Source organism: Scophthalmus maximus, chromosome 9 (assembly GCF_022379125.1).
Source record: "Scophthalmus maximus strain ysfricsl-2021 chromosome 9, ASM2237912v1, whole genome shotgun sequence".
Classification (NCBI taxonomy): domain Eukaryota; kingdom Metazoa; phylum Chordata; class Actinopteri; order Pleuronectiformes; family Scophthalmidae; genus Scophthalmus; species Scophthalmus maximus.
In genome coordinates, this window is record NC_061523.1 from 9,269,558 (window position 1) to 9,330,505 (window position 60,948).

General features: G+C 43.0%; 4 protein-coding genes across 9 annotated transcripts; all 4 read left to right on the forward strand.

The window, feature by feature from the left end:
- The first annotated feature begins 19,485 nt into the window (after window positions 1-19,485).
- Window positions 19,486-26,431, forward strand: stc2a (stanniocalcin 2a). The gene is made up of 4 exons (XM_035650657.2): window positions 19,486-20,217; window positions 22,144-22,286; window positions 22,915-23,126; window positions 23,369-26,431. The coding sequence occupies exons 1-4, from the start codon at window positions 20,079-20,081 to the stop codon at window positions 23,730-23,732; spliced, it is 858 nt and encodes a 285-aa protein (XP_035506550.1). The 5' UTR covers window positions 19,486-20,078; the 3' UTR covers window positions 23,733-26,431.
- Window positions 26,432-29,639: 3,208 nt separating this feature from the next.
- On the forward strand, window positions 29,640-40,852 carry LOC118319564 (cytoplasmic polyadenylation element-binding protein 4). Of its 5 annotated transcripts, none has more exons than XM_035650034.2 (12): window positions 29,640-29,795; window positions 30,780-31,897; window positions 32,017-32,115; window positions 32,895-32,988; window positions 34,809-34,859; window positions 35,535-35,558; window positions 35,955-36,131; window positions 36,386-36,475; window positions 36,592-36,710; window positions 37,335-37,449; window positions 37,540-37,721; window positions 37,891-40,852. In XM_035650034.2, exons 2-12 carry the CDS (start codon window positions 30,836-30,838, stop codon window positions 38,116-38,118), a joined length of 2,241 nt encoding a protein of 746 aa, XP_035505927.1. In that variant the 5' UTR covers window positions 29,640-29,795; window positions 30,780-30,835; the 3' UTR covers window positions 38,119-40,852. The 5 variants fall into 5 exon arrangements, with proteins under 5 accessions (XP_035505927.1, XP_035505930.1, XP_035505931.1 ...); XM_035650037.2 differs by having other exon boundaries at window positions 32,898-32,988; XM_035650035.2 differs by lacking the exon at window positions 29,640-29,795 and adding an exon at window positions 29,924-30,049.
- A 1,542-nt stretch (window positions 40,853-42,394) lies between these two features.
- LOC124850552 (GATA zinc finger domain-containing protein 7-like) lies at window positions 42,395-45,457 on the forward strand. Of its 2 annotated transcripts, XM_047334686.1 has the most exons (4): window positions 42,395-42,470; window positions 42,552-42,927; window positions 43,596-43,684; window positions 45,116-45,457. In XM_047334686.1, exons 2-4 carry the CDS (start codon window positions 42,561-42,563, stop codon window positions 45,206-45,208), a joined length of 549 nt encoding a protein of 182 aa, XP_047190642.1. In that variant the 5' UTR covers window positions 42,395-42,470; window positions 42,552-42,560; the 3' UTR covers window positions 45,209-45,457. The 2 variants fall into 2 exon arrangements, with proteins under 2 accessions (XP_047190642.1, XP_047190644.1); XM_047334688.1 differs by lacking the exon at window positions 45,116-45,457 and adding an exon at window positions 44,593-45,109 and having other exon boundaries at window positions 42,405-42,927.
- A 6,450-nt stretch (window positions 45,458-51,907) lies between these two features.
- On the forward strand, window positions 51,908-55,313 carry LOC118318964 (homeobox protein MSX-2-like). The gene is made up of 2 exons (XM_035648980.2): window positions 51,908-53,704; window positions 54,293-55,313. The coding sequence occupies exons 1-2, from the start codon at window positions 53,410-53,412 to the stop codon at window positions 54,739-54,741; spliced, it is 744 nt and encodes a 247-aa protein (XP_035504873.2). The 5' UTR covers window positions 51,908-53,409; the 3' UTR covers window positions 54,742-55,313.
- The last annotated feature ends 5,635 nt before the right edge of the window (window positions 55,314-60,948 follow it).

Here is a 60,948-nt window from a genome sequence, read left to right on the forward strand (position 1 = left end):
AAAATTAGGTTTTAATTTGGCTTCTGTCAGTTTTAGGTTGTTTAAGGATGATTTGCTGACTGATGTGATGGCCCAGGATCCAGGCTGGTACATAAATGCACACACTGCCATGCACACGCAAGCATGCACGCACGCACGCACGCACGCACGCACGCACACACACACACACACACACACACACAAAGCCTCCATGGTATCACTTTCTAATAAGGTGTACTTAATGAAGAATTGTTATATTGTCACAACATGGATTTATATAGATTAAAGGAATAGTATGATATTTTAGAAAGGTTATTCACTTTTTACTACATGAGAAGATTGATACAATCTGTGGAGCTGGAGCCAGGAGATTGTTAGCTTAGCTTAGCATAAAGACTGGAGGGAATGGGAAGCTAGCATGGCTCTGGCAAAAATTTAAACAATATGTCTACACACACCTTCAAAGCTCACGATTAATAGCATTTACGACTACAGAGATGAGTGCTCGTTATGTGGAAAAGTCATGAAACTTTATTAATGAATTATTCACTAAATGCTGCTGATGATAAGACCCAGCAGAATAAAATGATCGTCAGCAATGACTTCAGGAAATGTCTTTCAGCATGTCGCCCACACCAATGTTCCTCCGATATTTCTCTCCCAAGGAGCAATTAAGAGTAACTCTGATAATAAAATTGGCATCTTGGCAAATCCCCGAATAGCCGGTGGCATCTTATCTGCCACAACAGGAGCTACCTTAAGTAACCCTCTCTCAGCTTGTCTCTCGTACACGGGTACTTTCTCTACACTTGTATCGCTGCAGCTGCACAAACACATGCTCACCCACACAGGCATGCACACACATTATTCAGCTAATTTGAAGCCAATATCAAGCCTTTAAAGAGATCGCCCCCCCCGAAGCCGAGGACGAGGTTCATCCTGTGGAGATATTTTAATGAAGGAACACTGATCTACATAAGCCAGTAAGCAGGAGGGCATTAGACGTTACCTCAGTTCATCCCACACACTTTTTCAAAACAGTGTAACACTCTTCAATCTTAGTCAGAGCATAATTGGCTGCGTTATGAAACCTAGTCATTATTTGGGCTTTGCCTTGACATTTACTCCCCTTCCTTTTTCATGTCTTTCCTAAACCTGTATTCCACCTTTTATCTGTCAGAGCAGCATCAGTGACGAAGAAAGGCAAAATGAAGGATGAACGGCATCTTGGCTCTTCCAAGCAAGAGGCAGCTGGCTTAATACCCCCTGTGGGCACTTCGTCAGACCATATAAAACTAGCCTTATGACAGTTCTGGAGTCGGCTCAAGCATCAACATCGGTGTTACTGCTAATGGGTTGTGACTGGCCAGAGTGTCAGCTAATTTTCACCACCAACTATACTGCACCTTCAGACTCACCTTGTCTTTGAACTGATTCACTTCACTCCTCTGGTGCTAACATTTGTAGTGATTGTGATTGTGTGTGTGTGTGTGTGTGTGTGTGTGTGTGTGTGAGAATGTGATTGTGTGCGCGCGCACGCAGAAGTAGCCGGAGAGCCTGCGACATTAAGACTACTCTTGGCACCACATCCACATGTGCCATTCAAACAAAAGTGTTTTGACAGCAGACATGAAGATTCAGCGAGACTTTGGTTTCTCCAACTGTCTGTTGTCACTTGAGGTTTTTAAACACGGTTTCAGCTCCCAGTCTGGTCAGAATCCATTCCAAGCTTGAACACAGAAGGCTTTTGACTTACATTTTGTAGACTGCTCCTGTAATAGAGCCGTAAAATAGTTTGGAGTTAGATGAACTCAAGATGCAGACGAATACATAAGGGTCCAGGCTTTTCTTTTGAAATTCCAATCTAATCTCCGTATATCACCGGATAAAAGTGATGATGGGGCAATATTGCAAAAGACTAAAGTTGGAATTTTTTTGAACTGAAAACTGTTTACATAACATGGATAAATATTTCTTTGGCTGATATTTCAGTTAGACAACATCTTTTCATTATTACACTGCTCACTAAATTAAACACATTCATAATTACAGTGACTAATTCCACTAAACTTTTGGTGATCCCCATGTTTGCTCCCTTGCCATTGGACGAGGAGTTAGATGTGGGATGTCTTTAATTTTGAGTGATCCACTGCATGGTTTATCCAAAGTAGAATAAATGCTAACCTCAGTAGCTAATACACAAGTTACCATATTGTATGGCATAAATGTTTTTTGTTGTTGTTTGGGTTTTTTTGGAGGGGGGGTAGGGGTCATGACACCTCTTTCTTTATTTTTGGATGGTTTGACAATTTCAACCACCTTACTTTTGAGACATAATCATGTAGTGGTTTGATGATGTCCTGCGGTCACAAACGCACCGTCTTAGAGGTGCGCGCGCAGCAGTTGCTGTAACGATATAATGAGGCTCAGGTGTGGAAAAAGAAGAGCTGTGTGGATGTACGACGACGAGAAGAAAAGACTGGGTGCTGAGACTGGGGACGCCAGTTTATGTGTTAAGACACTTCAGCGGCTTCCCGACACCATTCGTTTTCCTGCCCATCAACTTGTGGAACAAGTTGGTTTGGTTCGAGGCTCCAACCAGCATCAACAAAACACCAAACCTTGGGGTGAAGGTGGGCACGTCGCTCTGTAGGAACCTGAACAGCTTCGAACATGCCAAAGGCCTCGCGGGTGAGCTAACCCCACTTGTTTCTCTGGACTTGAAAAAAAAAACAGTTCCATGTTTTCTGTGCCTTCCTTGGTTTTCCCCCTTTTCTACTCACCCTAGGTTAGGGTTAGAATAGTAGCTTATACAAACACTCACCCAGAGACATCCCTAGTCCTTAACAGTACGTGAACCCAGTGACTTGGGTGTGGCATGCAGTTACGAGGGCTAATAAACTAGCTGTCAAATCAATCAAGAATGACTTGCAGTCTAAAAGTTTTCGAAGAGGTGAACTATTTTGTTCATGAAGCAAAGTAGTTTTGACGTTTTTGAAATGTTGTAATCTTGGCTTGCTCCCATAGAGTTTAGTGAGAGGATTGATCCCACTATCAGCCAGCAGAAGTAAGCTTAGCATCGAGCATGGACGAGAAACAGGGGAAGCAGCTGGCCTGTCAGCCTATAGGTTCTGTGGGAATAACTAAATCCACTGACCAGCACCTCGAAAGTTCATTAATACATTATGTATTGTATGTTTGGTACAAAAATGCAAATTGCAGTTTCATGGGGGCTTATATGCAAGACTGCTAGAAAAGCTTAGCATTAATAACCATGTATTAAGATGGACGAAAATCTCAATCGCCCCCTGGTGGCTGGCTTTAGTATAGGCATACATCCCACCCACCTTGTGATTGGCTCAGAATAACAGCTGACTTGCTCATTGTGATCACTGGTGCACAGACTCTGGCCCCAAATGATGTCACCAGCACAAGATGGGAGCGCTTCATTATGTTTGGGATATTTTGGCTTCACTTTTGCTCAATGAGAGAAAGTGTAGACACGTCGTCCATCTATATATATATATACAGTCACTGCTAACTGCTGGTTGTGTTTAGCGTACAGACGTGAAGGAAGTATCAATCTCCTAAACAAATTTTCAACCCCAAAAATCAAATAAGTGTATTCGTCAACTATTTTTTCTAAAAAGATTTTAAAAGTTACGTCTACATTCATCTGTAGAACTGGAGCTAATGGTCCATCTGCTCTCTGTGTCCAGATTGAGCCCAGCTGATATACGAGAGCTAAACAAAGCAAAGGCAACAGAAAGAGACAAAGGGAGCTGTCACTACTATCAATGTGACCCGAGAGCTCCGATTCAGATATGAAGCAACGAATGGAGTGAGGTAATCTTGGACCTCATCGAGTAACACACAGAAAAGGAGCGAGTGCATTCTGTCCCCCAACTGAACTTTGGTTGATCAATTAACTCCATTATGTTAATCTGGGATGTACTCCATGTTCCCTGTGGCTCTCAGTCTACCCAGGAACTGGAAACCAAGACACAGAGGACGGGGAGACGAGCACATTTCCCGCCGAACAGCGAATGAGGTAATCACACGAGGACCCCGGGGGCCTTCCGTTCTCCAGTGAGCTCACCGTGTCTGCTGAAGTCTGGAAATGCAACACATGTCCTACGAGTGGCCACTTTGATGTCTTTAGAGAAGACACGCTTAGCTGAAGATTTATCAGACTGTCTGGTCTGTTTTTATTTGTGTTTAAATTTTCCACAGCTTTAATAGAGGACACATTATTTTGTACAAGATAACATTTAAACCCAATGCGGGGCAGAGTCAAACACGAACATACCCTTACGTGTAAACGTACACTGATAGTCACACTGACAGTCGCACTAAAGAGCAAAAAAAGAAAACACAGATGCATTTTTGGTTCCACCACATCCAGGTGACTGATACCATCTGCAGCTTTTAAGAGGAACAAAGCAACACAAAGTTGTTTTTGTGTTGATCAGGGAGGTCATGACTGCAGTAAAGCGTGCATCCCAGAGGTGATTCATGACAGCTTAGGACCCAGGCAGGGTCCTTTGCTTTGAGCTGACACGCCACATCAAAAGCACTTCAATGACCCCGACAAGCAGCCATGACTAAAAATAAAGAGGCAGAAAGGCCAAGAATAGCCTCAGTATGAGAGGAAGGAGTGAATTACTGCCGCGATAAGCCATGATTCCTACACATGCAGTTGGATCACGATCTGGCTGGGGGCACGCAAATTGGTACCAGCTGTGTGGCCTTGGAGTATGCCGCTGCGGACAGGAGACAGTATCCAACTATGCGGATTAATCATTTACTCATATAACACAGCCACGTCGGAAACCTCAGGCACTCACTGCATTTATCTCCATTCATATGTGGTGGCACTCATGCTTGGCTTCATATTGCAGTGTGTGTGTGTGTGTGTGTGTGTATATGTGTGTGCGTGTGCATGTTTGTGACTCAGAAAAGTATGCAGGCCTTAGTGCCCACCATCCATTAATGTTGCAGAGGAAGAATGCTCGCTCAGTGGATCAATAATTTTACGACTCCAAATCATGAGCAATGGAATCGTTATAAGATACCCCCCCCCCCTCCCCTTGTGCAACTCCATCCCATCTCCCACCATAATGCTGTCTATTGATAGTCCAAAAAAGTCATGGGGACTCTGTTTCCAAGTTTGCCTTTCGTAGAAACCATTTGGCCCACATGCTGGTTTCAGATGCATTCCTGAGATTTAGCACCCAGTTTTCTAGGAACAACATTTTCTGGGAAAACTCCACCATACAGTATTTCAGACAACTATATTTCACTTCATTTTTGATTTAGGAAAGTGTGATTTTGCAAGTCAAGCCAGTGGGAGATGCAGCCAACAAATAAAGTTTATTGCCATGAGAAACAGACCATCAGGGAGAAGCTGAGATGTCAGTAAAGTCATGGCTGACACAGTGCTAAGGAGACTGCAACCACACGGCACACTATGGATGAGCAAACACCTACTGCCAGGTCTTATAAACTGCTGGGTTCACATATACATAGAATCCCACACCTAACTTTACAGATGGGGATTAAACACTCAGCTTCATAACAGCTGTGCACACATGCACACTCATATACAAAAATCATTGCCTCATTGAGTTGTTGGTTTACAGGACAAGACCCCCACGTGTTACTCAGTGAAGCCTCTGTTTATGGTGCTGTTTTTACAGGTCTATAAAATATTAGTCTGAACCACTCGGCTTTTGTATGTGTTGCGAAGCCACATCTGAGGCCTGCTGGTTTGTCTTGAGTGGCTGTGGGGAATAAGAGCTGATGCCGTGGCTTGGGACCCTTCCTATAACAACACAGACTCTTATAGGGTCCCCTCATGACAGCCAAGACCACTTTTGGGCCCTGCCTGCTCTATATACGTCAAACATCAAACACGCTACAGGGGACCGTTGCCATGTTTACTGACCAACCTGTCTGGCCACTTGCCAAGAGCAGCTCTCAGGCTTAAGTCGCTCATCTGACATCACCACACGTCCTTGTCTGTCTGTCTGTGGGTAGACCTGTGTGGAGCTGTAAGAAACCCATAATCAGACCAGAGCAGCTGCACGTGCATGCATATCACAAGAGATGCAGAACATCCAAAAAGTTTGGTGAAATTTCTCTCATGTCTGCCTGTGATGCATGACCTTCAGCTCACGTCTGTCTTTCCTTCTGTGTCTGCATGAGTTTCTTTTTTGGTTGTAACAGTTTTACTGGCTTTCTTGGTAAAATAATATCTTTGTTAGCTGACTGGATTATATTAATCCCCAAATCAGCTCTGACTCCACAGGCAATGCCACAAAAGCTACTCCCTCCTGAGACCAGGGCCACTGTTTATTTATCAGACAGAGAGATGGAGTCAGAGAGTGACTGAGAGAAAGGCAAAGCACAAGTCTTCATTTATTTATATTCATTTATTCATCACTCCCTGCAGAGTTTACTTTTAATCGATTTCTGCCCGCTGTTGAGCACAAACAGAAATGTCCCTCTGCATAGAATTTCATGTGCAAAGCCAAGAGCTCTGGTCATGTGGTATATTTGGTGGAGAGGCCAGGTTATACCATTGTTGGTACACTTAAAACTAGCAGATTTCTTGCAGCCGTGTAACTATACAAACCATAAAGGATTTAGTTTTTCTAATGAAAAGCATTCACCCACAGACAAGCACAACTACTGCACCCATTGCTTTGCACAGCATTACAAGGAGAATGTTTGGAATCTAACATACACACAACACATAAACAGACTGAGTTATATTTGTATATTCAATGAATAACTGAGCCTCTGAAAAATGTAAATAACTCGGAATCTGTAGAGGGGATATAATCCATGATAAAATAAGAAAGCAAGAGAGAAAGAAAGGAGGAGCTATTATAATGGATGATGGTCCAGGGCATTGAATTTGGTGTACACGCCATACGCATCGCTTTGTGTATGCATGCATTTAACACTCTCACACACATACACACACACAGCACAAAGTGCATCCCATCCACTAACCAAGGAGGAATGCGGGTCCAGTAAATATGTAGAAGGGGAGAGTTGACAGATGGCAGTCCTGAACACAATAATTACTGCATACTTCCCACCACTGTGCATGTCTGTAACATCCTCAGCCTCTCAGGCCAACTCCCTCTTACCCAAACCAACGGCGCAACCAGCAAAGAACCCACACAGCTTAGGTCTCGCAAGTCTGGTTTTGGGTTAGCAGCTGAATCTGACCCCCACACAACACACATGCAGACAGGCTAGCTGTTAACCATAAGCATTAACCCACAGTCATATAGGTTTAAGCTAACTCAAATCATGTGACACCGCAGCCGGCATCAGCTCCTACCACAGAAGGCTGCAACCACAGAGGCACCGGAGGAGCCATTGTCTGCCTCTCTTACCAAACCTACCGTGACAGACTCCTCTAAGACCAAGGTTTAGACCCCAGGGCTGCTTCTCACACCATAAACACTCAACGTCAATTCACTGGCTGTCTGCAGCTCCCATCCAACCCACAGGTATGACTACGCATGCTGGAATGGCCAAGACAGCGTAATCATCAGATTGGGGGTTGGAATCTGCAACCATGAAGATGAGTGGCGCCCACCACTATGTCATGAAAACTTAGCTGCACCTCGCTGTGCTAAAGCTCCTTGGACCGTGAAAGTATCTCGCTCTGCCATACTCTGTCCCTTGATAGAGAGCTCAGGGCCAAAGAAATGGTTCGCACTGGAGGAAGACATCAACATTGCAACAAGTACTTACAGGTCCAGTTTATTTCAACTTGTTGCACAAGAGGAGCAGAGCTTCAATTGTTTACACCAGAGTTTTCAACTTTGGGGTCGAGATGCTATTTGTGGTTGCTTAATACAACCACAAACAAGGTCACAGGACATTTGTCAAACTGATACAAGAATGCCTGATATATTTAGATGAAAAATAAGGAGCTTTAAATCCTTCAAAATGTCTGTGTGATTTATTGGGAACTCTTGAAAACATACATAACAAACAAAACCTGAGGACCTCAAAACCAGGTCAGAGAGGTTGAGAAACCCTGGTTCAGACATAAGAAATAACTTGTCTTGAAATCCAACCAGCCGAACAAAGAACAGATTTATTAAAGTCAATAAAAGGTGCTCAGAGGCAATGGATAAGTAAGGGTTTAAGGGATAGATAAGGGATTGTGAGCTGGATAAAAGCATGTTATGTGTGTGCACAAAGGGCTGAAGGCAGTCTGCTCCCTCTTCCTTAGTGCAATCTTTCAGCACAAGGTAATGAAGGATGAATTGGCGTAGCAGGGTTCACTGAGTTGAACTACAGGCACTCCACTGACTCCCCTCTGTGCTCTCGGCTCTGATGCTTGGTCATGCAAGGAATGTTCACACATTGGGTTACAAACACAAACACAAACACTTGGGCATCGCCTGAAAACTGGTAGCAGGTTATCTAACATTCCTGACCTGGAAGACATCTGCTAAATTAGGAGACTGGTCCTTGCCAGAAAAATCTTAGCCTTGCTCCCCTCGTCCTTTTTTTTGTTCAAATCCCTTGAATGACCTATGTTTCATTTTCTGAGAGGGACCTTGTGTGGCTGTGCGAATTATAACTGTTGTCTGTCAGAAGCAGGTGAAAGCAGTGCGATGTTGTCAAAGTACCGTAAAACATCCTGGGGCATTGGTTTCAGTGGATGTTTGCGTAACATTGATACCAGCGAAAGCTGTTTGCATCCTGTTTACTACAAGCTGTAAACTTTTTTTGACTTAACCATCACCACAACCTTGCCCAAACATTTACTACACTGTGCCTTTTAACCCAATCCACCTTTTTTTGTCCAGCCTCACCCAACGCATCTTTGGCCATGTCACATTGCCTCTAGAGATGGCAATGTCAGCCCACTGGTCAGTCAAGTCCATTGTGATTTAATCCCCACAAATGCGGAGATACGAGGGATTGGAGCAAAAGTCGGTGCAGTCGTTCATGGTTCCAATAGGATGAATCCTAGTGACTTAAGTGATCTCCAGGCATTTTTGTTAATGCGTCGCATGAAATTTACAGCAGACATTCATGTCCACCTCGAGGTGGATTATAACAATGTTTACTATCCCCAGACGTTTCATTGTGAGCTTTCATCAGGTAACATTTTTTGATTTTTACATCAGTTTGTTTAGTGACCAAATACTTGCAAAATCATTGACATCAGCCGCAGGTTTACTTTGCATTTTGTGCTAATTAGCCAGCGTTTAGCATGCTAAAAGTTAAAACTATGGCAAACATGGTAAACATTAAACCTGCTAAACCAGAAGGGCATATGAACCATGTACATGATTTGAGAATTCCTCTATGTAACATGCAATGATGTCAGCCAACACCTCTGATACAGACTAATATAATAATGGCTAACAATAGCAGCTTCTTTTTGGCCAAGGCTCACTTTTATATCAATATTATAGTGTTTATGCAACTGCTGCTCTGTGTTTTTTGTCCAGCATCACAGGATTTTTGCCTTCCTCTTTCTCCATCTCCCTGGATCCATATTTATCCTGTCTGTTTCTTTCCCCCCTTTTTCTTTCTCTTGGTTCTGCAGTGGAGGGGAGAGAATGTGAGCTTTCCAACCCCATAAGACTAGTCTCCATCATCCACACAGCGTCAGCGATGCAACCACAAGCACTGGTACAGTAACCACACATGCTTATATCAGATGTTATAAAGTGCCCATGGGGGCCTTATGAAGGTCCCCTATGTGCCATCTCTAATAAAGCGCTCTTTTATTCCTGCGGTGACTCAGGGTGAGTCTGGCCAGAGGCTTGATCCTAAAAATAAAACTACATATGCATTTTAGGTATATTTATGTCTCAGACAATTCATGCTTTCTCACTGATGCTACGCCAAAGATTTATTTAGAAGATGGGCAAATGGGTTTTGATTCAAATGATTCATTACAGTTTTACAGCCTGGCAGCAGCACTAAAATAGTCCGTCTTTTGACCCCCTTTTTATTTTTTTCCGGACAGAATTGGGATGAGTTTGGGAACATGTTGGTCAGCGATGCTGTTTACAGAGCTGCTGAGCACATAAATTCATCTTCACTCCCTGTGAGTTGACATATTGTCAAAATGAGACCACTTAATCAGTGAAATTTCCCCAAGGAACAAAGAGCAAACAGAAACACTCACGCTCATTTCATACCTCCCACGACTAGCACCTCAGAAAAAAACATTCATTGCACATTAAATGAATAGGCCGTACATAACGCCAGGATGACAATACAATTAACCACCTTTCAACTGTTTGATGTGAATGAGAAATGTGGGGTCAAGTAGCTTGATAGTTGACAGTATGTTTTTTGTTGTTAAAAATTTATATTTTTCGCACTGGTCTCTGTCACCCCTCATTCAGTGCCAGTTTGTCTTTGTACCTTGTGTTTATTGTAATCCCAGCTAGTTTACCGGACCTCATATTTATCTTCTTCCTGTCAGATTTGTTTGTTTCTACCTCCTTCTGCTTACCTGTGTGCCTGATACCCATCCGGACATGACAGGCTAACACAAAAATGTGGAAAATGATTTCAAGGTTGTCACTCATCAGAGCTGCAAAATAGTCCAAATCCAACATTTAACTCAAATTCTGCTTCGGGCCCCATATGGGCTCGGGCCAGCTGTGCCGGCAACCGTGCACCGTTTGGACGGACCAGCTGTCAATCACGCTGTATCTGTGCTACGGTGCTTTTTCGTCTATTTTACTCTAAATGAGACCACAATTTCCAAAATCAACATCACGTTCTATTGAAGAAGACTTGAAACTAGCGATTGAAACCAACAACTCCTAAAGAAAATGTTTACCGTCGTCATAAATCAAGTGAGAAGTAGAGTGATTTTCTCATAGATGTCTATAGAAACTAACTTCTTTTTGCAACCAGGGAGTTGCTCTCTGCTGGTGATTCCAGACAACACAGTCTTTAGACACGTCCGTATTGGCTTCATTTTCTAGACCTGGTGACTGTGTCAATTTTTATTTACAGTCTATGGTTTAAACAATCTACCTATTGCCTAAAATTATACCTTTTCAAAGTCATTTACAAGGTGCCAACATGTGTTATCAGAGTAAACAGGAAAGCTGAGACCGTGGAAACAACAACTGTATGGCGGGGTAACACAAACTCATTGCTTCAGCTTACACTAAGTGTGTGGGGCTCGAAATAGTTTTTGGAAATGAAAAACCGAATGTCTGTAAGGGGGTAAGGCTCAGTTACTACTCTACGAAACTGGAGTCAGGTTCAGACAGAAATCCATACACGAGCTGCACTTTTGTCCCTAAACTGTATTTTGGCATCGTTTGTCTCAGAGTGGAGAATTTTATTTCTTTTTTCTGTCTTTCAGTTGTTACAACAGAGCCAGACATTTACTGCAAGAGTTGGTGGAGACCAAAAACAGAGCTAAAAAGAGAATGAATATGGGACATACTCATAAAGCCAACAAGAAAAACAACACGAATCGCTATTCGTTCGAAATGCCTTCAGACACAGAACTGTAACACCAACTTTAAGGAATTGTCTGGCATACAGACATTCTCCTCCTCCTCCTCCTCCTTCTTATCTTCCTCTCTCTGATCTGAGGCTCTCCATCCTCTCCCTCCATTTCTCCATCACTCTGGGTCTATCGTTTGGGATGATGGTAGTGGAGGGGTAATTGGAATGTGTACATGTGTTGTGCGCGCGCATGTGTTCACCCCAGTGTGTTTGTAATGGGTGTTACGGAGATGGAGGGGGGTTGTTGGGCCTCTGCTCCGCAGATGTTATAATTAGGAACTGGAATTCTGAGAATTCCTGGGAAGGTTGGACAGTCCTAGAGGGTTTTTAATCTGCTGCAGCGGCCCAGCCCCCCTCTCAGCCGCTGGCCTTACGGAAAAATACAACATGTTCCAACAAACACCATCACAGCAATCAATTACCGCTAACTGTAGAACACACATCGTTAACAATAAATATCCCAAAACATCCTACAATTGTAACCTCATTGCACTGAGGTCCACAAGCATCTGTGACATGTTGGTTTGATCTGGACCCAACCTCTAATTCATGAGCTAGCTAATTAACCTCAACTATTCTAAATATATCATGTGCTTTATTTATACCACAATCAGAAGATCATTCCTTCCTTGCCATTTTTTTCCAAACAGAAAAAATGCTAAATGCATATGGTACTCCTCAACAGTGCAATAAAATACTTTATTCTTTATATTGTCACCGTAACAGTCCAATGATGTTTTCTGTAAACACAGGCGCCAGTATAAAAAAACAATGCTCTCCGATCAAGACATGTCAAACAACACTTTTCTAATGAGCAACCTAAAAAGGTTATTATTCCTCACTGATGCAGAGTCCAAGATGTGTCCGAGGAGCCCTGGCTAAACACAGACACAAATTCAACTTGGGATTTTTCTCCTTCAGAATCTGGCTGTTTATATACCAATAACTCTTAACAACCACATGAAACCACGTTGACAAGTTGGTGAAATGAAAGTTAAATATTGTAACTTAAGGTTTTGGCACTAGACCCCAGCCATGAGTCAGCTTATTTAGCCATTTTTAGCATCTGGTGTACAATTTAAAGTGGGGCTTTGGTTAAAAGCCTGAAATTATATTTGTGGTTTACACACGTTTAACTCGATTTCTTCCTTCATTCTGAAGTGACATAGTCCATCAAACATTACTTTGGGAAATTTTGAGTTTTTTGCAACGGTCGGAAACTGAACGAAAAATGGGTTTGTTTCAGAATCATTATATTAACCTATGTATGTATGGTCCTCGATTCAGAATACAAATATTCCTTTAAAAGCGTTTTTCGAATTTAGAAAATCGGCAACTGTAATTTTGAAATTGTATGTCGGCTGCTATAGCATTATCCCGGAGTGAAAGAGCTTCTGTGCTCTGTAGTGTTTGCATGTCATGTGAGTGGTTGCATTTTAATTACATTCAGTCCTTTGGGCTTGATCGAGTTATTTACTTCTCAAGGCTTGCGTCTGTTCCTAACTCACGAGTTCTACCCTCCTTTGTGGACACCTTTTAAGACCCAGTAGCATGGACCTCACAGTGCCATGTGCGACAGACATTTCAGAGAACTGCCAAATTCAATTTTGTTTGCCAGCCTTAGTTATGCCGGAGGCATGCAACCCATTATTTTTTCACCGGGTGGCCTAACATTGACTTTTATTTGCTGCATTTAGGCCAGGGTTGCTTTGTGCAGGTAATCACACAATAAACACACCGATTGGCATCATCAGATGTTTAGCATTCATGCAAGACCATATTCATAAACTCATTGAGGTAATTTTATTTGTTTATTTTCCATACTACCAGCGAGTGAATAAAGGAAAGCAAAAAAAAAATGGATAGATGAGGCTTCCATATGGCCTCTCAAACAAATGTACACACCAGAGCCAACATTTTGGTCTGACAGGGGAACTAGTCTAACGAGGCAGGAACAAATGACTATCCACTCTTCACACACTTTCTCTACGTGCACTTCTCTGAATATTATCAATTATACCCTATGTCTTGGCTGATGACTCTGAATGTGGGTCACAGGCCACACAATCACCTGGTAATTACCAGAGAGTAAACAAGCCAAGCCAGGGGAGAAGTTTTAATGATTGTCAGGCTGCCACAAAGGACCCTTCATCTCTAATGAGGGGTAAGTGTGTCATATTATGTTGCACAAATGTTGGACCTGTCCATCATGACAAATATAGCATCCCTGGATCCAATATTATGGGATCGAGGCGAATTTGGGGAATCAGTGTGATCAAGTAGAAGTGTTACCCAGAAAGGCTCCCCTTGCCTCAATGATGTTGTAGAAACTGACCTTACATAATAAGCTCTTTGCCCAGTTCCTGAACTGGATGATTAATTGCTCACCGGTCTTTTCAGCAGCTATGACACCATGTGCCACCCACAGAGTCTGCTCTGGCCTCGTGTCTCACCCTCATTAAATAGGGCCTTTGTGCCCCAGCTGCTCTCTTTTGTCCAAGCATGCCCACCTATCAGAGGGGTCGACCCCTGTGTCTCTAACCATGATGACATCACCTCCGCCCTCATCCGGGCTGTGGTAGCCAAGGTGAGGGCTCTCATGGGCAGCTACGGCCCATCTCTTTCCCCTTATCACTCAATCACCCCTTTGTGCCTGCGAGGCCTGTGGGTTTATATGGACAGTAATGAGACGGAGTACTTTGTAATCTGCCAGCGCTGTAGAAATATAAACCATACAGAGCAAAAACTCTATAATAGCACATTGTTTGAGGGAAGTTAAGTGAGGGTCTGAGATGTGATGCTTTCACACTGGTTGAAGTCAGAGCCCAGAGCTGGCCTGCTGAGCTCGGCTAGTAAAACCTCTCTTTTCACGAGTCAGGTGAGTTAACTCACCAAAGACCGAATTAATGGGAAAGAGAGAGAGAGAGAAATGCTTTGGTCATGCACGCTCGCAGTGAAGCATACATCCTCCGTAATGACATGCAACCGTTTTTCAGCACCTAGATGCAAAAGAACTCTCTTGGATGAGGCCAAAAATGCACAGCCACCCTGCTACAACGATAATGTTTTCCTTAAATACAGCTCCGCAGGTCAACACTCTGGAGATACAAGGGACCTGACACCATCACACACACACCACACACACCAATGCACATACATAAATTGAGTCAAATTTAGAAACTAGGGTATCAACTTCAAGTTCCTCGAAGACTTTGGTAATTGATATTTTACTTCTTCTTACTGCTGCCTTTTCCTGCTCCCTCTCCTCGGAGGGCTAAGTTGTGTTCCCACGGTGAGACTCAATGCTTCGCTTTCATTTACTGATCTTTGTTTTCTTGAAGATGTTTCACATTGTATTTTTTGTCGCCATATACAAAACCAATCTGAAATCATCCTCTAATTTCAAATATAAACAATACTGTAAAGAATGAACTGGCGTTTATGTTTGATGTTTGAGTACAGGTAAAGAAAACCAAGTTGGGAGCATTGTCATCTCACAGCGTCAGTGGCTCATGACGAGGTTTACTGCATAAAACACAGTCTAGCTCAGGGTAAAATTTACACACGTTTATTTGTTTATGTTTTAGTTTTAAAGAAAATTTTGGACAGTTTTTGAAATGTGTTCATTCAATGCTTTCTGAGAGTTGAATTAGAACCTTGACATAAGTTAAATTTCTCGGCAATAGATTTGAATCTTAAGGAAGCAGTCTTAAATGTCAAACTATTCCCTTCAATGAAAGGTAAAGATTTCATCCATAGGGTGAAAGAACCGTCTTGGTTGAACCTCACAGTTTACACAAACCTTCGTCCCTGGAGAACAATACGAGGTTATCTTACTGCTTATCTCTTTCTATGCGCTTTCTGACAGGCACTGGGTAAATCACTAGTGTAAGGATCACAGGAATTCTCACATGACGGTTCAGACTCTGGTCACGTTTCCACATTTGAAATATGTATCGGATTACGAATTATAAAGTGTTGTGAAAATGTTGCGGGTCATTTTGTCTTCAGTCACATATAACAGAAAAATGATCAGACTGGGGCCACGTTCACCCCCGATATGAGCATCGCCATCATGTCTTTCATGTGACAATGAAAGAAGGAGATTGATTTTTAAAGTTTTGGACTTGGAATTATTATCCAGCAGCTTTCCACCAACACTTATACTTGAATTACACCCACGTGGTTCATGTAAAGTGCTATAAGAAGTTTGTTAAATGGTAACATTAATTGCTGTTGCAGAAGCTCCCTCCTAGTGAAGCAAACCCCCCACACACACATACACACACACACACACACACACACACACACACACACACACACACACACACACACACTCACTCACCCGGGCCTGGCCTCTCTGTTATGGTTTCATTGGTCGATCACTTGCCAGGGCCCCAGGGGTCCCAACTCAGAACACATGTCTGCTTTCTGTATGTTTATAGTACAAAAGTCAAAGTGAATGAATGTTACTGCTGTCAAGGCATACTTGTCTATTTCCTGGTCACCAAAAAGAGACAATGCTGCTACAAAACATAGACCTAGAAATAGATTCTTAATACTGTTGAAACAATAGAAATGTAATGTATAATCATGTATATAATCACGCAAAACAAACTGCAGCAGACTGACTCACCAACAATCCTCATACGTTAGATGTAACATGTTTGCAGCAAGTTGTGTGACAAGTGTGTGGAGGCAACATAACCATGGCATCCTTACAAAACATATAATTCAAACACAACTTGAACGCCAAACATGGATGAGAGGCTCTGACTGCATGACATCTGATCACACTCTTGCTGCTAATGACAGCCATGAGATATGATCAAAAGCTCTGGAATAGCCACTAAATGGACGCCAAGATTACATTTCTTTTAGTCAGATTCAAACATACTTAAAATATATGTATTTATAGATGCTGTACATCTCAAAATAAGCAGTAATAGGCCGTTGCCTGCTCCTTCATTACACGCTGCTCTGGAAAACGTAAATTAAAAGATTATTTCAAACCTCATGAATAAAGTTTTAAAATCGTGATTTTCATTCACTCGGGTCGGTCGAACCGCTGAATGTTCTTGTTGCTAGAGCCAATTCCTGGTGCTTTGTGTGGCGTTCAGGTGAAGTGGTTGATACTCACAGTGCTTTGGAGTACCGCTTTTCTTCACCTATCCGTTTCCTAATCAGGTTCCCTGGAAAGTGAGTTTAAAAGCACCAATCACCTGCTTGTAAAACCTAATAGGCAGTTTGGAGTTTGGAGTTGCACCCACATTTCCCGACCTCAACTGAATTTGAAATGTCGTAAACAGAGTGAAATACACACACAGTAACAAGCATGACTGTTCATTCTAGATCTTGGAAACAGTTGTTTGAGGAAAAAATAATAATAATACAAGAAGCTTACTCAAGGTCCAATTACTAACTTGGCCGTCCTTTGGTGGATGGAGATTGTTTCGTGGGAAGTTATCCTAAAATATGTCAATGATCTTTCTCTTGCAAGAATGAAAATTAAGCTAGTAAGTGTACCTTGATTGAACTTTATCGTCTAAATACTAAATTACTTAGTTGTTTATAGAGTATGGTATGGATTCATTTCTTAGTTTTGAATCACCTAAATCGGTGTACTGCATACTCATTGATATGTTCGGTGTGTTTGAACAATATTTGAATACTTCTGAGGCTGTTGATCTGGGTTTGAAGGCTCACCCTGCACTTTTTTCCCATATGACTTGAATGCAGCACCAGTAGGCAGCAGTGACACACATACTATTACGAGCCGTGGACCACTGCAGCGCACTGATTGGGCCAAATCGAGGGTGTGTTCACAGCGTGGGCAGTTTTTAACAGACCCGAATTGAGCAGGAGATTCCAGTTTGTGGTATAGGTACAACTGGAAACGCACTGAGCACAACTCCAGGGGCGTGCCACACTGTGCGACATACACCTTCCTGTGTGAGCCCTCTGGAAATCCAGTGGACTCTGAGAATTGCTGCATTGCAATTTCCGCTCTGTGCTCCTGCAGGCATGAGCCAATTTGTGGCACACAGACTGGAAGATTTTTCTTTTTTTTAAATTGAGGAGAACAAGGTCCGTAGTGATTGCATGTTAAATTTAGATTATAGCAGATGATTTTGACTCAAAACTTCGTATTAGGGTAGTAATAATATAGGCACAGGAGACAAATGTAGGACAAGATAATCATAATTTCATGGCAGAAAAAGTCTTTGCCCCTCCACCATGAGAATATAATGGGAATATTGAAATGTTGAGGTTTTCTATGCTGCACCATCTCCTGGCCAAAATACCTCCCATTTCTCAGCTGTGGTCACCTCTCCAAAATCCCATTTCACTGACTGAAAACCTCAATTAAAACGATAGATACGGCAGTTTCAAGATAATAATTATCTATATTTAGAGCTATAAATGATTGTCATTTTGGTTAGGTTAGAGTGGGAGCCCAATTCATGCTCTAGGCTAATTTCATTGATGGTCTAAATATAGCCTGGGTTTTAAAGTTTTTTTCCAGTGGACAGAGCCAGACCTTCCAATGAAAAGGGATTTTATGAAAATAAATGAAATGTTATGATAAACAGTTTTCAAAGTCACAGCTTTATGAAATTCGGTCGGCCGTAATCAGATGCCCGTTTGTCTGTCTCCCTCTGTCTGTGTTTCACACACACACACACACACACACACACACACAAACACACACACACACACACAACCACACACACACAACCACCAATCGTTTCCCCATGTTCATTTATGGGGCGCCTGAGCAGTGGCGTAATGCAGCTGTCTCAGGGTCTGGGTTTTAGCTGGGCGCTTACCCCTCACCCAATCACCCACAAACACCGTACCACCTCCTGCTCCTTGTTCCTCATTGTTCTGCCGCCCAACCTGAGAATTTAAAAACCACCAGTGATAAGAAAGCTGCTGGCTGTGGTTTGGGGTGTTTGCCTGTTCATCTCTATTCCGCCTTTGGTTTGCTCCAGGTGCTACCCCCAGTCCTCAGGCATGCAGGTTATAGGCGCAGAGGAAAATGAAAAATGCCAGTAAGCCATGAATGTGGTTTATTATTATTATAAGGCTGCTCTGGTTGTAATTAAGAAAAATGAAGAAACAATTAGTATCAGTGGGCCCCCTAGTGGTTTGGAAAACAAATGCCCACCCTGCACCTTGTTAATCACTTCCTGTCATCGATACCATCCCTGCGGTGTGATGACTGACTGACATTGCAATGTGCAATGTCAGTCACCACCGGCTCCTATAGCGGCCTTTTATCTGAATGCAGTAACACCATTAGGTCACTGGAAAATCTCTAAAGACAGAGACTTTAATGTTCCTCCTGCAAGCGCAGTCTGCTCGCAATCATTCCACATGGCATCTTCAAGTGTTGCTCTTGAAAATGATTCCTCCAACGTCTCCAACTGTGCGGCCCTGCCAACGTTGGCCCTCTATTCTTAGATCACTCCCTGTAGTAGTGGTTAGCAGACCTCATTGTCACAGACTGAACTGGGCATTGTGTAACCGACCTCTTCAGTCCCCATAAAAAAGGTTCAATTCATTCTGATTCTATTCATAGGACATTTCGAATGTAACACAGTTATTTGGGCATAACCTCAAAATCAATATAAAATCAATAGACGATTATACAAAGTTGCGTTATCCTGTATATTTTGTGTATCATTATTGTCAGAACACAAATGGTGCTGTCCATTTTCATCGACTGTTTTCTAGCTGTAACTTTTCACCCACTTTCTGTGAGAGGAACGACTGCAGACATCTTGGAAGCTGTAGTTAATTTAATTGCTACCTTGCATTAATGACTTAGTAGGTTGTAGACCCACAAGCTGAGCCTGCAGAGCACTTGGACATCATATGCCTCAATTTTCTCCAGTCTGTTGGCAGGCCTGGTCCTTTTCGTTCCTCCCACACGCTCTTATATATGTTTTCCTTGCAGCCTAAATAAGTTCTGCCGGTTTAGAGCAAAACAGACACTTTCTCTTGATCTGTCATCATTGCAAGTGCAGCAACAGGCAGGACTTGTGAGTTCCCCTTGCGACATATATGCACAGTTTAAAGATCATCACAACGCCTGTTTGGGTTATTGGATGTCATATATGATTGGATTTAGCAGATATGATTTGTGAAACACTGCTTGGTCCTCCGAGAGCTGTCACAGTCCACTCATCCGTGAGTATTGCTTTCTAGCGCCAGTTTTATGGCAAAAGGCTTTCGCAGGACACTCCCCCTAAAACCTTGGACGTGGATGTCTGCGTCTCTGATTGGTTGTGGAGCCCCGACCGACGACACCTGCTTAACTCCTTCATCCAAATTGACACCCGGGGCTCCGAGAAATATAGGCAGCATCCCTCCCAGCTCGCGCACTCAGTCCCACGGCTGCCCCATCACACACCAAGCCGCAGCTACTAGCGCTGAGCTCGGATCCAAGGTGAACCCTCTCTCTCTCTCTCTCTCTCTCTCTCTCTCTCACACACACACACACACACACACGCTGCCGGATCGCTGCTGGGACTCGAAGCGCACAGTCGGGAGACGAGATGTTGGTCAAAGTGGCCGTGGCTCTGCTGGTTTTGTCGGTGCTGGAGCAAGTAGTGGGGTCGGATAATTCTGATATTCACGACAGCCCCCCGGAGAAGCCTGCGAGCCAGAAAGGACGCCTCTCCCTGCAGAACACAGGTAAGACATGAGAATGTGGTGCTTGTTGGTTGGGCGCAACATGCTCGCTCGTCGACGTGAGGTTCGTCCGGACACGTGTTCCCGTGGCTGCGAATTGAACCAGGAGACACGTCCGGGTGAACAAGCCCCCGGGGTCTTAAGTCAAACCCCGGCGCTCGGCCGCACGATCGACCCTCTTCGATTCCCCCGGAAGGCGATATCCTGTAAATACTCTCAGGCGGAAATCCAATATGTTAGTAAAGTATTAATAGAACGGCACAAGGTAATAGGTAATGTATACGGCGGCGCATCTAGGTGTGCGTGCGCGCTGGCGAACGCGTGCGTGTGTGCGCTCGCGTTGTAGGTGACAGTTTCACTGGTTTTGTCTCGGGGGAATAACAAATCTGGCTTTTTTCCCCCTTCTTTTTGTGTGCATGAGTTGTGTTGTGTCGACTGTCTGTGCAAATGAATGCTGGGTGATGTGGCCAAGCAGGTTAGTGGAGCAGAGTGTGGTGGTTCTGTCCGCGCAGGAGGCACAAGGCTGGAGTTCGTTTATTGAACCAATTCAATGGGGACATCTTACTTTAGTGTCTTTTTTCCTTCTTTTTTTTAAAGATCAGATAAAAGCAAGTGTGGTTTTGAATGAGCATAAAGCTTTAACTCCACACTGGGCTGCAGCATTATCCCTGAAACCGTTTAACGTTATGTTTCTTCTTCCTCCCATATACCCAACACGACTTTGCGCGCCGTCAGGGGAACTTGTGTCAGAATATCGGACCATAACAATTGTTATCTTGCCTCCACAAAGAACCCCGCCGGGTTCCACAGCAGAGAGCCGGGTAACGCCACTGTGTAACTCAACGCACGCTGCGGCCGAGCTCGGACGATCCAAGCACATTCCCGTGATGCCAAAACAAGCACTGCTGACAGCGGCTCACTTTTCTTGCGCACTAAAGTTCAACTCAGTGCCTACAACCCCCCCCCACATAAAAACAAAAAACAGAGCCTCTTTTGTTGACAAGTGTGATTTCTAAGAAGTCCCATTTTATCCTTTACTCGCTGCGTCGCTTCTTTTACGCGACCGGTGCGCACGTTCTCACGACCATCACTTATCGGCTCAAGGATAAATCACGCGTGTAATTGCGTGTTGCCGAGGTCAACAGTCGGGTCGTTCACAGCCAACGTGAAACCGTAAAGCGCCTGTTAACCTGCGAGTTGTCATATTAACTGAGGACTAAAAGACACACGGCCACTTCACATGGAGTGTGAGTGGACGTTTATGTGACAGCTTTCCTGCCGGTGGTCAGATGTCGAATGTCATAACACGTGCTCTCTTAGTGGTTAAATGACCTTCATACACATTTTGATCGTTTCTTTCCTCAGTCAAATGTTTCTTATGAAGGAGAAAGGGCCACTGAGAGTGAGCCAACAGTGTGTAGGAGCCGATATTACATATATACCAAGTTTTATGCTTGCATTTCTGTTGTTGTACCCCCTCTTGTAGCTCATTGTGCACCCTCAATATTGTGATTTCAGCGTGCAACGCTGCATTTGTGTTTCCTCAGCAAGCAGTCAGGCCTGTATATCTGCAATGCACCACATCATCTCGGTGCTATAGGCAGCGCAGACGGATGGTGGTGCAGAGTGACACAGTAATATCTCTGTCACCAGGTGTTCCTCTGCAGGAGCCCCTCAGCTCGGGAAATTAGACTTCCTGCCTGCATCACTCACTTTTCTCTCTCTGAGGCAAATAGTATCTGAGACCGACCCAAGGGCGCGAACATGCGGACGGCCGCCTTGTGTCTGTGAAAGTAGTTACAACCCGCATCAGCTTTTGTGCCGAGTTGTGCCGTCACACCGCGTGGTCTCCCTCGCCAACTCTGCTGCGTCTGTGTCTGCTGTGAACGGATGATACGGTCCCTCCCCTAACCTGTTCTCTCTTTCCAGCTGAGATCCAGCACTGCCTGGTGAGTGCAGGGGATGTCGGCTGTGGTGTGTTTGAGTGCTTTGAGAATAACTCCTGCGAGATACGAGGGCTACAGGAAATCTGCATGACGTTCCTGCACAATGCTGGCAAATTTGACTCTCAGGTACTAAACTATTCTGTCTGTCTGTTTGCAAAAAACTGTATAACCGGAGGCAACATTCCTTTTCCTTTTCACTGATTCAATGCTCCACACTCATCACCCATGAACAGATTTGAACAGAGAAGCCCTTTTTTTCCTACACACCTGTACCTCAGAACATTTCAAGTTTTCTAGGAGTACAATCAAACGCAGTCTCATCTCCTAATCTGTTTCCCTCGCAAAGAAAGTTCACTTCCCTCTCAGTGGACTGATGCGTGTACAGTTAGGACCACTATGAGCCAGTTGGCTATAAGCCCAGTTAGCTCCCTTTTCATACATTGCGAAGGCTGAAGCCCTGCCAAGCTGACTGGGGTCTAAATGTGTCTATAGGGTCACTGGAGGATAGGAAATGAAATATTTTGGCAGATTTCAGCAGGGAAAGGTGATATTTATTTCATCTCTGCATTCAAAGTCTATTATATTGTTGCAGATTGAAAGTTCCCGCTAACATGGTCACACGTACACAGAAACACCTGATGTTATATGAGTATTCCAATCGTCCAATGTGTGAGACCTTGCGATTCAACAGCATAGACAGGGGTCTTTGTCTTGAGAGTTTAATCAACAGGTGTGTGTCTCTGTGTGTGCGTAGGGGAAGTCCTTCATCAAGGATGCGCTGAAATGTATGGCACACGGGCTGCGGCACAAGTTCAGCTGCATTAGCAGGAAGTGTGTGTCCATTAAGGAGATGGTGTTCCAGCTCCAGAGGGAGTGCTACATCAAGCACAACCTGTGCTCCGCTGCGAAGGAAAACGTGGCCGTCATGGTGGAGATGATCCATTTCCAAGATCTCTTCCCTAAAGGGTGAGTGGCTGGCTCAACTTTGGGCTACATGTTTGACCATATTTTCTCTAAAGCTCATCTGTTCTCTTTCATCTGATTGTTTACCTTTCTCCTGGACTCTTCTGCCAGTTTGTTTTTGTCCCTCCATGTATAGTAAAAGTACAACCCTATTTACTCCTTCCCCTTTGCCAGACCTTGAAGTTTTGTGCTTCCAAACACTAAATCACAGGATTCATGTGCGTAATCTGACTCTCTCTGCCCAGTCCATATGTGGAGCTGGTGAATATTCTCCTGAGCTGCGGGGAGGAGGTGAAAGAGGCACTGACACGGAGCGTCCGGCTACAGTGCGAGCAGAATTGGGGGGCCCTGTGCGATAGCCTGAGTCTCTGCTCCTCCCTAGCCCCATCTCCCGCTGGCTCCGCCGTTGAACAGCACCGTCGCCCGTTGCCCTCCCAACCTGAGCCGGAGCACCCTCGCCCCCCGCGGCAAGGCGACAAAGACAAAGCCGCTAAGGTGGGGTACAACGCCCACCCGCGCAACCGCAGTCAGGGACCACGGCGTCAGAGTCCAGAAGCCGGAGTGGTGGCTGACCAGGAAGACCCCGAGGCCACCGACATCCGGAGGTGAAAGTGCAGGGGACTGTCCTGACTTTGACCCCCCACTCCATTTAAAAAACACACTTGCAGACTTGTGCATACCCCTACTCTCACTCACTCTCTCTCTCTCTCTCTCACTCTCTCTCTCTCTCTCTCTCTCACTCTCTCTCTCTCTCTCTCTCTCTCTCTCGGTCTCTCTCTCTCTTTCGCTCTCTCACACACATACATACACACATGCACACACACAAATTCCCAGACAGACTGAGCAGAAGGAAACACGCCCCGATCTTTCCTGTCCTTATTCCACCCTCTCCAATCATTCCAGCAGTCCCACGTGTTAAACTTGCAGGGTAATTGTGGTGTAGCTTGTAATATTATGCCAGACTGTAGGCCACAATTTTTTTTTAAATTGAGTAATAATTGTTATCATCATGATTATTTCAGCTGTTAGGACTATTTGGGCTCTAATATAGCATTTCTTGAATCATACTTACGGTAAGATTTGATTATATTTGTATTATTTATTTTATTCTTTATGCAATGTTGGAATATCAAAATGTACATAGAAATATACATATCTATATTTATATAAACATGTATAAATATAGTTACAATATGCAATACTGATATACTATAGATGACATAGTATATGATGTGCTGTCTGTTGTTCTCTTCACAGTATTGCACCCATCACTCATTGGTCTGTAGATATGTAATATACACCATTTGTTGTTTCAAAGTGGGAATGTGTATTATAATTATAGATACTTGATGATTAAATACAAATTGTACAGGTTTCAAGTCCAGTTCTGGCACATATGAATTGTAGTGCATGATGGCCACCAAGCCAACACACTTGTGCATTCATAAAGTGAAAATCCACTCTAAAGAGGATGCAAATGTAATACTATGAATATGGACGGTGATTTCACCCTTTGTACGTATTGATCATGAAGCTAGAAACAATGAGAGCCAAGACGGATTTCTGTGAGGCTATCAAGCGCGGCTGTCTGGGCCACCAATGAATGGGAGAGTGACATAGCAGACACGGTTTCATTGACTCTTTCTGTTTCATATAGTGCTTCTCTGATATGTGTCTCATTTGGATGTGATAAGTGTCCCGGTCGTCGTTGATGGAGCCGTAGAATCGGTGTCTCCGTGACATTGCAGATCAATGGCGTGTTTAGCTTCAGGACGCGTTATTGCTCTTGGTCACAAATAATAACTGAAAAGTCAAACGTTACATATTCTCTCTGATTTTCTGTCGGTGAACTGCAGCAAAGAGAGGAGATATCCAATCACGTTTTGATGCTAAGCTCTTTTAAAATGTAAAGAAAATCACACACATCAAGGTGCCTAAACTTGTTATTGTCCACAGTGACCGCTTCTCTGTGATTTAAGCGAATGGGTGATACTATGTCGCGGGGAGATTCAATGTTGAGCTATTTTACAATTATGTTGAGCCACAAAAGTCTTAGCTATTGCACTTTGGATGATTGTAAGTTTGTGTTGGACTGCTGCGGGCTGAGAAATGAGACCAGGTTGACAGAGCAGTCACATTTGACGCAGCCTGTTTTTTTTCTTATCAACGACAGCACCAAGCCCCATATCCCCACATGCCCCTTAGGACCAGACTGAGCCCCTTCTTTAAAAGGGCCGTGCTACTTTGTCCCAGTGGCCAGGAAAAGAGGCTTGACAGAAATCCTCCAGATCTCTGGCCCCTCTAAATTAGCCCTTATTCCTCTCTGGTCCATTACCTAGGTCAGGAGAGACATGAAGGCCTGTTATTCTACCCGTTAGAGCCGCAGGCAACGCAGCGAGGACCCAGGAACTGGGTTAAGTCCACACGCGGAGGCTCTGGTGCTGTTATTCTAAATGTTATATTTACCGAGGCCACCAGAGAATTCCTCTGGGCTCCAGCCAAGAGCCAGCAACACAGCGAGGCAGAGGGGAGCGCAGCTAGAAGGACAGAGAAATACTCAACTTTTTTTTTATTTTTCGTAATGAGTGACACTGATACAGTGATACTTCTCTTAGAACTCTTCTTCTCTTCCTCCTTCAGCTCACAGACACAAGCCTTTTTGGCCATTTCAAGCCAGTGCCGTTCTTTAGCTGTGGAAGAGCTATTTGTGAGCACATCGCACCACACGCTGAGGAGCGCTTAGTGCAAGATGAAAGTAAAACATGCTCAGATTTTGTGGCTCAGTTTCTGGATTTTCCCTTAGGTTTTCCCTTATATACAGTAAGTTAATGTTTTTACTTCCAATCCTTTAGAGAACATAAGCTCCAAGGATTTGAATCATCAGTGAGACCTTCAGGCTTTTTTTTTTTTTTTTTCTGTTGTGGAAGTTGGGATTCCTGTGGCATCCCAGCACAAGACATAAGCTAATCCTATTAAGAATGTACTGTATGTGTGTAAAGTGACAATCTGTTCAGCTGTCTGTCATTATGTTCGACATGGCCTTTTGTAACAATGTAGTGGCTTGAATGGCTTTTCTTCGTGTGTTCAGAGGAAAATAAAACTAACCACGTTTCCTGTATTGCTAGTGCTTAATCGTCACGTTGCGTGTTTTCCTCTGTTGAGCACAAGGACTGCTTTCACTGTTGAAAATACAAAACATGGTCCAGACGTTTGTCACTCACCTGTAACACGTCGGGCATACGATCCTATTAATACCTTTGGACTCATGACATCAGCTGTATCTTGTTATTAAAATATTTTTGTCTGTATTTTGTACATCTCCTGTGTTTCAGTATAATTGTCATTTGTAGAGACGCTGTCTCAGGTATACACACAAGTTAAAAGACACCCCGTTCTAGTTTGACTTGCCGCCTCCTTTCTGACAGTGAAATACAGGCTTTGTTTAAAGTTTCAAGGACTGGAAATATCCTCCCCACTGAAAGGCCTAAACCTTTACGTCAGCGGCTCTGGATTGAAGGCCTTGAATGCTCGGGGTGAGTTCAGGTTGTCAGTCTTCATCAGGTGTCCAACAGTGTGCACCGCCTCACTAAACATTTAGACAGTGCTCTTCGAACTTTGGTGTTTTGAGTTGGAGTCAATATACTGAAGTGCATTTTTATTGGCTGCATACTGTCCTGGCTGCATCCTGTATTATTTTTAATATCAGCACATCTGCACTGTCTGCCATGGCTGTGTGCAAATCAGCCATGAGTGTGTAATGCTGCTAAACGACCACTGGGTGGTGACATCTCTCTTATTGATGTAAAAGCAGATGGTGAAAGCAGGTGCAAGTTTTTGGGGTGAATTCAGTTACTTAATTTAAGTTCCAGATTCTTTCAACGCTGGAATAAATGGTCAGGTTGAGCATCAGATGCCTCATATTGTCATTTGACATGTGAATTTCAAACTTCCGGTTCTGTGCCTCTCTTCTCTTGGATCACAGGAAGCACGCAAGAACTGTACATTTCCCAACAAGCTATTAAAGAAAAACAGATGGATTTCTTGTGGTCCATGGGCTATTAAATTCGCATGTGTTTGTGGGGGAGAACCCCCCCCCCCCCCCCCATGGTTTCATCAGGGTTATCTCAGTTTGGGGTTGAGACTTGAGCCTGTGCGACAAACTGGAGGTGTGGGGTGTCAGAGAGGTGGGTATAGAGGTGGGATACTTCTCCCCTCCTGCGTCTATCTCAATGATTGAAAAACATTTCTACAGACATTGTCACGCAAATTTAAATTTCTGCCTTTGCACATTGAGTAATAAAGTATTATGTGATGTTTAGTAAACGTTTTCCTCTACCAGCAGATGAAAGGGGTAGTCTGAGCTACATGCCAAAACTAAACAGCATGCTAGGACTGTGACCTGCACACTGTTGGTGTCATGCTACAGTCAGGGAGCCGATAAGGCCACCGAGCCTGAAGTGATACTTTCTCTGAGTTACTTATGCTTCATCACACTCATCCCGTTGTAACAGTACGACAGGTCAGAGGTGGATGACCTCCTGGCCAAACATTAGCGCTGCTGGCTGGACCAGAAATCTGCCAGCTTGCGTGGTTGGCATGGCAACGGGGCTCTATCAATACGAAGGCGGCACAGCTCACATCTGAGAGGAGACGGAGCAGCACACAGACGCTGTGAGCAGAGAAACCTGAGACCGTCAGCCCTGGGTGCCCCGAGCTCCAGTGTGAACTAATGAATTAATGACTGGGTGCCTTAGTTCCATGGATGAATCATTTAGGAACCGTCCAGAGGTTAACGGGTGCACCCCACTTCTGTCTCCTGTTGGTCTCAGAGCAATGGATGGCTTACATTTAGTTGGTACAGCAAAAATGTCAATTCACACTGTATTTAATAATATTGTCTAGATCTTCAAAACAACATAAAATGAGTTGAGCTTCTGCAGCTCAGTTTCACCGGGGAATACAGAGTGTGTTGCTCCTAGGGAAGAAAACGCTGACACAACTCACTGTGCTTGAGTTACTGCCAGCCTCAGATAGGCCTACAGTACAGACAGCAGCATACATGAGACAGTGGAACATTCAATCACACAGACAAACCCCATGCCGAGGTTTCCTCAATCGGTTGATGGATACTGACCTGAGAATATCAAACCAGTAACACCGGGACCAGCAGTTTGCTTTTTCTTTTTTTTCTTTCTTTAACAAGAAACCAGAAGCTCAAGCCAAACAGTGCTGTGTTGTTAAACCACCCAAACAGGCCCCGCAGCACATGGGAGTAGGGTGGGGTGATATGTTTGCAGCTACTACTTCAGGATACAAATAAAGGGTTGGGTCTGCTTTGGGGGTGTGGAACTGTGTTAACAAGACAAACTCAAAAAGCAGACAGTAAATTATACTTGACTCCTTTGAGTATGTTCTAAAAACCAGTGAATCCACTTTCATTTAAGTTAATTTTGATGATGGACTGTAATAATGTATCACATACATCCATTTTAGTTTCTGTAATGAGGCACACTTTGCAACAGTCACAAAAAGCATTACTTAAATGCACAGTTTTAATATGAATACAAGTTTTACCCAACGGATACCTAATTTTATAGTGCCCACAAGTTAGCCATGTTGTGTTCACTACAGCGGCTCATAAGAGTTACTCTTGCTTGAGTAGGTTTAACATAAGTAATTTTACTCCCTCTTGTGAAATGTATACTATGGGTCGAGCAGGAGTACTTCTTTTGAACAGGATACTCTTTCCCCTGCCGGTGAACGATCGTTGAGGTTTAATTGAGTCAGCTTCAGCGAAGAGAAATGTGAGGCTCTGGCCCACAACCATGACATCCGATGAGGGAGAATAATGCCATATCAATAATATTATCTGTATTTTAGTAAGTGAGATATGATGCTATGATTAGCACTATGATCTGACCAAAGGAAAACAGATCAAGCGCTCAAGGTCGATTGAGCGCTGAAAATAGAAGTGGCTTATTTTCGATGAGGTTAAATACTATTGCTGTTTATGAGATTGAATGAGATTAATGAGATTGCTATTCTATGCTATTGCTATTTCGGTGGGCTTAGGTTGCAGCAATTCAAACAGGCTGAGTTGAGGAGAAAAGACATTTGTTTAGCCAAATGAATTCATTTGCATTTGGAGGAAATGGCTGCTAATACAGAACCTTGTGATTTAAACCTTAGATTTCTGTTGGCGCACAGTATACAGCATGAAAATGTCTTATTTGCTCTTGGTGGAAGGGTTTTGATGGAAATTTCGGATATTTTTGATAGAAAATTGGATCATAAATGTATTTTTTCTTTTTTTCCCTGAAACGGCTCCTCCCATTGATTTGAAGGCGTCCTTATTAGGGAGGAGATCGTCGTGAGTGCATGTGCCGTTCATTGAGAGGGCGTTACGTGGGCGTGGACAAGCCGCAGTGCACCTATCAAGTGTTAGATTTCAGCCGCGGTGGGCGGGGGGTCCGAAGGAAATCCTGACGGCCAGTGGCTGCCGGCTGCCGGCGGGGCGGGGCGTGTAGACGGAAGTGTTTCCCGACTGGCCCAGCTGTCACCTAGAAGAGAGAGGAGACCATTTACACCGGCTGCCTAGGAACTGCTGAAAAAGAGGAGAAACGCCAAAATATGACAACATCAACACGATAAGGTCATGTCGCCGAACTGAAGGTAGCTATGCCCGACGTGTCACAAAAACACACACATGCGTGTCGATGCGCGCGGACGAGGTTGCGTCGCGTTGTAGAGAACGATGACAGGGGACCGTTGGTCCGTGTGACATTGAACACACAGGACACGAAACCGACGAGGTCGTTTAAAGAGCCACGCACCGTCCACAACTTGTCACGTCCTGGACGTTTTTCTTTCACCGTGCTGTCGCAGGCGCCGGTGCCGTGAGCGAAATAAAACAACGAAAATTCACGGTAAACGTTGTAGCCGTTAAAGTGCGTGTGTTTGTGTGTGTTGTCTCCCGGCTGGTTTGAGAAACAAAAAAAAAAAAACATGCTAAAGCGTCGCTGCGGTTCGTCAGCTAGTATCCTAGCCTAGCGGCTCGGCGCAGGGAACTAGCCCCTATTCGGAGCAGACGGGAGACGTCATCAACATTTCCCTGTGTTTATATGGTCGCCTCCGAGGAGGTCATTGCTGGGAGAGAGAGAGAGGGAGGGAGAGAGAGAGAGAGACAAACGACGATTCACTCGGTAGGTGTGTGCGTGGCGTTCACGGGTGCACCGTCGAAACGCACAAACGCACTTTAACAGCGGCTGCCGGGACGCTGCGTGATTAACAGGGCGCATGGGAGGTTCGCGGAGCAGCTGTTAGCTCGCCGCTAGCCGCGGAACGACCTTTGGAGACGTCCGCTCCGGCCTGCGCCGTGTCACAGGCCGGGTGTTGACCGTGGACGCCTGCCTGCTTTACCTTTATGTCAAATTTCCGTGCAGGCCTCCAACGGCCTGGCGAGTCAAGTGACTTGATGTCATTGGTTGCATCACAAGACCGGGCAGGGTGCAGCCCGGGCACGTCCACTGCGTATGGCGAGGCTTGTGTTTTATTTTTGAGAGGCCACATCAACTAAAGCTGTTAACAGTCTTAGTTTGTTGCCCCCCCCCCCCCCCCTTTTCTCTCTCTCTCCCCTTCCTCAACCTACATTTTTAGGATAAAGAAGACGGTGAACGCCAAACGTCGACTTGAAGATTCACTGGGTGTCCTAAATGGGGGACTACGGGTTTGGAGTTCTGGTGAAGAACAGCAGCAGTAACAAGTCTGCTTTCCCCGTGCGAATCCCTCCTCACCTCCAGCCCCAGCACCCTCACCACCCCTCCAATCCCCCCAGCCCCCCTTCCTTCGTCAACAACACCTGCTCCACCAATGGGGGCAGCGCTTGGCTGTTCTCCGCCGTAGCCCAACACGGTAACATGCAAGATGAGATTCTGGAGTCAGACAAGTCCAAGGCCTTGGACCTCCAGGACATGCAGGAGAAGTCTCAGGTCCAGACCCAGCCCCAGGCCCTGTCTCCGGGCCAGCAGGAAGCCGGAGGAGTCCTAGGAGAGCTGGAGGGAGCGCTTGAAGACGGTTCACTGGAGAAGGGCTCGTTGGAGAGCAGCAGTGGGAAGGAGAAACTGAGGATGGAGTCCCCAGTGCTAAGCGGGTTTGACTACCAAGACAGCCTGGGCATGGGTACGAGCATTGCACAGTCCAACTCCTCCTCATCTTCACTGACCAGCTTTAACAACTGGTCCCCTGCTGTCCCATCCACCCAGTCTCCAGTGGTCGGAGAAGATGTTGGAGGGTTCTTTGGCCTGGCCGGCTCCAATGGCAATGGACCTCCCCTGCTGTTCCAGAACTTCTCCCATCATGCTGGCCCTGGCTTTGGGGCGGGGGGTAGTTTCTCCCCGCAGATTGGTCCAGTCTCTCAGCACCACGCACCCACACCTCACCCCCAACACTACCATCCCCACGGTCAGGGGGTCCCACAGCAGCACCGGCGCTCCCCAGCTAGCCCTCATGCACCCCAGCCTTCCTTCCCTCCGCATCCCCATCGCACCGGACCGTTCACCCAGCTGCCCCACCTCACTCCTGCCCAGAACAAACCCCCTTCACCTTGGGGAAGCTACCAGAGTTCATCCACTCCCACATCCACCTCCTGGAGCCCTGGTGGGTATGGTGGCTGGGGAGGCACACAGGGGGTTCGAGAATACCGGCGGGGGGTAGGTGGAGGCATGACAGGCCTTAACTCCATCTCCCCACTGAAGAAGTCCTTCCCCAACAACCAGGTAGATGAAGTTGTCACAATCAATCTCCAACACTGATAAATCTTGATAGATGGTATCAGATTGCATGCTGTACATTTGGTCAGGAGACCTATAAGAAACACGTCTATCTGTCCACACAGGTTCCCTCGCAGAAGTTCCCCAGAAATAGCTCTGGCTTCAATCACAAGGGCTGGGTGGAGGACAGCATGAGCCGCGGTGACAGCATGTACCCTTTCCAGGTGAGCATATCACACCGGTAATACTCATGCTGATGTTTAGGGATTCACTGTGTGTTGTCTAAAATTTCACTTGAAAACAGCAATAGACTTGGTCTTATACGACTGCAAACTGTAAATATGTCCGTCTCCCCACCAGGGGTCATTGATATTAATCCTGTTAAACATGCTCATCTGTATCAAATCCAACAGATGAGCCATTGAGAAAAACAGGATACATGACAAATTAAGCAAACAAAACGAATGAACTGAAAATTATTGTGAGCGCTTGTGTATGAGGCCTTATCTGGGTCATATGGGTGAAGGAGAGCGCTCTTATCATTTGCCCTGATCACATGGCCTTCCTCTCGTCCTGGTTCGAGAAGTCTTGTGCTCTACTGCAGCTCTGCATGCTCTCAGCCCAGTTAGATACAAAGTGAAGCACCCGCTCATGAGTTATGAAGCACTCATCACAAATCACTTTTCAAATCCTAATTCATCTTCTCACTTTAGGCCTCATTCATCAGAATTTGTACTCATTTGAAATTGGCCAAATAGAAGGATGCATGTTTCTAGCTTCCTCAGTAGCACATCTTATATGATGTGATGTGATAGCGGAGATATGCAGGTGATGTTCTGTTTACAGTGCTTTTCCTCTGAAGATCTCTACGGGGATTTTCTCTGCCGTTTTTTTTATTGGCTATTAGCACTGTAGCAAACTATGTCAGGGCTTTCACGTCTTGTGCTGCTGTAGATGTGGTGGGGGAAGTGAGGTGGCTCATTGTTGTCTTCCTCTCTTTCAGCAGGAGAGAACACGGTCCTTTGATGGTTTTAGCATGCACTCTCTGGAGAACTCACTGATTGACATTATGAGGGCTGAGCAGGATTCCCTGAAAGGTTGGTTCCCACACTAACAATGATGAGGAAGGGGTAGTCTTCCTCACCGCTGGCTGGAGATTAATGCAGCCTTTTGTAGGTATTTTACATCGAGGAGAAGTTTGGTATCACTTCACAATGCTGGCAATCAGTTGTGGTGACAGCAGGTATTAAGTTTGAGCTAAGGCTACAACTTACGATTCTTTTCATAAATGATAAATCTGTTGATTATTTTCTCAATGAATCGATTAGTTTATGGTCCATAAAAAGTCATAAAATTGTGAAAATGTCGATCGGGTTTCCCAAAACCCCAACATGAACATATTCAGTTTACTGTCATAGAGGAGCAAAGAAACCAGAAAATATTCACATTTAAGAAGCTGAAATCAACTTCACCCTCCATTCTTAAAAACTACTTGAACCGATTAATCGATTATCAAAATAGTTGGCGATTAATTTAGTAATCAATTAATCGATTAACAGTTGCAGCTCTAGTTTGAACATGCATGTGCTGATTGGGTCCCAGATATTAGAAGCCTGTGTATCCACGGCAGGTGGACATAGTAATGAATGTAGCTAAATACCAGTTTGGTGACGTTCACTGTTGGTTTTCATCAAACTATTTAGGAAAATTTATCAGATGTTTAATATTAATGGCACTGACAAAAAACAAATATTAATGAGCTTTGCGTGCTTGAGTCTATGCTGGCCGTAAACTCGATCACATGGAGTCTTTGTTCTTTTTATTTGATCTAACCTCTTTAGGATACTCGAATCAAATGACCAGGGAATATCACCCAATTTTACATTAACATTTTAAATATTCAACTGTAGCTATGTATATGCATTTGTGTATATATATATATTTTGATATAAAATAGATTGCAATTAAAATGGTGTATAAAATGATTGCATTTCAAAATTAAATACTTATTTAGTAGCCAACCAAATGTGTCCATTGCAGTGACTATCACATATTTGGTATTTGTTTTGCATGTGTGGTAGATTCAAAGATACTTGACTAGATTCAGAGTCAAGTATCAAAAGCATTGTTTTAATAATCCATTTAATTTAGTTATTAGCGCCTTTCATGGCACTCAAGGTCACATTTCATCAGGTACAGTAATAAAATATACAATAAACAATGAAGCATTAATAAAACATCAGGACAGTCAACATCACAAGATGCAGTGGAAGCAGTTAAAGTGTGTAGTTTAATTTAAAAAGATGCATTTATGAGCAGACAGTTTAGAATTGTGTAATGGAGTACACACACGTTAAAATCATATCAGTATCAACTCTTCATGAATCTGATCCACTATGATTGGTTACAGGTCAGTCTCAAATAGATTTCTGTCTCATCTTCTGTAATTCATGAAAAGCATGACCTGCAGTATTTTTGCAGTGCAAACTCTTATGATCTTAGCTAATGCTCTCATGAATAAAATATTGCAGTTCAGTTTTGTTGCAGTCAAATGTAAAATGACCCCTTTTCCCATCAGAACTGGCTCTATTGATTCTAATTTTAGCCAGCTTTGTTTTATAAAGTTGTCTTCCTGCCTTTTGTCATGAGTGTTTTCCATCACTTAATTTACAAGTCAGCTTCCTCAATAATCTATTTATAGTTTACATAGTTTCCAAGCTAACACGCCCCCTTGGACTGTTAACAGTAATTACCTGAAATACATTTGCTGTTTTGTTTACAAAATAACTTGCTGAAATGTGTGTCACCATGATCCTCAGAGGGTAATTATATGTCAAAGAAAGTATTGTCTTCATTTTTCTGCCTGGAAATCATTTCATGACAGTGTTTTGAGGCCTCTTCTGTTTTTGTCTTGTAGGACGTTACAGCTTCTCTCACCAGGGCGGAGACGGGCCTCTACCTATGAATGGTATGTAAATTACATGTATACAAATATGCAGCGCTGCAGCAGAGGTCAGAGCTTGAAATTATGCGAACCTGATGTCAGTTAACTGCCACCTTTAAAAGTAGTTGACAGAAATTTTCTTTGGTCAGCTCTGTGAGAAATGAGAAAACAAAAGTGAAACCTTTGAATGGGTCGTATGTAAGTACTGCAAAAACATATAATGATTTACTTGTTTTATTACGTTCTAAACTGACTGTGATACGCATCCGAATTCGCTCATCAAATGGAGTTCACGTAAAAAAATTGTGTCAGGGATGTGCAGAGACGGTAAAGAACAAAAATATGACACCACAGATGTGCCGTAGAAGGCAAATGATGTTCCTTTTGTTAACCTATTTTAGTTTTGCTAATGATTGTGCTCTCTGTCTAGTGTATATTGAACAAATGTATACTATCTTGAAGGCTTAAGATGGATAAAGGTTTAAATTGATAACCGTAGATTTTGATGAATAGCATTTTGACCGGTGGAAATTCAGAATGGCTGTTATGGCAGCCATTTTGTCTGGTGATCAACAAATTCATTTTAAGGCCAATGTCTGTTTGTTTTCATTTTACAATTATTATTTTATACATCTTTTTTCTATGATGTCTTTTTTCAAAAAGCCATCTCAAAAGTGTTTTCTGTTGTTTCACATGCAGCGAGAAGTTATGGCAGAAGACGAGGTAACATTTGTGATTGTGTCTTAATTTGTTCGTTCTTTAGAATGCGGCAATGACCCCTGAAATGATGACTTTAGTTGTTGTGTTGCTTCTGTGTTTGTCTGCTCTATTTTGTTATCGTCACTGATTATTTGTGCCTTGATTGTTGTCGGGGTCTGAGCCCCTGTCTCTGTTGGGCCTGAACCTATCAAGGGCTGCCTTCCAAGACCTAGTAGTGATAGTACTCGTGCTTTTACTGTCATTAAAAATGGTAATCATGGCTGGTTTTGTACATTGTATTTTAATGATTTTTTTTTCGCAAATCAAATTCCCTGCTCCTTGTATTAATACATTTGAACTGTGGTTCATCCTCACCTGTGGTGAGCCCACATGTGTAATCCGGATCATTCTCTCCATTAGGTCATTCCTCTCTGTTCCCCATGGAGGATGAGCGCTCTTTTGGAGAGGACGAGTCCGGTGACCAGGGGCTTCCTGGCCTTGGTTCAGCCCACTGTTTCCCCCACCTCAATGGTGAACGTGTGGAACGATATTCTCGCAAAGTGTTTGTTGGAGGGCTGCCCCCAGACATAGACGAAGGTAAAGGCTTGTTATGGCCACGGTGGATTTTTCCTGTGCTTTCTCATATGCATTGTCGTAGATCCGGAGCTTTGAATAAATCAACAATATTCCTTTTATTTGGTGTCTGTAATTTTTGCATAGCAAAAAGTAATGTTTTATTCATTAGATTTGATTGCATGTGATTTAAGCGGAGTGCGTCTAGTGCCTTGGTTCAGCTATAATGTAACAAAACCTTTTCTGTTTCGGTAAACTTTTTTTTTTTTTTTTTCAAGATGAAATTACAGCCAGTTTCCGTCGGTTTGGTCATTTGTTTGTCGACTGGCCTCACAAGGCAGAGAGCAAGTCCTATTTTCCACCAAAAGGTGAGTAAAACCAGTTTAACAGTAAATTTGTGTCAGCGTGTTGATTTTACTGCATTGTGATGATGAATATTTATTCATTGTGTGTGTGTGCTCATTGTTGTGTCAAACCTTTTCAGGATACGCATTTTTGCTGTTCCAAGACGAGAGCTCCGTTCAGGCTCTGATTGATGCCTGCATTCAGGAGGATGGCAAACTTTACCTTTGTGTCTCCAGCCCCACCATCAAAGACAAGCCTGTGAGTGTGTTACACTCAGTTTTAGTACAAAACTAATGCAAATGTTCACTAGATGGACTCTATCAATTGGTCTTTGTTTTAGAGTTTGATCTATGCATTCCAACAAATTCCAGTAGAGCTGTCTTTTGTTTTGTTTGCGCAAAACAAGTGATGACCAAGCAAAAATAATTTTTCTGATGAACCCCGAATAACCATGGTTTATAATAAATGAGAGGGATCATTTTAGCGACCGACCGTGACGTCACCCGTTGGTCTGTGAACTGCTGTTTTGAATCCTAGAGTTTAGCATTTTGGTTTTTGAAACCAGTACTTGGAGGAGCAGGCAGTGGGCCTGACTGGGAGCTCAACTCCACCTGCGACCTGCATACACTGTCAATCACACAGTATCCATGTCCCAATGCATCCAGAGCTTAATCTTCCATTTTTCCCTCAATGGGACCATAACTTATTAAATGAACACCGTTTCATTGACTTTTATAGAAATAGTCTTCTTTTTGCAACGAGTGGAGTGGCCCTCTGCTGGTAATTCGAGAGAATACAGCTTTTAGACATTTCTGCATTGGGTTCACATTCTGGACCCAGTGACTATGTCGATTCATACTTTTTTCATCTTGGTTGTTGTAGGTCCAGATTCGACCCTGGAACCTAAATGACAGTGACTTTGTAATGGATGGCTCACAGCCATTGGACCCGAGGAAGACCATTTTTGTAGGAGGTGTCCCTCGTCCCCTACGTGCAGGTACGAGTCTGATGACCTGAAAGCATTGCAGTCCCACGACTGTTACTGTTTAGATTTTAAATTAACTTTCATTCTCTGCTGCTGTTCCAGTGGAGCTTGCCATGATTATGGACCGTCTGTATGGGGGAGTGTGTTACGCTGGGATCGACACAGACCCTGAACTCAAGTATCCAAAAGGGGCGGGGCGAGTGGCCTTCTCCAATCAGCAAAGCTACATTGCAGCCATTAGTGCCCGATTTGTTCAACTGCAGCATGGGGAGATTGATAAACGGGTGAGTCGTTCGGAGGTCAGCAGCTTCCTATTCAGGTCTAAATGAAGAGTGAATGTCCAGAAAATATTATTTTCCACCTATCTAACATGCTGCTGCTGTGCATGCATTCAGATTTTTCTCGACCTGCATTCTAACACACTTTTCCTGTCTTCCATCCTCTGCCTCTCAGGTGGAAGTGAAGCCATATGTCCTGGACGACCAGCTGTGTGATGAGTGTCAGGGCACCCGCTGCGGGGGGAAGTTTGCCCCTTTCTTCTGCGCCAATGTGACCTGTCTGCAGTACTACTGTGAGTACTGCTGGGCAGCCATCCACTCCCGGGCCGGCCGCGAGTTCCACAAGCCGCTGGTGAAGGAGGGAGGGGACCGGCCACGACACATCTCCTTCCGCTGGAACTGAGGCGAGAGGGACAGGGAGGGAGAAAACATAGGTTCAGGGGAGGGACTGAGAAATGGGTAGTTAGGTAAGGGGTACGGGCTGTGATATGAAAAATAAATGCACTTTTCTTTTAAGTTAAAAAAAAAAAATCATAATTTATTTTTTATTTTATTTTTTTTAATTGGGCCTTCTAACAGAAGTAAATGCTAAGAAGAGAGTGAAATCCCATTTATGTTTTGACTTTAAGTGTGCATGAGCATATGGATGCATTAGATTTGGATTTAGATGTTTTCAGACTTGACTGTACTTTCTTTTCGTGTTAGCTGGCAAAGCTGCTTACATTTGTTGTCAAGAGTAACATAAAATTTAAGTGAGGTTCATCATACCTAAATCAGTATACTAACTATGGAAGTTGAGTTTAAGAAGGGTGCATTTTCTTACTTTTTGCTTGCAGGATTAGAGAACAACTGTACCATTTACCAAAGGTTGTGTGCAAATAGTTGGGTTGAACAGAGAAATGACATCATTTCAAATGGTTGTACAACGGGGGTTTTCCAAGCAGCTCATCATATAGCATCTGGCCACATCGGAAAAAAAATCTCTTTAGATTGCTGGCATGAGTGTTTAGATCTTGGATTTAAAGGTTGACACTTTGTAAACAGAAAGGGCAAACCAAAGATTGGCCTAAAACACATCATCAAAAGCAGACGTTGATCTGAGGGTTTTTCAGGATAATGTAGTGTCCTCTTGTCACATGACGGAGGACACAGGCTGGAGTTGTCTGGAGTTTTGGTTTGTGGGTTTCAGCTAATCAAGACACAGCCCTCAGGGCTCAGGTATTGGCAGTAGTATTTGCTCACTTTATATTGTCAGGGATATTAGCACTGGAAGCTAACATGCTAATGTAGTACAAACTAATGGGAACGCACAGTCCAGTCTCCCTGAGCTGTCCTCATGGTGTACCACTGCACGCTCTACCACGACTGGAGCTTCTATCACATGTGTTGTGGATGGATATGGTAGTAGCTAGAATTTGCTGTCACAGAGATAAAGATATTATTTTATACATGGCCTGCTGATTTTTGTACAGTGTTTTATAGCTGATTATTTTGTCATGAACATATATACATTTATTATGCACTACTTTTCTAAATATTTTTTTCAATAGTCATTTTAGGCACATTTTTCACAGATGGGAGAACTCCTTTTGCAATACCTCATTTTTTTCACTTGGTGAAAAATAATTTTGTACCTTTGTTACTAAGAGATCTGCATTTATGGTAAACTTAATTTAAAAAAGAAAATGGATGATATTAATATAATTTTCAATTAGCTTTTATATATTTAAGTGCTGGTAAATCTGAAAATTGTCTGGTGCATCGGTGTGATTCTGTAGATAAAAAAAAGAAAAGAAAAAATAAGGCTATCACTAGCTCGTCATATATGGATTCTCCTCTGTCCTAATACACATAATAACAGGATCCTAAGGCATGACAAGACCTTTCTAAACTGATTTTGATAGTCTTGAAAATATATTCTGATATTTCGCTCCTAGGTGCACTCAGTAAGATTATCGTTAGGGTAAATGTGATATCAATGTGATATCTTCCCTTCTAACACCGGAGTGGATATCGGCTCTTTGAATATATAGATCCTCTTTCTGGAACTGCCTGTAAGTTCTACTTATTCTTGGCATGCATAATGTAATACAGAAATAAAAAGGCTAGTGTTAATGCAGGACCTGATGTAATGCACTAGATCTCCTTATGACTTTCTTTTCCTTATCTCTTTGAGATCACCTCTCTTGTAGCCTCTCTTTACATGATGGAGTCTGCCTTCCTTACACAGACATGATGTTTATGCAATCTACACAATGACAACACTTTGGATGCGTTTTGTAATGTAGAGGACACTCAGTAGGACATGGGTGACGAGAGTTGATCACTTGACCCCCTTTGTGATGTGGCATGCTTTGGGACATAACCTGAATGTGATTTAATGTTGCAAGTTAACTTTGAGCCATTATGTGCAATACTTATTCTTTCCAGAAACAAGTCTCTGCAGTGCAAGTCATTTAACCCATATAGACCATGCAGTCATTTACACATTATTTGTTCCCTATCGTTCATGCTGATGTCTGCAAGAAAAGAAAAAAAACTAATTTATACCTGAATTTATTTTTAAACATTAGTTTTGTGCTTATTTACTTATTTTGCTACAACCATGCTACTGTGATTGAAAACATTGTATATACTAGGGCGATAATGTATTTAGTATTTGCTATATTTTCAATTGAAATGTTTAACTATCATTTTGATCAGATTTTTTGTTATATTTTTGGGGTGATGTTAAAACTCGTTGTGTGTCTAGTTTTTCTAATTGCTGTATTGTGCTCCACATTTTCAAATGAAAAGAATATTATGTCTGTTAGTATTACTTGATTGCAAAACTGCAATAGTTTTTAATTGTATGCTGGGAAGGTTATATTTATTAACTTTTTTTTTTACCTGATATTTTGATTTTTATTCAGTCATTTGACATTTATACGTAAGTTCCAATTTTTATATTTTCTTCCTGATTAATTTACGCTACAATACAGACGTCAGTTTTTATAGTTGGTTTGTAGTATTGAAGTAAAACAAAGATCTAATGTCATATATTCATTTGCTGCCAACTGTTTGTAACTGTATGCATACATTTGAAGTATTTGTAATGTGAGATGTTGAATGAATAAAACAGCTGTGAGGAAGAGTTATTTGCCTAATGTTGTTTCACAACACCTGATGAGAGGCCTGTGTTGAATCCATGTGCCTCCCAAAGATGTTGTAGTAAACTAGAGCTTCATATGTGATGCCATTGTTGCGAGTGATCACTCCTAGGCACATCTGGTGAGTTGGGTTGAATCAGGTCAGATGTATTTATAGGGTGAGGCTTATTGCAGGCCTTAGTGGGTGCTACTTCGCTCACCTAAACCTCCTGTCTTTTTGTCTCAGCGAACCTTTTTCTGCTCTAATAAGAGCCTGTATTTTTGCCCAAGTGAAAAATAATATAGATCATATGCAACAAAATATCACAAATTAGGTCATAGTCAGAGCTTTTACTTCCCAGATGTAAAGAAACAATTCCTCTTAACATTGGCTGACATTTCCGAGAACTGAAATAATACCTGGTAGCTCATCCATTTTTCCAGTTGGCATGTTTAATTATATTTTAGCAGAAGTGGACTGTAACCGAGCACATCTATTCTAGAAGAACTTTACTCAAGTACATTTTTGGGGAAGTTGTATTTCCACCTACATTTTTCCTTTTTATTTTTACAATTATAGTAACTTATTATGCTTAATTATGATTTGACATACAAAACCTATAATGGGTCAATGACATGCGGTTTATTGTTTTGTAGATTAAGCTGCAGTTCACATAATTAAAACAATCTTACAAAAACAATGGTAAAATGCTACCTGCATATCATTGCATCCCTATAGTTTATGAGGCCAAAAACTTACATGAGGCTTAATGGATAGGTGTATGGGTTACACTTATAGAAGTTATTTCAAATACATTATTTTTAGAATTTGTTTGTGACTGAAAGATGTGACCAAGCAGATTGACAAGTCACATTATACGCATAATACTGCCACCTGCTGGCTGGCAGCGCTACACAAAACCCTGATACAGGGCAAAGTGAAGCTTTACAAACCAGCGAAGCTTTCGACACAAGCGTATCGAAAAAAAGGTTTAATTACGCAAAACTTTTAAAATCAGAGCTCGACGAGGACCTCGGCTGGTGAAAGTTAGGATGTTTCACCACCAACCAGCATGAATCTTGACACTAAAATGAATGAATGGGTGCAAATTATTAATAAATACATTTTTAAACAATTGTTGCATCCAACTAACACCAAAACGCACGCGCGCGCACACACACACACACACACACACACACACACACAGCACTTTCGAGTTGTAGACCATAATAAGTAATATTTTTAAATAATTCATTATCGTTGGTATTGTATTTTTCCTCTTCGTCACATTGTATTTTGATACCTGGATTATTTAGTGTAAATTCTGTTCTCTGACGTCTTCATTTCTGCGGGAGGAATGATTGTTTCTCTTTACACAAGAACGGTTTGACATTTTGTGAGCAATGTCTCTGTATCTTTTGATTGTGTATTATGTACATTTAAATACAGTTTAAAAAACAATTCATTAAAAACCCACGAGGGCCCTCCTCCATGTGTCGCGCATTTTTAAACTTTTGACTTTGTTGCAGTCGCGTTGCTTCGTGACGTCATTGCTCACGTGAGTTTGATAGGACGAATCAAGCTCCGAAACGACGCCTCCCTGGATCGTTCCAATTCTTTTGACAGGTAAGCTAACTGACTCTAACCCACTGCACACCGTAAAGTTAACAGTTAGTTAGTCAGTCAGTTAGTTAGTCATCTCTGCAGAGTTTAGAGATGTCGCCTGCCAAGACGGAACATGTCACACGACTGGCCTCACATCGGGGCTCCGGTCAAAGAGATGAACCACAGCCGCAGCACGCCGTGGACCAGACCGAGCCCCGCCCGCGCTGCGAGGCGGACAAGCGCGGGAACAAGAGGGTCAGAGGTGAAAAAACTCGGTCCCTTTTAAAGGTCAAACTACCGAAAATCAACGCGCGCACTTTGTCCAAGGAGAAGGCGACACGGGAGGACGACGACGACGACAACGACGACAACAACGACAACAACAACGACAACAACAACAACGACACACCGAGCTGGTGGACGTTGGAGCCCGCCGAGAGCAGAACCACGACGGTGAGCCGGGTTGGAGGGAGCCGGGGTGAGTGACGCTGCTAATGTTAGCTAGGAAGCTAGAAGTTAGTCGAGTTAGCTTCAGTTAGCTTCAGTTAGCTTCAGGTAGCTTCAGGTAGCTTCAGGTAGCTTCAGTTAGCTTCAGGTAGCTTCAGGTAGCTTCAGTTAGCTTCAGTTAGCTTCAGGTAGCTTCAGGTAGCTTCAGGTAGCTTCAGGTTGCTTCAGGTAGCTTCTGTTAGCTTCTTTTAGCTGGCTAGTTGCAGTTTTTAGACCAGAATAGTAGTTTATTTTAAAAATATAAGTCAATCTTAGCAGGACAGGGAAACAGTTTCAGTTAATGGCCCATTTAAATCCTGTAAAAAAAACCTTTGTCTTTCACTGTCCCTTTGCCTGAAAAAGAATTAAGCTATATATATATTTCATTGTTTATTTTGTATACAAGTTTAGTGTCAACTTATTTCTACGAAGGAAAGGTCATGGCTTGTAATGTAGGGTTGCAAGCTCAAAATCTTGGGACATTATGCTAATATTAAAATTTGTTTGCGGTTTTCATCACACGTTTTGATTAACCTGAGACGCTCTTTATGCTGTTGTTTTTGGTGCACAAGCTCTTTATGGTGTGTCCACCCTCAAAGATAATGTTGACCTGCTTTATACATGGTTAGCCTCATGTTTACATTCATCCTTTGTTATCAGCTGCCGACACAGACGCTGACTCTGTTGGTGGAGATGTTTTCTTCTTCTCCCAGGGGCCCACTAGCCAAGTGACAGATGAGAAGGAGCAGGTAGGCCCTATGCAGAGTACACAGTATGTGCAGTGACAAAGAACAAGGAGAAAACATTCGAACAACGTTCAAAAACTGGATAACATTTCTAAATGCGGTAAACTTAAATAAGTTTGGGTTAAACATCATTTTAAAAAACGTCAACATGTCAGATCCTCTAGGCCTGCTGCGCATAAAAACCTCCAGAACCATACATCATTGTATTCAAATTTGACGATTTCATTTCATTTTGATATGACCTGTTCTCCCTTGGGCTTACTCCATAGCAATGGAGATTATGCTGAAAGTGCATTGGTGACAAAAAAGCAGAATGGTCGGCCACGAGTCCCGCTCCTCACAACAGACACAATGTGCTCACTGTTCAGCTGCGCTGTATATTGCAGCATCTTGGATGTAAACCACATGCGCCACAATCACTTTGAGGTTAAGCACCAATCTAAAAACGATCTAGAGCCCACTCTCTGGCTCTGATAGATGGCACATACAGTGGCAAGAAGAAGTTTGTGAGCCTTTTGGATTTACCTGGTTTTCTGCATTAATTGGTCATAAAATGACATCTGGTCTTCATCTCAGTTTTAAGTAGGGGGGTGCGTGCAACGGATCACAAAACTCACGGTTCGGATCGTATCACGGTTTTTGAGTCACGGATCGGATCATTTTTCGGAGCCACGCCACCAAATCATCTCGATTTATACACAAAAATAACAGTGGACTGATTGATTTCTGGAGTCTTTGAGATTAATTTGTAACTCTTTCCAGCTTTATGCAAATCAAGTTTTCCTGATCGTAGTTCTTCTGAGAACCTTCCTTTTGCGAGGCGTGGTTCAGCAGATGCTTCTCGTGAATAGCAAGCTCAAAATGTGACTCTAACCCACAACTTCAAATTTGTTTCTTTCATTGGACTCCAGATTTGCCAGCTACTGACTCCTGTTAGCTTTTGCTGAGCTGAAGTCAACAGTCTTGTGGTTCACATACTCTTACCGACCTACACTGTGACTGTTTGAATGATTTACTCAATGTGGACCAGAACAATGCTATAATTTGTACGTTATTATGTTTGTTCTCCATGTCTGTAACTTAGATGTTTTATGACAAATTTCCAAAGGTTCACTTTGTTTTTCTTTGCGCTGTATGCTGCATGGGAAATGTGCTTGTTTATTTTAACATGTTTGTTAAGAGGACATATCAGTAAACAATTATTTTGGACTTGTAATTCAATACTAGACAATACATGTAAGAGTGAGTGTGTGTGCGCGCGCTCTGTTAAATCCAGTGATGAAACCAGTGTGTGTGCTCCTCCTCCACCAGCATACACACACATACGCAGGTGTGCATTGAATTTGCTGTAAGCATGAACTAGACTACCAAGTTCTTCTTTTACTCCCTCTTTCTCCTGCTGGGGATGTGACCCCTGACCCCTGTCCTGGAAAGGCCAAGGTGGCAGTTCTCAGGACCATCTCCAGGATGCTGGAGGAGAACCAGCGGATCAGACAGAGACTCCTCGCCCCCACCCAGGCCCACTGATGCTGCACTCGCTGAAACGGCTGAACACTTATCGGTACTTTTATTTTCATAAAAATTCATAAGTGTTTCTCCACGTCACTGTTCCCAGTAGTTCGAAGGATTTAGTTTCTTAAGCAGTCAGTGTTGAAAACCAGTGTTACAGTGTTGCTTTATCTGTAATGGTGCTTACTGGTTTTGTGCTGTTTGCAGGAGTAATTTAAACAAGGTTCAATGGACAATGTGGTTGTATTAAAAGAGTTCATATTCAAACCTTTGTGCTAATTAATTCACACCTTTTAGCTGTCCACCAGGGGGCACCGCTTACTCGGTAGTAGTTCACACTGTAGAGTCACTCATCTTCTCACCCACTCACAAAATGCCACAAGGCAGTTGTATGGTAGCATCAGGTAACAAATGTCTGTTACATTAATGATTCCTTTTGTATTTCAAATGGTGGCCTGTGTTGTGCGTCTATGAACAGAATAATATTTCCCTAAGATTAAGAATTTAAGTACAGATTTAAAAGCTACTGTTGCCAAACCAATTCAAGAGCTTTAAAGTAAAGAATATGATTTGTATTTATTAATATAATGTTATCATAACACAATAAATTAAAATAGTATTGTCGTCAATGTTCCATTGTTGATTGCCTTTTTTATTAACAAATAGTGGTAAATAACATTAAATAATGACACTGACCTCAAGTTGTTCATCGAAGGTCTCAGAGAGGACTCTGCCGCCAGAGGTTTCAGGTTTCCTCCGGTTATCAGGATTTATATTAGTAAGTCAACTTGAGAGCTGCATATGGCTGTGATTATTTCAACTGTGAAATAATTGTTGTTAAACCATGGACAATTTACTTTGAATTGTTTCTGCAGTTTCTTCATGTTTTGATTGATGAGCCTCATTGCCTCTGTGTTAAGAGGCCAGTTGTTTTACCCTTTTCTACCCTGAACACAACATGGCAACCTCATCAGATTTCTCACTAAAGTTCATACAAGTGTTGCCTCTGGAAGAACAGTATGTGCTACGATATAGAGCACTGGATGTTACTAGATTGTGCACCACCCATATTTATTACAGCTGCAAGTATTTTATTACATAATCAAATTATGTTTCTACATTTGAGTTATTGTAGTGCAATCCTGGCGTACCTGCTGTGACAGATGTGTTCAACTTTCTCATGACCCTCACCATCCACAACACGGGCTACGTGTCATCAAACTAAAGCTTGTCTTTTAAAAAGTTTGACAAGTAATACAAAGACTAATTTGCTTTTTAAAGGTTCCTGCAGCAACAACCTTAATAGCTGGTTTGAACAAGGTTGTTTAAAATGAGATATGGGCCATTATCAGTTCCCATTATGTAATTCAACTACAAGCCTCTTGGATGTACTGGGTAATGTAATTATATCGGATGCCACACTCAGCTTGTGTGAACACCGGAAATTAATGATGCTTTAACTCTGCATCAGAAACAAATCATTTACGCTCGCAGGCTGATTTACTCTGCGCCAAATGGATCTGGTTGTTTAGAACAAGTAAACAGCCAATTTGTTTATTCAAGTGTTTTTACAGTGTCAAGGATACATTACTGTTGTCGTGGTGATTAGCAGTTGAACAGGTCTTTTAATCAGAGCTGCGGTCTGCAAGGAGACTGGCCGACTGTGGCTGCTGCACCTCCAAACTGCTGATCTTGTTGACCGGCGGTTTGCTGCATTGTTTACACAGACAGAGGGGAAACCCCGGGATGTTGTGCAAATAGAAAAAACCTGGCTTTGTTGATGTGAACCAGTTCAGAAAATGGTGATGTCAACAGAAAAACATTAACTACAGATGTGTTGGAAAGATAAATTTAAGACACTGAGCTGTGAAATGTTATTTGAAGCAAATATGTGATGCTTTTACGCAATGTCACCTATGCGGTTGCAACTCTGAAAATGCAAAGCCTCTGTGTGGACTCTTAAGCAGCTTTCTCACATTCTCTTTGCATGTTCGGTTAATTCAAAGGTTGACACCCTAGATAGCAGTGTGGTTGTGCTTGTACTACTTTCACATGATTCGCGACCGTACCACATCCTGAGTGATACAGCTCAGCGCGAGAAACAGGACTTGTGATGTCAGCAGATTTTAGAGCTGATGTTGCACTCTAGTTGGACAAAAACGATTTTAAAAAGAAGGCCAACCAAAATATTAGATTAGATTTAGATTAGATTCAACTCAGATTCAATGCAGTTGACATCCAACCAGAAGTGCAAAAGAAGCATTAAATACCAAAGTGCAGGGTTACAGTGACAGATAAGTAGTATGGAGATTTTTTGTACAGAGAATATAAATAGACATTCTATATAAATAATATACATGTAATATATATGTATATATTGCACAGGGCATATAGAGGGTTATATACAGAGTAAAAATAGACATTCTATATAGAGTCTCTTTCGTTGACCTTCAGTTCACAGTCACATTGTCTTCAGTACAAAACAGAATATCTAGAAGCACCACCTGTATTTAATGGCATCTTATTGTTTTTCCTTCCAATCTTTCATAGCTGCACTCAAGAAACACAGAACAAACTATAAACAGCCTATACTTGATTTTACCTTTCTTTGATTATACATGCACTTACCCTTTATTTTGGTTCATTTGGAAGCAGTGCAACAAGCTGTTAAACTTATAAAGTTGCTATGGAATATTCAAAGGTCCCATATTTTTTATTTAGTTGCATTTTTTTTGATGGGTTATATATATACATATAACTTTATTTTAAAAAAATGAAACGTTTCTCATAAAATAATCCATTTCAACAGTTATCTCTTCAGAATGGCCCAGACTTTTTTTATTTAACTACGTCTCATACTAAACGTGTGGGTCTGTTGTATGAAGATGATGACGAGAATATGCAGTTGCTAGATACATGGGTCCTTAAAAAGTCTAAAATCCAATAAACTATTATTGTGCAAGAAAATACTCAATTTAGGCACTTAGGGTGCAACGGCATCAGAATCACATGGGAAGTCAGAAAACGTAAAGCTGCCGAAAACAAGCCACCAGCAGACGGCTGTCATCACCCAATAATGCTCAGTTTTCACATCACCAAAGTCCCTGTGCCCTGGTGAGACCCAATCTGTACTAACAACGCTAACTCCTGCAACTCCGGTAAGTGACCTCCAGACACTGTTTAGATCTACACCAACATCCAAAGTGAAGATGATCTGGAAATTAACGTCACTAAACATCGTCCATATAACAGCAAAGAAAGAAAAGTTATCTGAAATCAGACACATTGAGGAGGAGGATTTGGACAAGACAGAAGAGCGCAGAATAATAGTTTCTTGTGTACATGCTCAAACACACATTCCTCATTAATATTATATATTTCTAAATTCTATTGTCTTTGTTCATGCTCCCGGGGATGTTAGCATGCTGACATCAGACGAGCTCAAAAGTTCCATTGTGCCACTGTAGAGTCTCAGCGCCGCTTACATGACTGTAGACTATAGTCCCACAATCTATAAATCTGTCTGTGCAATAAAGTTCTCTGGTTATGCATCAACATGATTCATGTTGTGTAGCAATACATACTTTTACCTTTACAACCTATATTTTAATCCGCTGGTGGCCACAAGTTGTAAATCATGAAGATGGCAATATTATTTGTACTTACCATTGGTAACTTGTACTGGTAATCATAGTTATTAGTGGATTGATATTTCATATATTTCAGAGCTGTGACTGGTTTGTGAAATCCTTGTTTTACCTGTAGATCAACTGGCTGCAGTGCCGTCGCTCTGCCTGGAGGGGCCACCACAGGCATCACTCCCACTGCCCGCAGATTGTGATGGTGATTAATATTTCACAATTGTGGATGTGGTCTGAAAATGCACAAATGGGACTTTTTACGAAACCACAGCTCATTTTCACGAAGAACTGTAATGGTAACGTTTGCAAGATCATATTACTGAGTGGTTTGTTTCTCACCGCAAATGTACATGTAGGTCAAAGTGAAAAAGTTTAACTTGCCACAAGACTTTCTACCAGATAAATACTGTCTCGCATGCACATTAGCATAATCGTGATTTGTTGTGGTGACATGGGAGATTTGAACGCTGTGCTTTCATCAGCCAGCGGCTCAGTCTAATTTGTTTTTGCTTTTTTATTATCATGAAGTCACTGGCTACAAACAACAGTGTGTGGAAACACAGTGAAGCTGCTGAAAGATCCATCAACTGACCATGAAGTCATGAATGCTTTGACTCAAGGGCATGAAGTAGCAATAACAAGAAACCCCATCTGATTCCCTCGAGTATCCCAGAACATAATTACCGTCTCAGATTGTCCTCCCAACTTGCAATCCGTAATGTTTTTTTCTGCATTCGTAACAACTTGCGTTTAATAACCATAATGTGCTGAATTACTTAAAAACCAAAAGATATTTTATTATTAGGGTAATTGTGCATATCTTTATTACCTCAGTTTCATTTTAATAGTAAAGCCGAGTAGCTCCTTTGACATTTTCACGTCAAAGTCGTCAAAAATTATATTCATAAAAGCACAGCATTGATTAAACCTGAAGTCAAATCAGGTGTCTCCTGAGGCTGATTAGATCACGGCTGTTCTTCTGTGCTTTTGTCCGTTATGTTGGAAAAGCAAAATATAGAGGTACAGTCGTTCACGTTAATACAGTGCGTAGAGCAGGACTGCAGTTTAAGAAAGTACACTTAAACCATGGCGCTTCAGTAAATAAACAGTTCAGGGAGTGGTGGGTGTCAGCCTCACAACACACGACTCATTTGAAGGCACCAAGGCCAAAATGCACCCCAAACAGACTGCCCTCCTTAGATTTGGGTAAAACATCTTAAGAGCTCATTTTGTAATCCATCCGACCCTATACTTACAACAACATTAAACATTAGTTGTAGTCGTCCTAGGTTGTGCCTCCCTTTTTTTTTAAGTGCGTCGTTTATTTTGACTGTCTCCAAATGAAGTTTTGATTCTCTCTTGATTGGCCTGTGATGGCTACAGTGACAAAGTGTGTGTGTGGTTGTGTGTGTTCGTGTTGAACATGATGCTGCTCGTCCAGGAGACCCTCCGCGGCTAAAGTAGAGGCAACCTTTTTTTTAATGGTCTGTAATTGCTTCATGACCACGCAAGTCCTTGTGTAAGACACCGTGATGAGACTTGATATTCAGTGCACGATAGTGATTTTTAATTTCTACTCCCTTTTGAAGAGTGTGGATAGAATCATTCAAAACAGCTTGACTTTGAGGATTACAACCATTTTTAAGCACGTGTGAATGTGTGTGTGTAGCGTTGTACTCCGCACTGTAGCCAGTTGAACTAATGCAGATGAAGCAAGACGGAAGAGGGAGCAGTGCTAATTGGTGTTTGGGGGCGATCAGTGTGAGCTGAGGACGTTCGCTCTGTGTTCCACTGCTGCTCTGCCCCATACAGAGACACTGACTTTGTAACCTTTGCCTGGATGGTCAGTTTGCTGCAGCTCGGTCTGTAACGTTCCCTCTGTGTCTTCCTCCCACAGTGGGAGACAGGCCGAGTGGGAATGCTCACGGCCCTGAGACTGTTGGACAGCGGGGAGCTAATTGGTCCTGGTTATGCAGGAAAAGACCGATTTCACTAGTGGCAGATAATACGTCCGGGGTCCCTTTGCACTGCTTGATAATTCTCAGTAAACATTTTCCTGAGGAGTTTATGGTGTCAATCTCTGGTTTCTCAAGTCTTCTTCAATACAGCATGGTGTTCATTTTGTAAATGATGGTCCCATTTAGAGCCAAAGTGAGGAAAAAGCACGGTTTGCATTGAGGTCGGGATACTGTGTGATTGACAGCTAGTACCATCCAATGAGTGCAGGTTGCAGGTGTAGGTGGACATGCAGTGGACGAGCTCTGTCAGCCCCCCCCCCCCCCCCCCTCCAAATATGGTTACCTTTCCTTTAAAAAAAAAAAGGTGGTGCTTTGTGAACAGCAGTTTAAAAAGCAATGGGTGATGTCACGCTGGGTTGCCACTTGTTTTATGGATGACACTAATAAGAATGTAATGATAATCGTAATAATTATACTTTAATAATGATGATACTCTGCGTGGTCTAGTTTGAATTATCTTCATTCATGACAGCAAAGCTATACTTTTCACAACATTTTAGTTTTTAGTATTTTACCATATCCCGTCACAGAGTGGTAAAATGCAATGACAGCCTGTGATCTCCTTAGGAGTAAGATGTCAATTTTTGTGTATTATGACCAACGTATGCATAATTAGAAATAATATATGCAACATGATATTAAATCCCATTTGATAAAACTTGTACATGCTCACACTACACCTGCAACAGTTAATCGATTAGTAATCGACTATTAACTTAATCGCCAACTATTTTGACAATCGATTAATCGTTTCAAGTAGTTTCACTCTGGTTTCAGCTTCGTAAATGTGAATATTTTTCTGGTCTATTTGCTCCTCTATGACAGTAAACAAAAAATCTTTGGTGTGTGGACAAAACAAAACATCATCTTATTTTTGGGAAACCCGATCAACATTTTTTTGGACATTTTCTGGACCAAACAACTAAACGGATTAATTGAGAAAATAATCGTTACTTGCAGCCCTAGCTCACACGCCCATGTGCCTGTGCATCCTATAAACCTATACCTGTAGGGAGCACAGTGAAATGGCCCCTTCGTTTATTTGCACGTGTTTGCACAAAGGTGAGCTTGTGTGTGGTGCGAGCACCTCGGTTCATGAGTAGAGACTAATGATGTCGAGGCGCTGGGGAGGCGAGCCTGTGATGCCACTGTAATCCTGCTGATTACAGACGGTGCACGGTCTCTGTGAGGACTGATCACAGAGTTCTGGACAGTCACTTCACAGGTGGCCTTTGTGTGTGTGGGCATCTGTACTGTAGGTACAGTATATATATGAAGCAAACGGGAGAGGGTACTGTAGAAGCCGACTGGGATCAGACTATAGGACATGGCATGCAATGAGTCTTTTAATTTTGCATCAGCAGCGGGGCATGTCTCTCCTTGCCTGGAGTCTCACCAGGTGACTTAAAAGCCTCCGCTGTTCATCTTTTGATGTCAGCTTGAACGTCCCTGCACTGCTCTTTGTCTGGTGTGCAGGACACTGCGTTACCGACAGGGATGACTCCCATCAGTGCGTGGTTCGAGGCGGTGTTAAGGGAGGGCAAAGCTGCTTTTTCCACTTCTCATGATGTCTTCTAATACTCTGGAGCCCTACAGGTACGAGCTTCAAACAGGCACGAGACGCCTCTGTCTCCGTCGACAGAGCAGAGACTGGGACTAATCGCAGCGGGCGCCACGCACCTCAGGAAGGTAGCAATTTTCCGTCATTACCGTTAAATCCTGCTTAAAAGAACCGGATTCCACAGGCCTAATTACAAGGTGTTAATAATAACAATGTAATGACAGTCATTTTAAGGCCTGCCCAAAACCATAATCTATCTCCCAACTGACTCTCTCATTTAAGTGTGCTGCACAGTGATGTCTGAATTTTTTTTTAAAGCACCATAATGCTCATTGATTACCATTGTGATCACTCCCACAATTGGTGTGTCGGGGCCTGCGAGTTGGGGCCGGAGTCAGGAGCCCTGTCAGCTTTTGTTAAGTGGAAATACAGCTGTCTTCAGATGTCGCACTGATGCCTTTCATCCGCTGACACAGCCAGGCCAATCCAGCAGCCTAATTGCAGGATGGGAAAGAGTTTAGCAGATCAGGGATTGATTTGCATTCATTTGTAGCCCCCCCCCCCACAATACCACCCATGAGTCTCATCCAAAATTCCTATATGGATCAAGCCAGGACCTCAGAGGTATTGTGTCAAACATTTGGTTTGCATTAAGCAGAGTGGATACAATCTGTTGTTGGCAGTAATTATATGGCAATACCTTGTGAGCCATCCTCTCCCTGTGAAGCCTAATCACTGCTAAACGGAGCCGAGCTGACCTGTTTTCTGGCCGGGGGGTGTGGCACCGAGGCAACCCCGTCCGAAGCTTCCCCAAAAATTCGCGGTCCAATCACAAGAGTCCGCCCCCAACCCCCTGGATCAGGACGCACCGTCGACTGTGGGTCCCGTGTGCCTCCCGGAGTTTTCCTCCAGCTCCAACTTTTGTCAACTTTCTGACAAGATACATCCGAAGTGCTCTCCGTCAGGACGCCGCATGTTTGCACTCCGTGCCGGAGAGTGATGTCTTCCCCTGGAGAGGAGGGCTTCGCGCCGGACGGCGGGGCGCGACCCCCGTGGCCGAAGAGGCGCGCGGCGCACGTGCCCCGCCTGCCCTTCAGCGTGGAGGCGCTCATGTCGGACCGGAGGCCGCCGGATGCGACGGGCCGAGACGAGGGACCGGCCTCTTCCAGTGGACATCGAGCGATCGGACCGGACGATGTTACCCTGCACATGCATTCTGTCAAAACCGAACCCTCGGAGCCAGGGCGCAGTGCGTCCTGGATACCCGGCCCGAATAAGATGTCCACATCACCCCGTGAGTTTCTCCTCGATTTTTTATTATGTTTTATCAGAACCTTAAAAAAAACCCTGGGAAAACATATGGCTGGCTCTTTTTTCATAGTTGATGGATTTAAGGATTAGTGTATAAGTCAAATATATATGTATTATAGGTTCAGTCAAATTTTCAATCAAGTAAAAAACAATAATATTTAAGAAAAAGATGAATAGCCTAATTCAAACCTTTTTTTAAGCGTTTTTTTCTGTTTGTGGCTGCACAACTATATATTTAAACAAATATATTTAATGAATGCAGATTTATATGTTTAATATATTTCAACAGGAATTAAATAATGATTTAGTCTTTCCACTAACTGTCCAGGACCCCAAAATAATAATTCAACTTTGATATAAGTTGGAAAACAGCTGCAAACAAGATTTTGAGAAGCCGCAGACATGAAACTACACTCGGTTAACTAATCGATAGATCAGATTTGTTTTCAGTTCTGCTTTCTCTCAGTCAACGAATATCTGAATAATCAACACATCGTTTCAGCCCTAACTCATTTATTTTGATATCAAGCGAGTTGAACTGTACAGCCTCACCGTCTCTCGTGTCCCACAGGGCAGCTCAGTCCAGCAGTGTGCTCCCTGAGGAAGCACAAAACCAACCGCAAGCCCCGCACGCCCTTCACCACCACGCAGCTCCTGGCCCTGGAGAGACAGTTTCGCCAGAAGCAGTACCTGTCCATCGCCGAGCGGGCCGAGTTCTCCTCCTCCCTGTCGCTGTCCGAGACCCAGGTCAAAATCTGGTTCCAGAACCGACGGGCCAAGGCCAAGAGGCTTCAGGAGGCCGAGGTGGAGAAACTCAAAATAGCAGCTGGCGTCGCACCCAAGACCATGCTGCACCCGGGCTTCTCGTCCCTAACCTTCCCCCTCAGCGTTAACCTGCGGGCCGGTTCGGCAGCACTCCACGGACTGGGCTGCTCGTACAGCTGCGGCCCCGTCCTCCCCGCTGCACACTTGGCCATGTACACCTCACAGGTCGGATACAGACTGTTCCACCTCTCCTGAGGGCGTTCAGCGGCGTACAAACAAAGTGTTGTGGATCTTGTTGGGAGTAAAAAAAGAACGAAAGAGTTTATTAATGCGTGCACCTTCTGAGAGACTTGTCTGAACTGGAGCTGAAGCTTCATGATCGAGGAGAAGGTAAATAAATGTCGTTGAGGAGGGACGAGGTCACGAGGACACAGCACCAGACTGTTTCTCTTTGACGCTAGTGGTGATTCAGCAGGGGACATTTGTAATGAAGGGAAAATTCATCAGGCCGTATGTATCCCGTGTCCTGAATACCAGTTTGCATATATTGTAGTTTTGACTTGTCTTTTCTTCTCTTTTTGTATTTCCTGGATGATTATTATTCACCCTATTAGCCTCGAACATGCAGAGATATTTGATGCTCCTTGGAGAAAAACCGACAATGACCATTCTGGCCAGTGGAAGTGCATGTTTGTATGGAAGCCAAATTATTCCCAATCGACATTAGTTTATGGTAGCCCTTGGATTGATAGATGTCATGTTTCTACATCTTTTTAAAGTTGATATTCTGTGTTTTATTATTAAATTGAAGCTTTTAGTTCACCCTCCTTTTTGTTCTCTGGGTTTGTTTGTGGCAATACAGCACTACACCGTGCAAAGTGGTTGATCTCAGATAACATGAGCCGTTCTCGAATGCATCCGTCACATAATACACAACCTTAAATGGGTGTTTCAGCTCAGTCTGTCGACTCTTCCGCCTCTGACATCCAGCTGCCTCATCTCGTGTACTGCTCATCTCACCAAGAGCCGCTTCATGACGGTGCTCACCCTGATCTAATGGCTGTGTTTTTTTTCCTCCAGTTCTCAGGGTTGTTAGATATGATGTTCCCAGGAAACGTCTTTACCAAACTTTTGTGACGAACTGACACATCTGAGACGTCTTGTCTCTGCAGGACATTAGGTCGGGGGTGTAGTTGCTTTTCCTATTCTCACCCTACTGTGAACTCGACCAGATAGGAGTTTTGTTGACAGTTAATGTTATGGACCCTTTGCAAATGCAGCTACGGTCAACATAAACTGTCATTTCCCATAAGCAGGCCCACTTCACACAAGACACTTTGACTTGTATATTATTGTTACAGACAACACTAACTGTGACCCTTTTCTCTTCAAGTGTTCCAGACGGCGAGCCCCGACAGAGTAACGTAAACTTTTTGATTTCTCTTTTTCGTTGTCTTAGTTACACGTCAGAACATGCTCTGTGGGAAAAGTCCAATACTTCATGCTGGGTTTATAAATGGTTTAGTTCCTTCTTGGAATATCAGTTGCTCTGTTCCTGCTGCTCTCATTTGGTTTTATTGCCTGAGAGAGGATGAAAAAACATCCTTTTTTTGGTTGAGTTTTCACATCAAGCTGATTACTACTACAACAGTAAATCATTTGGGCTTAACGACAGCGCAGCAATCTTAAAGGCTTAACATGAATTTGCTCTGCGATAGTGCTCTGAAGCTGAATCCAAACAAATTGTCCCAAGGCGACTTAATAACACAATGAAACGTTGTTTGCTTCCAGGGAAATGTCTTTTTGAAACTTGACGTTTAGCTTCTTTCTAGCTGTGCATGACAGACCAGAACATGTCAGTCGAACTGAACTATCGCCCACTAATCTGCTTTAGAGCTTTACACAGGCGATTGTAAAGATGGTATAATACTGTATGCACTTCACATACACTAAGGAGAGAGTTGGGCTCCACTGTGGGCCATGTGGGCGGACGTTTAACAGGGTGGCCCGAGCTATCCTGCCAAATTTCCTCTTAAAAAAGTCAAATTATGTTCTCTGCAAATAGCACATTTCACAATGTCTTAATTGCACATTGCCATTTGATGACACAGAGGTAGAGATTCATTCATGTGCTGCGAGCTGTATTTTTATATTGTATACTGTCAGTGAACTCTGTAACGTAGCATTATACCAGGCTGTCCCTTTGCAGTCAGTGGTTTGATTGTCCTCGTATCTGAATTGTGACTCTAAAACACTGTGAAATTATGTGTGTAGACTCTGTGATCGGGGCGTAACATGGTCTCTCTCTCTCTCTCTCTCTCTCTCCGTCTCTCACTTCCTTTCCCCCGTGCCTCCGTCTGTAAACTTAGGAAAAGTTTGTCGCCATTAGCACATATTTCACAGTCCATTTGCTCCCCTCCATTTTGAAATTAAACCCAGCATTAAGCTGATAGTGAGGTCTTTAAAAGCTCTGATTGCCCAATAGCCCCAGTCTCCGGTTTCAGATGTTTTCATTGTGAAACCTCAGTGGAAGAAATGATCACGGAGGAAAGTGGAGCAGCTGACCTGTGACAAACAAAAAGATGATTGGTCTTACAATGATTTAATATGCACTCATAAAACATCTCAATGAATCACAATACAAAAAAAAGAAAGAAACAAATCTGACAAATAATTACATTATTTTTATGGAAATGTACTTTGAGAAGTTAAAGAACTTAAATACCGACCGATCTAATGTGAGTTTCTCAGGCAGTGTAGTCTAGGAGGTTTCTAATCATGCAAGCTGTATGTCCTCCCTTATGAGCAAGGGAGCAAGGGGTCCAAAAGAGATCACAAAGGACAGGTTCACACACTCACATACCCATGTGTACTTTGATTTGATTTGAATTTCATTCATCACGAGCCATCAACAAAAACAAAATATCAGATAAAAATACAAAGACAGAACACAAACAGATAAATCACTGGGGGTGTTTGAGAAGGAGCAGGGAGAAGCATAGTGCTTATATGGTCCTGCCCCAACTTTACAATATGATATTATGCACAAAACAAATATATATATATATGCTGAATGTATATATGCAGGTCATACAATAGCATACTGTAGAACAATACACTAACTACATTGCAAAATATTATATTTAGGTTTCCTCCATTCAGTATTGGTCAAATATTATTTTCTTGTATCTATTTTTGAACTGTATAATATTATGGCTTTGTTTGATTTCATTGTTAAGTCCATTCCACAAGGTCACCCCACAAACTGAAATACACAAGGTTCTTGGTCGCCCGGTCCTTGTTCTGGGTCAAAATGCTTTGTAAAGTTCTGTGAAAGATAATATGAGGCATCAGTATTCTGAATTTGACAAAGCCACTCAAAAATTTAGATTTTTTTTCACTCAAATTACTGTAACGTTGTCTGAACTGTAGAATTCATGTTTTGCAGAGAAAGAAGATTCTTATTAGAGCAATATTTGCAACAACCGATTCCTTCATTAATATACACTTAGACATAGTGTAAAGAATGTGAACATATCTTTGAACTGTCTGCTTTCTGTATATATTTTCACGATTATGTTGTAAATGGACTGTATTTATATAAAGTTTTTGTAGCGTTATACACAGCACATACAGAATTGCTATTTACCATGCTTTTTTCCATCGCATTCTTACACATTCACACTATGAACTTTATTGCTACAATTCAGAGTCTATCTAAGTTAGAAATCCCACATTTTCGAAATCACTGAATAGACCTACAATTATTCATATCAGTATCAGTGTTGTTCTGAAGGACGTGCAGTTCTGTCACAAATCCACAAGGTGTAGCAGCTTGACAACTGTTGCTCTCCACTGATTTCAAAGGGGCCATCCACTCCTCACTACCACTCTCATATTAATAGACTTATTCTTGTCTTTTCAAGAGACGTATAAACCCATTTTTAGGTAACAGCATATCATCTTGGATAGGGATTTACATGTTATCTAACTTGCAATTTACCGTCTCTCAGATAATGTCTGTTTAATTCCTCATGAGTGCCCTGGTGAATAAAAGATGAAACTGTTATGCGTTGTCCCATTGTGCCGCCGGTAAATGGCATGAGTTTGGGGATCGGGGAGTTCTAGAGTTCAGCGTTGCAGGGACAGAAGCATTTAGGTCCTTACACATGCATCACTGCAAGGCAGTGTTTGCATCACATCTGCTCAGATTGAGAATGAGATTGAATCTGACTCGGCTCCTCTCCCTTCTATTGAGATGAATGCAGATAATCAGAGTATTCATAATAAGCAGCCGTTTAATTACTTGAATCAAACGGCCATTGCATTAAACATGACTGCACATGATCCATGAATCCGTTCAATAGTGGATGAATGCGTTTGAAGCTAAACAAAGCGGGCCAGGGCCGTTGTGTTGAAAGAAAAACAAGAGCCAGTTTGGGATCTCTCAGTGCCACTCTCCTCCCCTGTCCCAGCCTGTTAGGTGAAATTGCTAGTCGGCGGGAACATTGCACCACGTCACCACCGCACGCAGGACCAAGGTTGAGACACGGCACACGCTTCCTCGAACAGCAGCAGAAACACACACACATTTGAGGATCGCTTCTCACAAGGGTGGCGGTAATGGGAGACATGACAAACAATAGAGGGGTGGGGTTTTGGCGTGAGTGAGAGATGATTTTTTTCCCCCTTTCTTTTCCACTCCACACACCTCGAAGGTCAGAGGAGTGAAGCATTGACATTTGTGTCGGTGCTGTGTTGTTCCACGTGCTTTCATCCTGGCTTCAAAGCTGTGGAGCAGGTGTGATGCCCTGAACAATACCGACTCTATCCTCCAACGCCGAGGTGGATTTTCCGAGTTAATCTCACATTCTTTCCGCCCCCTTGTGTTGCACGAAGGATAGGACGCTATTAACAATCATAAAGCAGCCATAAACATGCGGTCAACGTCCAGCACTTTGCTGTAAGTGCAATTTGTGTGCTGATTGTAATGGTCGGAAGAGCGGCCTGCGCAAACTGTGGCGCCAGGCTGAGCTGTTGTAAACAAGTTGACAGATTCCAAGTTGACAGAGAACTTGATCTTAACTAACACACACACACACACACACACACACACACACACTCGGAGGCAGTCCTCATCCTCCATTCTCAGAGTAATGCCACCTCTAGCAGTTTCTGTCCTTTGTTTAGGTCTTTCAGCTGGTTTTCAAGAGACATTTCCTTCAATCACACAACATGACCTATTTAGACATAAAGACACACCTAAAAGCTTTTGGCTTTTAGGTTATAAGACGGAAAGCCTCCTCTGGGGTTATGTCTGTCTTTTTTTTTTGTAAATCTGGGGCACTGATGGCGACAAGGGGAAGAAGGCATCTCGGAATTGAGAACAACAACTTTTGCAAAGAAATATATTTCTAGTGTTTCAGGCCACGAAACACACATGTTCTCTTTCACATCTCTCTCACACTGTTTTTCAGGCTCTTTTCTCCAACCCTCAACCACTGTGCTTGTCTGTCTTTCTTTCCTTTTTTAATTTCCAAGGGTGTTATTGTAGGAAAACTGTTCCCACCCCCTACAGAGCCCTGGCTCAGTGCTGCGCAGACTGACGTGTGTCTGCCCCCGTGGAGCACCACTGCTCTTTCGAAAGGGAGAAGAACGCGTCTGTGCTCAACATTGCCGTTGACCTCTGAGACTAAAGAACAGCACGGAGTTACACATTTAGTTACTGTTTGTAGTACTGTACACTGAGTACACGCTGCCCTCACTTTGCTCCAGTTTCAGAAGCCTGCAGAGAACCAAAGGAAGAATTTTAAGATTGGACCTTTTTTTCTCCTGTGGTGACTCTTCCAAGAAGGAGGCACCAATGTCATCTCAATTAGTGTCTCCACAGTGACATCCATACACTGCCCTGTGGGAGGTTGACACCCCCTGTCCGAGCCTCTTCAGAGCATTTCCATCTGTAGCCTTCACCATTGTCTGCGTCTCCCCACAGAGCTGTGTGTCCGCGCGGACTCCCGAGGTCCCATGAGTCATCAATCTACCCCATGGCCTCCATTGTACCGAAGGAGCCCGAGCCCTCCAACACTCTCTGGTAACTCAAGAGCACACTCGCTGGCATGAGATACACACCAGATACTCAGGAAATACAAAGACTGATGCACACCGACACACGCAATCAAGATTGTATATGTCAGATGTTCTGAATGCTGAAATCTGAGTTATGTTTCCATTTTTGGTGCTGGATACTTCATCGTCCATGTTATTTTTAAGTTCATCTGTGGAGATGTTTATCTTTCTTTTAAAATAACTAAAGTTGGGCTGCTGGCTTTGTCTTTGTCAGAAACTTGCAGAAGTCATTTTGACCCCCAGTAAAACATGAAACTGGACTGTGAGTGGTTTTCTGCTTAATTTAATTTTCCACTCTCATGAAACGTGCACACCTTTACCGGATTCAACAAAGTT

Bases quoted from the DNA above. Each gene is read 5' to 3' on its own strand.
- LOC118319564 (XM_035650034.2), top strand. From the start codon at position 30,836: ATGGGGGACTACGGGTTTGGAGTTCTGGTGAAGAACAGCAGCAGTAAC. The intron at 36,132-36,385 runs GTAAAGGCTTGT...TTTTTTTTCAAG, and splicing joins GCCCCCAGACATAGACGAAG to ATGAAATTACAGCCAGTTTC. The intron at 37,722-37,890 runs GTGAGTCGTTCG...TCTGCCTCTCAG, and splicing joins ATGGGGAGATTGATAAACGG to GTGGAAGTGAAGCCATATGT.
- LOC124850552 (XM_047334686.1), top strand. From the start codon at position 42,561: ATGTCGCCTGCCAAGACGGAACATGTCACACGACTGGCCTCACATCGG. The intron at 42,928-43,595 runs GTGAGTGACGCT...CTTTGTTATCAG, and splicing joins CCGGGTTGGAGGGAGCCGGG to CTGCCGACACAGACGCTGAC. The intron at 43,685-45,115 runs GTAGGCCCTATG...TGTCCTGGAAAG, and splicing joins TGACAGATGAGAAGGAGCAG to GCCAAGGTGGCAGTTCTCAG.
- LOC118318964 (XM_035648980.2), top strand. From the start codon at position 53,410: ATGTCTTCCCCTGGAGAGGAGGGCTTCGCGCCGGACGGCGGGGCGCGA. The intron at 53,705-54,292 runs GTGAGTTTCTCC...CGTGTCCCACAG, and splicing joins TAAGATGTCCACATCACCCC to GGCAGCTCAGTCCAGCAGTG.
- stc2a (XM_035650657.2), top strand. From the start codon at position 20,079: ATGTTGGTCAAAGTGGCCGTGGCTCTGCTGGTTTTGTCGGTGCTGGAG. The intron at 22,287-22,914 runs GTACTAAACTAT...GTGTGTGCGTAG, and splicing joins CTGGCAAATTTGACTCTCAG to GGGAAGTCCTTCATCAAGGA. The intron at 23,127-23,368 runs GTGAGTGGCTGG...CTCTCTGCCCAG, and splicing joins CAAGATCTCTTCCCTAAAGG to TCCATATGTGGAGCTGGTGA.